The 58,236-nt window shown below is 36.8% G+C and overlaps 1 protein-coding gene across 1 annotated transcript; it reads left to right on the top strand.

Moving 5' to 3' along the window:
- The first annotated feature begins 17,352 nt into the window (after positions 1-17,352).
- Positions 17,353-32,780, top strand: LOC124357770 (eukaryotic translation initiation factor 3 subunit M). Its single transcript, XM_046809808.1, has 7 exons — positions 17,353-17,547; positions 20,521-20,700; positions 23,825-23,919; positions 29,577-29,795; positions 30,448-30,713; positions 30,811-30,954; positions 32,512-32,780. Exons 1-7 carry the CDS (start codon positions 17,509-17,511, stop codon positions 32,727-32,729), a joined length of 1,161 nt encoding a protein of 386 aa, XP_046665764.1. The 5' UTR covers positions 17,353-17,508; the 3' UTR covers positions 32,730-32,780.
- The last annotated feature ends 25,456 nt before the right edge of the window (positions 32,781-58,236 follow it).

The raw sequence follows: 58,236 nt of genomic DNA, 5'->3' as shown, positions 1-58,236 counted from the left end.
TTATGTTAAGAAAAGTTTGTTCTTCAAAATCAATAAAAAGGTTGGCGTATGATGGGGCCATTCGAGTGCTAATTGCCCTGTCGTCAATTTTGAGATAACTGTGTTCTACGTTTTTTTAATTGTTAACATTAAATAAATGAGTGTGGTTAATATTTTGTCGAAGGTATAGTGTGGTCTCGTTTCAAGAATATTTGTGGCAGCTAGGAGACCACCTTGATATGGAATGTCTGTGTATAGCGATTCTAACTCTATCGCTACTATAATCGTCTCTCAGGAAGTGGCTGGTGAACATCCTTGAGCCTTGATAGAAAGTGTCCGATGTCTTTGATGTTATCCCCATGGATTGTATGTTGTAATCTACGAACGCTGAGTTTCGCTCAGTAGGATTCTTAGTGCTTGAAACGATAGATTTGCCAGGAGGTGGTCTTGATGGTTTGTAAGTTTTTACTAAGTGGCAAATAATTGGTGTTTTGGTGCTTTCGGGTCAAAAAGGTTTAGCACATCATCTGAATGATCCTTACTATCAGCCTCTTGAGTGAGGTAGTCATGGATTGTTACTCATAAATCTGTTTAGTACCAAGAAGGGATTCATCAAAAAACGTAATAAGGTTTGTGCTGTTTTGTAAGAAAGTTAAATGAAAATATCGTGCAGGTATGATGTCCCTGTGCCAAAAATGCTACAAGAATTTAATGCTAGTCGTGTAAGTTCTAGGTTTAATCGTTGCAGCATAAAAATATATGCCATTGTATAAGGAAAAGAGGTAAAGCAAAAAACAAGGAATTTTAAAAGTTCTTGTAAGGTTAGATCAAGTGATAGACAAGCACTCAAAAACAAAATATGAAATTTTAATTTTGCTATTTTGAAACATGGTATCTACAAATTTTCATAGGTTCAGACGGATTTCTTCAAATTTTAAACTATGGAACAGCCTATAATGTGAAAAGTTTGATGATGGCGGTGAAGTTTAGTTTATTGTTTTTTGTAAGAGACCAGTACTTGCACATATTTCAAACATTGTATGCGGCCGTTCGTTCGTTTTTCGTGCAAACTTTTTATCTCAAACAGTTAACATAAACAAAAATTGGCACTTATTATACAAATGGCAAACAATTACAAGCAATCTTACTAGCCGATACGTTCCAAGTTTTAGGGGTTTACAGTTAAAACAGTTAGTGAATACCAAAATAATTTCGGATTGATTGTAATTGAATAAGTTATTGTTTTTACAAACAAATGCATATATTTATCATGATTTTTGTCTTCAAGACGAGTTTATAATATTTCAAACTGTTACGAGTCTATTACCTCGCCCAACCTCGAGAATTATAGTTCCATCAATGTTGTGCAAATTAAACTTCTAAACTAATAATGCATCTTGAATTTGACATTTAGACGCGACATATAATATCTACTTTTCTTACGACTAATATATATATACGTAATGCCTTGCGCATTTAATGCCTCGATCGTAAGACGTATAGTATTTACAAAACACCGCAAAATCTATACTAATGTTAGTCGCAGATGCTGGTGAATGAGGTGCTGGAGTGTGTGTGAAAGCGTAAAGGGGTCGGTAAAGGGCCCTGAAAGGAAAATGTACCATTTCAAGTTTTTTTATTATTTTTAAGTATCAGCGTTCAGCTATGCTGGCTTCGGATTACACTGTTTTTATAATGGACATGCTCAACTTCTAGAAGGGTTTTGACTCTCGAAGCTTCCAATCTCTATAATATCTTGGAATCAAGAAGATTTCTGATTCCTGAATACAGGGCCCCGATTAAGGTTTTTGGGCGCCCGTAGGCTATCTTGTACTTCGCGCCCCCCCCCCAATGGTTTCCGGCCGGCTTCCCTCTGTCAATTTTCTATAATAAAAAGTGTTCTGCTGTATAGCGGCCATATTATATTTTTGTAATAAAATTTCAACTTACTTAAATTTAAAGACCATTACAGAGAGGGACCATTTAGAGTATTAAACTTTAGGAAAAGAACAACATTCAGCAAACTAACTATAAACTTTAATTATTGTTCAAAGGTCTAATGATACATGTATGTATAAAACTGCTATGTAATATGTTCAAATTCAACGGTTAAAAGAACTATGCTGTTTGCTGTCATTTCCTAAAAACACACAAACAAACGAACAAAAACAGCAAAATTATAGAAAGTGCAAACTTGCAAAGGGAAAGGATGCTTACTGCTGAGCATTTATTTGTATCTTTAAAATGGAATATGGTCTATTGTTGTAGTCTTGTAGGTGTAACATTCTTTAAAGAGAATCAAGGGTTCTTATTTACCACTGGTTTTTGTAGGACATACAAAAAATGTGTACTAGCTACAGCCAAACCTTACATGAGTTTTTAATTCTTATACATTTTTTGTAGATTACTATCATTAAATAGTCACAAAAAATTCAAAGTTCAGCAACTTAGTAATGTTACTTTCAAAAAATCTGTAGGCTTATTTTTTTTCAAAATAAATTAAAATTGCATACTGTAATTTTAAGGCTGTTAAAATTATTGTGAATTTTATCTCTTACTTCAGTATATAAATGCTTGCCATTAATAATGGAGATTTTATTGTTGTCCATTTTAATAAGAAAGCTTAGTAGCTACGTATAGCCTGTTTAATTAGCGTTTTAACTGTAAATCACTGAAAAGGAATTTATAATAAATCAGATGAACATGGTCAAATTGGTCATCAACTTTCTCTGGTTTATTCAAGTACATTATGTTACATAGAAATGACATTAGACTTTGGTTATACAACTTGGTGACTTGAACATTTAATCACAATAACAAACAATGAGCTAGAGCTATAAAATTATTAGGCCTACTGTTAACAAAAGAACTTTTTATTTTCTCATGACGATATATTCCCTGATTAAAACAAAGTCTTTCTTCCGTGCTTTTGATGAGGCAAACGCATCGATCAAAGTCAGTCATCAAACGGAACGAGCTGTACATAGTCACTTTCTATAAATAAGAGAGCGAGTGCCTGGAGTTTTTTCTTGCCGTAGAGTCGACTCAAATAATTCTTGACTCGAGTAAAGAGCAGAAAAGGATCTTTTCTCCGCTGCAATTAGACCACCGCCCATGCTCAAGAAGATCCGCAATGCCACTTTCCACGTTCGGAAAAAGAGATTCAAGTTTTTAGGGTTTTTACATGTTTCAATAGCCTGTAGGCTTTAGTCCCGGTCGGTTTGACTTTCTTCTTTTCCTCCATTCTGTCTGACAGTACATTTTCCTCTTCATAGAATGTATTATCATCTTTTAAAAATTTTTGAAGATACAAACACTCATCTGGAATGAATCATCTAGGTCTGTTGAATATTCATTCATTAGCTTTGTTGCCTTTTCCTTCAAGATTGAAACTCTCAATTTTATTCAAATTCCATAAAAAGTTGAAGGAGTCTTCGTTAGTGTGACATAAATTGATTTTCTCCTTGTTTAGTTTGCCCTAGGAGTGTATCAATTGCTTTGTAGTAACAATTTATCAGGAATGATTTCCGCCCATCAAATCAGTGTTGCCCCTCTTTGCTTTCTCCAAAAAGGGATTTTTGGTTTCTTTTTCCTTGTATTGTCTTGTTTGTACTCTTGAGAATTGCACATAAGCTTTGCCTCACTTTCAAAGTTAGAAAATTGTTCCTCATTTCTTAATGAACTTAGCATAGAAAAGACTCTAGGAGCTCGTACGAAAGTGCTGTCTGATCTAAGTCTCCATCTTCAGATTGAAGTCGTACACTGATGTCATGAAACTTCATGAGTACTTTATTCCAAAAACAAATCATCATGGTCATTTCCAAAGACTGGAGCTTCTCTATCAGTTGTTTGGCTTCAAGTCGTACGTCTTTTTTATTTTCTTCGTTTGAAGTGATGTCTTGTAACGCTGCGATTATTTGTTTATATGACTTGTGCATGGCTTTACTGGCATCTGCTCTTGCACTCCAGCGAGTTTTCGAAAAGGGTCTTGACTGTCAAACATTCTTTGTCATATTGCGACAAGAGAATTTCCCATCTGTGTGTAGATGAATGGAAAAAAGTTGTACATTTGCTGTGCCAGGGCAAAATATTCAACAGAACTACTACTACTTTCTGCAGCGGTCGAACCTACTAGCTGTAACGAATGAGCTGCGCATGGAACGTAGTGAGCAAGAGGATTTTGCTCTTTGATTCGATTTTGAAGCCCTTGTAACACCCAGACATGTTACTTGCATTGTCGTAACTCTGACCTCTACAGTCACTGATATTTAAAGTTCAAACTTTCAAGAGTATTTATCACAGCCTTCTCCATATCTTCCCCTTTATGGCACACAATTTGGGATGAACGTTATGAAACCGTCATTAGGTGACCCGTCAGGTGCTACAAAACGAATGACAAAAGTCAATTGATCCACATTGGAAACATCTGGAGTAGAGTCGACAATAATCGAAAAAATACTTAGAATTCTTGATATCTGACGCGATTTTGGATTTTAACATTGTCAGCTAAACAGAGTAATAAACTCGTTAACGATCGTGGAAGATAAGTATGAGGGCACTCCTTTACCTTTATTTCCGAAACGAGCAACATGGTCAGCCATGAAAGGATCAAACTTGCACAAAAGCTCGATACAGCCAAGGAAATTACCATTACTGGTTGACCCCTAAATTTCATTTTCACCATAAAACGGAAGCCCTCGAGAGTTAAATACTTAACTACTTCAACAACTCTTGACAATACATCTCTCCAATACTTCACTTCTACTTGATGCTGCTCAAGTAGTTTTGCATCAATTCTCTGAGGTGCATTCATCCGGGTCAAATATTTGTTCACACATTCTCTGTGCTCTAGACTATTATCATGTTCTTGAATTTTGTGTGAATTTTTCAAATCATTAAAGCCGCATGTAGCTAAGGCAGTCGTCCCCCCATAGAGCTTACAAGGAGACAGTGTATACATAGCCAGTTTGATTTGGAATAAACTAAATGAGTTCTTTTTACAATCTCTCCATTTACAAGTTTTTTTTGAAAAAACAAGCTTTGTTCAAATAACGGTTTTGGTCAGAATACTGCCGCTTTGATTGGGGAAAAATCCCCACTGTCATTTTGATTGATGCTGTGCACTGCAAAGTATTCACGCATGCCTCATTTACCAGCCATAAAGCGGGATCATCAAGATTTTTTGAATCGGTTACCTCTTTATTTTCTGGTACACAATCTTGCAAACTGATGTCCCAAATCTGCTATTTGCTCGGTTGATGGTGGTGAAGGGACGTGTACAGGTGCCATTTCCGTTGTGGTGTCTGAGACATCGGTAGCAGTGGCACTGGCAGGCTGCTGAATCACTTCCACTTCCACTATAACACCGCTGTCCTCACTCACAAACGTTTCGTTCAGTTCCCGTGACGACCGGCAATGTCTCAGCAGAACAACTGGGGAGTTTCGGGTTTATTGAAAAAAATCGTCTAGTCTATGAATTTTATTTAGAAGAGCACTTTCCCGTTCGTTACGCTCCCGAGCCCGTTTACGGTATTCGGAACACTGGTGGTTTTTTACTCATAATGTAGCCTACATATGTAAAACAAGCAAAACCACTGCTTCTTCTAATATTTCCAGTATCAAACACTCTACTCGACTTACGAATAAATGTCAGTGTTTATAATAACGAGCAATGACACCAATTAATCACAACGAAAGTCCAAATAATTCATAGGCCATAGGCCTAAAACAAACAGTGCAGACGAGGAGACGACTGACTGCAGCTGCAGCTACACTCTGTCTCTATCTGAGGATGGTAACATTCAAAACCTCACATGTCCATCAAATCAAAATTTACACGAAAAGAGAAAAACTCTTCTCCAGCAAACCTTGTTAATTGAAACAAAAAATAAGCTGCCTACTACACCTTTTCCTTGTCCCCAAAACACATTTTCTAAAGCTTTCGAGCTAAAATGTGTAGGTTCACTAAATATTTAGGTTTAAATTTTGGACATGTGAGGTTTTGTTTGAATCTTTGGGACATGTGAGCTTTTGTTCAGAACTGAGGTTCATTTTGTGTTGTTTTGACTGGATTCATTTGCAGTAATTGAATGATAAATTAAACTTAAGTAAGCACAAATTTATGTCTAGGTAAAGGTTAATAAGAAACATTATATACAGATTACAATATTATATTATTTAAACACCACAAAGTTAAAATACCAAAAAGATAAATTACTTAAAGAATATTAAAGAGTTGAATTTATATTCTAGGAATTAAAAAATCATGTATAAAGTGAAATGAAAATCTCTCATTGTGTTTTAATAAGTCTTTACACTAAATGTGAAGCGCACAATCGTCTTCTAGGCAGTCACACTGGGGCACCTCGATCTCTTCCTCAATGGTTGGTGTATTTTCTCCGTGTATTATATCATTGTACCAGGAGAGGCTTTCATCCCTACCCCAATGTTCACCAAACAGGATTTTCAATAGGCCATCAACATCCTTTTTCTTTGCATTGGTATAGGGTGAATCAAAGGCACTTCTCGAAGCGGAGCCTTTAAAATAGTTGCCCAATTCATTCCCTTTTTTAGTAGGGTTAACTGTTTAAGGTTTTCATCCTCGAACCTAAAATATTCGTTGGCTTTTACCCTCACTGAGATGGTGCCTTTAGAGGATACTTTCTTTGTCATAAATATTCTCTTTTTTTCACTGATCATAGCTAATGGTTTGAGAAAAAACCTTCTTTTCCCCCCCAAACTCTTCAAATCCTTTAGATTCCAGTCAGTGCCTAGAACTTTGACAGGACCCACTTTCCTATACTCTTCCAAATATTCGTCTTTATTTATTATTGTTTGGTTTTTTTCTTCAATATTCTTTCTACTCTGCCAAACACTCTGTCTGCGGGTAAAAAAGAATGTCCACGGACAGGAAAAGTAATTGAAATTGTCTCCAAGTTCCCTTCCGTTTTAGACCAAAAAGTACATCAAACAATGCAAAAATATGGTTATTCTTATTTTGGCCCGTGCACCCATCACAGAAAAGTCTAAGATGGGTGATAGATAGATTCATCGAATTTGTAGGAGCTCAAAAAATTTATCAGAGCAGACCCAACTTCTGTAGATCCACGTCCCGCCTGCTCTTCAGACCACATAAAAAATTCAGGCTTCTTTGTATTCACATCCGTAATACAAACATTGTATAAGGCTCAGCTGCCTTGCATAGAATGCTTGTTGTACAGGTGTTCGTGGAAGACTCTGAACCTGTTGCATGTCAAAACATAATGTTACTTCATTGCCTTTAACTTCTTTCAAGAGTTCATAAAATGCTTTAGCGCGTTTTTTGTGAATAGTCTTTTGGACAAAAAGTCCTTGCTTTCATGAGGTGTTGCGCTTTTTATTTTATTATCCATCATTGCAACAAAAACTGCAGATGTCCGATGCTGGGGATTTGAATCCGATATTGAACTCATTGCAGAATATACGTCTAAACATAGATTTTGTGACTTTAAGATCATTGGAAATTGTAGAGCTATCATAAATAGTCCACAACTTTTTAATTGACAGGTCACTACTGAGGTAGACTCTTTTGGTTTTTTTCCTGCTGTAATGGCTCTCTGAACCTTTTAAATTACCTATAAATTCTCTAACAGAATTTTCTTTAGAATACTCTTACCACTTACTCGATCCCCACCTCGGTTTTCTACAAAGTCCTTGCCAAGACGAAGTTTCTTCAAAATTTGCCTAACCCTGTCTGATTTGAATTTAGTTAAGTGCAGAAAAAATGATTTGCAGACTGTGATATTACTTCCATTAGCCACAGGAAACACGTAATGAGCCGAAAAGCTGTGAGATTTACTTTTTTTAGGTAGGCCTAGGCCTAGGCAATTAGTTGTGCGGGATCTCTGACGCTTTACTCCAGAAATGTGAAATAAGTCTACTTACTTTTTGATCTTGTAGTTGTTTGTTAGAAGAACAGTACAGGTTTTTTCGATAGTTCAATGCATCCTGAGGGCGCACTTTACAGCACTGAAATACCTTAGTATTATGTTTACACGGGGTAAAAACATTGCAACCAGATGGAGCAGAATGTCTTAAATTCTTAGCAATTTCACGCTTTGTAGGTTTCTTAAACTTCTTCCTACTTCCTTGAGACGTATTTTTAACTAAATACACCACTTTCACAGGTAATATTTTCACATATTTTCACATGAAAACACTATGACTTACTATTGTAAATGCAAAATCTACAGTGCATAACCTCAAACTGATGGACAGCTATAAAAAACAGCTGACACGTCTTTGACAGGTCACGTGACCTGCAAGGCGTGCTCCTATTGGCTCTTGGTACATGTGAGGTTTTGCTTGGGAACTGTCAATAAAATAAGTGGAGGTTTTGCTTGGAAAGTGATATTTTATATATTGATTTAAAATAGATTGTGTGAGCTTTTGACTGGAAAAGATGTTGTAGTCATAAAGACATTCACTAACAGTTTATAATCAGTGCTCTCAGCTCGATTTTTTTCAATTTTGGACATGTGAGCTTTTGAATGTTACCTCCTCATCTGTCAGAGAGCGTCAGTGTTGCAAACGGCGAAGGGCGGCGGCCGGCGGCGCCGCCCTCGCGCGAAGCAAAATTTCCCTTTTAGTTTCCCTACCGTTACGATAATTACTATGCGTTGTCACTAATCGCTATTAATTAATTTCTTTTTCTACTTAATAGTTATTTTTAAGTAAATGGAGTAAATCTAAGGTCTATGTGGATGTGTAAATAATATGTAACAAAAATGTATAGTGAAGTTTTAGACCATACCATTTTATTTACTACATATAAAAAGCACTTCATCTTGAACTCCGAAGCGCCCCCCTAAAATCGTCACCGGTCTCGCGCCCTAGGCTGCAGCCTACTTAGCCTACTGGTTAATCGGGCCCTGCCTGAATACCGAAAATGCCAAAGTCCTGAATTATGTTATTCATACTTTAGAAACAAATTCTCGGTCTCCTGGAGTGGGGGGGGAGTGCGGTGGATGATTTAAATAATCCATTAAAGAATAATTTTGAAATATGAGTGGACTCAATTCATTCAATAGTAATAAAATACCTACTAGGACTATTTATTATTTAAATTCAATATTAGTTTCAAATAATAATAATGAAGGGTATTTTACGGTAATATTACAATAAAAAGGTAAATGGAGGAAGTTAATAATTATTGCCGTGGGGATGTATATAATACCATAAACGTAGTTATCCAATGTTTGTGTTCTGTAATTAACTAATTTTTGTCCCTTATTTTATTTTTTGTGAATAATGTGAGGAAACCAAAAGTTCCTGAAAATTTTAATACACAATAAAAGGAAAGACTAAACCAAATAGTTGTGTATAAAGTGTAGTGTTTAACCAGTGTTCACTCATGTTAATCAATAGTGTATGGATGGATCGATTATATTGAAATGACGTGGACATATATGTTATGGTTTTGGTGGACATGTAGACCTATTCTTATAAGAATCCGGGCTACGCCCCACTGGTCTTTAAAACTCCCTTTTTGGTTTAATCAGCTAATAGTAAATGTTTTTAAACATCGAAGCAGTGACAACACGATCGTATGTTTAATTAATTTAAGTACCATTTTAAATTTCTTTATGTTTATAGTATTGAAAGCATAGATAAAGCTTAAGTAACAACCCATCTTCTCTGTAACTACTGATGAGTACATAGGTTATGCAGACAATGAAATAGGTTTATTGTTTTAGTAAAAAATGTACTTTCAAACTGTAAATTTTAGCAAATATTAAGTATGCAGTACTTGATCATTAGTGTAATGCAGATATCAAAGACAAAGTAGGCTACTGTCTAACTTTTGCTACAGATTTAAATACTGTTATAAACACGGATAGTTTTTTGACTGAGGAAAACTTTTAGATAAACTTAACTATGGCACATAAATACCTTAGAAGGGCATAAAGTACAATAGCCATAGCTACAAAACTTTTTGACGAAATAGGATTCTCAAACCTGCGTTCGTGTATAAAGTCTTAATCGATACATCAATGGAAAATCAACTTTTATTTCAAAATGACCTAAAGCCTCATTATTTATTACATCATGAGTGTGTTAACTGAAAAGCTATAAGAAAATCAAGTTTTGGATTCCTCCACGCTAACCCAAAATAGTTCAATTTTGGTCAGAAAATTATCTATCATGTGAAATTTGAAAGTTATTAAAGTTATTCCACGGTACTAATAAAAACTTTTTCATTCTCCGACTTGAACCCTCAAAACACTTATTTTTCAACTTTAATCTAAATTGGATCAGACGATAGGAATATTTTTCAGCGATTATCGCCTAACTCAAGTATGGTTATAATATCATTTATAAGGAATGCCCACGATGTTCCGGTTTTAAGTAGGATGTCCACGGGTAACTGCTAGTATATTATAAACAATTTTGGAACGGGAAGTTCCCATATTACATGCAGAAAAATATTAACTTGAAAACTCTAGTATGGAATATTAGTTTTATACAAACATGACAGTCGCTTCGACAGAGTTGAAGCGGTCACATTTTTTGTGCGTATTAGTCAATTAATACAAGTTTTAATGAAATGATAAATAAATATGTTTTGTGCTTGTTGTATACTAATCCATAAAATAATGTATATTAAAACAAATCCATCAAAATATATATTTATTTAAGAGGACTTTCAATCAAAAAGTTTATAAGAATTTGAATTCTTTTTTATTGTTGTAAGTTATTGTTTAGTTTCTCCCCTTTACAAATATATAACTCTTTTTGTGTACAATTAGGTATAACTAACTAAAAAAATAAATGCTGAACGCTTGCACACAGTTTTAGGACGCCGCCCGCAACAGTTTCAGCCATCTGTCTTTTCATATACATAATATAAAGAACCCTATGATCATAGTAAGCATTTCCACCTACCTACAGTTGTGATGGAGGAGATAAAGAGTGTTTTTAAAGATCTTTCTGACTCAAAACTTCTTGAAAAATGTTGTAAGGGGAAGACACAAAACCCCAATGAGTCATTTAACAACACAGTATGGTCCATACAGTGGCGTAGCGAAGGGGGGGGGGTCCAGGGGGTCCGAACCCCCCCCGAAATTTTAAGACATATAAAAAAATAAAGCATGGAGCAGGAAAAAAAGGAGAGTTATCATTACTCTTGTTTACAAACATTAAATTGATTGATTTAATTGATTAAAGTGACCGTTGTTAAAAATATAATTGTCCTTTCGTTTAAATCATAAAGTATCAAACGATACTTTTGGGCTCGGCCTTTCGGATAGTGTAGTGTAATCGCGGTCACAAGACGTCGCAAAGTAACCTGGACCGTAACACGGCGAACAGTTTAAATTAGGGATCACTTTGTTCAAATTCGTCTTGAGGACGTAAAATGACTGCTTAGAATTAAGTTACGACGTTGATTTTAGGTGTCATTAAACTGTAGACGTGTATATAATTATCGAAAAAAATATAAAAAATCACTTTCGGTCGGAAAATACACTTGAAAAACTCTACTGATTAGAACTTCAACTAATTTGGACTTCAGTGATTGAGGTAAATGTGGTGTTTTCGACTGAGTTAGGATGACGATTTATGTTATCATTAAACTGTACAATGTACCTATATAATTATCGAGACAAAAATCACTTCCGGTTGGTAAATACCGAAGAAAAGGTCTCTACAGATTCAAGTTTTGACGATTTTGGATTTCATTGATTGAGGTAAAAGTGGTACTTATAATTATGTTAAGTGTTTTATGTTAGGACGTTTATATATATATATATATATATATATATATATATATATATATATATATATATATATATATATATATACATATATATCTCGAGAAACAAAACAATAAAACCACTTCCGGTCGGAAAATACCGAGGAAAAGCTCTACTGATTCAGATTTTGAGGATTTTGAGGAAATCAATGTCCTAACATAATTATAAGTACCACTTTACCTCAACCACTCAACCAGTGAAATCCAAAATCGTCAAAACTTGAATCTGTAGAAAGCTTTTCTTCGCTATTTACCGACCGAAAGTGATTTTTTTCTCGATAATTATATAGGTAGTCGAGTACAGTTTAATGAAAACAAAAGTCGTCGTCCTAACTCAATAAAAAATACCACGTTTACCTCAATAACTGAAGTCCGAAGTAGTTGAAGTTCTAATCCTTAGAGTTTTTCAGGTGTATTTTATTTCCGACCGAAATCGATTTTTTTCCGATAGTTATATACTCGTCTACAGTGTAATTATACAAAAAATCGTCATTATAACTCATAACTTCATAAATACCTCAATCAGTGAATTCCAAAGTAGCCGAACTTCTAATCAGTTTGATCTGTAGGCTACCCGAGCAACACTCGAAAATTGCCCTCCTTTTCTAAAGGGTTTTCGGCCGTCAGTGGCCAAATGTCCCCGAAGGGGTATTTCATTTTCTCCACAGAATATAGTTGTGTCAATTATATGCTTGAGTGAAGCTCTGTTTTGTTCTTTTTCTTTCTTATCCAGTGAATCCAGCATCACTTTGGTGCCTTCTACTCGGCCAGAATCGAACTTCGTAAAGTTTCTGTAGCTATACAAGAAAATTGGTGGTATTAGAGTTGCTGTGAGAGTTGAATTTGCCTATTACATCTTTCCACTTTCTATACGGCATAGTTACTGAAGCTCCAAATATTTTTGTATTTACATTTTACATTGGCAAATAACACACAAAACGTCTCCCGGATCCCCCGGTTTCGGACCCAAATTTTCGGACCCCCCCCCGAACGAAATTTCTGGCTACGCTACTGGGTCCATAATTCCGAAGCGAGTATTATTTGTGACGTTGCCAACTCTCAAGTATGGAGTATACTCTGCTGTATGTGCTTTCAACGATGGTTTCAAGACCAAAGTGGAAATAATTGAAAAGTTGGGATTCTGGCCGGGTACAAATCTTGTGAAGGCTATGAAATTACTTGAAGCGTCGTGACTACGAGAGGCAGAAAAAAGCGCAAGACCTACAGGAGAAACTAAGATACTCCAGAGCACTAAAAAGGAAGAGATTAGAAGATCAATTTGAAGAAGAAGAGGATCCTGACAACCCTTCATACAGAGCAGGACATTATTGAAGTCAGTTGACCTCAAAACAGCAAGACATCTACAGGTAGGGTAGGCCTACCAATTTATTGAGTTTCCCGAAACTTTGCTTTTTTGTAGTTTTTTGCCTTTTTCTCAGGTAGTTATTGAGATATCAACTTGAAATTTTTATAGTGTTTGTATGACCCTATTACCTAGTATGTACCAGGAGGTTTTCATAAAATGTTACATTATACCCTTTAAAAAACATTTTTTAACCCTAAAATTTGTTGTAAAAAGGTGTTTTTTATAAACAAAAGTTAAAAATACTTAGGTATGTAATATTGAAAAAAACTTCTGGAGCATACTAAAATAAGACATATCCTACAAGGATAAAAAAAAAAATATGGCTATATGTCATATAGTTCCTGAGATAAATGGCATATAGTTAACATTGAGTTAGATAGGCGTTAAAAGTCCCTTTTTTAGCAAATACTATTTGTTTGATATCGCAAGTCAATTAAAAGCTCATTGAAAACAATTTAAATTAAAAAAGAAAATGGAGTTAAAGAGTTGTGTGTAGACAGTACCGCTTTTCCGATAAGGATAAGGCACGCTAGGCTTAGGGGCGCACAGGATTTGGGGTGCCAAAATTTGAATACTGAACAAAATTAAAATGTCGGAAATGAGCGCGGAAATTATTTAAATGCAAATCACAGGATTACATTTATTGCCTGTCAACCATCAACCCCGTGAGTGAGACTTTTTGCGATATTTTGTTTGTTAATGGCAAAAGGCTGTGCGGTACTATTACAGCGCAGTGGTACTCTCTTATGAGTCATAGGCTTTGTTTGCCGGTGCTAAGACAATAACCAACGCAACATCAATTCGCTTCCCCTTTAGCCCCACGACCTACAGCAGCTTGAAAATTCTGACTCAAATCTTATCTTCCTCCCCTACCCTCCCGTTTGAAGGCCAGAACAATCCTAAACTGTGTAGTTTTCGTGTGGTAACGTGTAGTATTAGTAGTATGTATAGACACTAGCAGAGTAAGTGACGGCTGACATCTTGTTTCCGGAAGGCTTTTGTTTACTCCATTGCAAGTTCCAAGTTAACCAGTTAGTTACCTAACTGATTATGATTATAGTCATTATTGTAAGTAGTATATTACTTCTATTTTTTGTTTTGTCTTATACAGTGTTAAAGTTACAGCATTTGTTTTATTAAAAGTGATTTTAAGCTGTTTGTGGACTGTTTAGAAAGGCTGTTTTTCTTGAAAATCGTAAGGTCTTTAAGAGAAAAGCCAATAAAAAAATGATTTTTTTCGCACTTCCAAACTTCTACAACGAGAAAAAAATGAAGCCCAGACCAAAAATAGTGATGCACGTCGTCAAGATCGAACATATAAATCCCAGAAACAGACTCAGTCTTTCACCAATAACAACTGCTTAGATTACTAGTGATACTACTAAGCCTACGAAACTTGACTCTTTCCTCGACAGTGACTTTACGCTATAGGTACCATGTAAGATCCCGGGTACATGGAAAATAAAAGATACTTCTCAGGTAAACAAAATATGTACCTCAAGATTAAGTCAAGGCAGACGCAGATTTCCCTAATTCTCAACATGGTTATGAAGGCGCCAAAGTTAAACAAACCCTTAACAAAAATATTTTTGACGAGCTTCCCTGCGGAGAGAAGTTTAATAGAGACTGGCTCCTGTATTCAAATTCAAAAGGCAGTGCATTTTGTTTCTATTGCCTTCTCTTTCAGCCAGAGGGAAAACGTTCAGCTTCAGAAACTGGCTTTAGTGATGGGAACAACTCTTTTGCGCTAGTTTCGCAACACGACAGATCCGAAGCGCTACATTTTGCTTATTATTAACTCTACACCAGATGTCTCTCACACCGACCAGTTAGCGGTAGCACTGCGTTATATTTCGCCCAGAAAAGCCTGTGCCATTGAACGACTAGTATAAGTGCTACCCAGCGTTTCTCATAAAGCCCAAGAAATAGAAATAGCAGCTCTCAACTTGCTTGATCTAGACATACAAAACTGCTGAGGCTAATGCTACGACAATGCCTCCAACATGCTGGAACTTTACTCTGGTCTCTGAGTAAGAGTACGGATAAAAATGATCTTTCTGAGTTTGTTTCATGTTCAACTTGTTCTTAAACCTAGCTGGTTGTTTTGCTGCTGATAAAGCCTGCATTGAAGCAGGTTAAGGTGTTATTTTCTTTTTTAAAAGGACTTTACACTTTTTGAGGCATCTCATCCTAGATGGGTTTTGTTGAGAAATTATGTGCAAATAAGCAATGAATAAAAGCTGAAAACTGAACAGAGATTTCTCATGTTGAAATATATGAGTGAAACAAGATTGTCTGCATTATTATCAGAGCTAAGTGACCAGTCGCATAGAAATAAAAAACCCTTGATTATTTAATTCAAGACAAAACACCTGACACACTAGTTACAGCTAAAGGATTCCGTAAAACGCTTGACAATTTTCAGAAAACTTTGTTAACAGAAATTTTGTGACGACATCTTGAAAAGGGTGGACAAAATCAGTGAGATACTACAAAAAGAAGAGCCTGATCTTGTTGGTGCTACTAAGGAGTTATATACGTTAGCTTTTGTTTTTATGTGAGAATAGAACCAATTGTTATGGTTATGAAGCAACAGCATTGCAACTAGCTAACGTGGCTGAACCAAACTATGAAATTATTGCAAAAAAGAAAATTGTTTAAAATGAAGTAAGAGATTCGGATTTGGAGAAAACTACTCTCATAGAGATTTCATATTCGAGTATTCTTACCCATCACTGACAATCTTATAATCCAGTTAGATAAAAGGAGGGATTACTACGAAGCTCTCTGCTCGAGTTTTATAACTTTCATAAATCTTCAAGGAGAGGAACCACAAAATGTGACAGAAGAAGCCAAAAACTTGGTTCAAACCTACTCACAAAACAACGATGGAGAATATTTTGTGCGAGAATGTCAACAATTTAAAACGTATATGGAAGTGGAAAAATAACAACGAGAGGAATCTATACTTGCATCTAGAAAAACAAATTGAAAAGTACCTTCCCAAATTTAGAAATTGCACTGAGAATTTGTCTCACTCTTTCTGTGACAAATTGAACAGCAGAAAGGAGCTTTTCTGCCCTCAAGAGAGTAAAGGCAGATACGGTATCTACAATGAAGAATGAAACACTCAACAGTTTGATGTTTATTTACAAAAACACCAAAATAATATTACATTGATACTTGAATATGACGATGATAGTTTGCAATGATCAAAGCTCGAAGAAAACTTTTGTAACTCAAGTGCATTGGCAATGAATCAAAGAGAAAGAGGACGTCTAAAAGTAGAAGATGACAGATGAACATCGACAAAAAGGTGAAACACGAACAAGTTGAAAACAGTGAGAATCATCATACAAGTACTTAAGCACAAGCAATATTTTGATTAATTACAAGAGGGTGGGTGGATAGTCCATGATACCGTTAGGTAACTGGTAATATATGAAGAATAATGTTCATACAATGAAACTCCTTAAGGTTGCCAGCCCAGGACACGGCGGGTCCATGATAGTTAATGGAAAGTCTCTGGAACAAAAAGAAGAGTATAGAAAAGAGTCAACGGAAAGGAAAGTTAACGGAAAGAAAAGTTAACGGAAATTCCCTCCTAAAGTAAAAGTGGCAAACCGCTAACTCAAAAAGAAATCCTCTGCTGGGTTTTTGGACCACTTATTATTTGGGTTACCGGTACTATTTAATATTTTATACCTCAGCATCTGGTAAGAGGGTTACGATTGTTTGGTACCTAGGGTTCCAGTGAGGTTACAAACGGGTCTGAGAGTAGATCTGCATTTAAAGAATGAGAACTTTCGACATCTAATCTAGACATGCAGTATTTTAGATAATTACGTAAACTTTACTATCAATTAAAATTCTAATTTAAGATTTTACAACACGTTAGTGTACGACATGTGGAAATATTTTACATGCCTCAGGTTAGTGAAAAGTTTTTAATAATCTAACTTCAGTCAAAACACAGAGTGACTACAATCATGTCTGCAGAAGATTTTTACAGATAGTACAGTGATTCAAAGGAACAATTTATAGGAATGCTGCTACGTATTATCTCGAAATATTAATATTAGTCTGAATTACATATTAATTTTTCTTTATATCATTTACTTTAGCAAATCATAAACGAAAAGGGATTATCAATATATTTACGTATTCCTAGTGGTCTGTAAGTAGACCACTTACGCAACACACGCACACATACACACACACTCACTCTGTGTCTGGCGACTGACACTGGCTAGCAGTGGCAACTTGCTTCAAAGCTCATGGCATTTTAGGCGTGTTACAAACGTAATCTGCCTTGATTATATTCAATTTATGTTGTTTAGTAAACACTAATTTGTTTTATAGTTATATAAAAATGTTGCCAGTTTTCATAGATTTGACACTTGATGATCAGGTGAGAATTGTTCTATAATTGTACATTTAATGGTTAAGGTGTTATTTCAATATGTCAAAGTGGGGTTAGAGTAGGCTATAAATGAATCATCACATGGATAGGCCCATGCCTGTGCATATATGTGTCCAGTTTAAGATGACTGCTCTTAGTATTTTCCTTAACTCTTAAGTTGTTTTTGTTTTACTTTTGCACGTAAAAAGGGGGAGAGTTGTGCCTGGAAAATAAGTTAAGTACATGTATTTCAAATTCAATGATAACCCAAAGGTCACAAACTTAGTCTAGTTTCAGAAAATGTATAGTTTTGTATGAGTCTTTGGGCAAATAAATTAGTTTTAGCGCAAAAACAAAGTAGTACAAGAAGCTGGGTTTAGTGAAAAAAAAATTGTTAAAATGTTATAGGCCTAAACACTGTAAACCTAACTGTAGGCCTATTTGGTATAATTTTATTTACTATAAACTATAGAACACCATAATAATAAATACTGCAAGAAGGATAATTACTTGTTATAAAAGTTATTGTAATAATGTTTTTGGGTTTTGTAAAATGTTACAATAACCTAAAGGTCAATTTAGTACAATATATGGGTAGGGTACGATAAGCGGACCCAGTTTTTTTATATTGAAATTGGCAAACCATATTACTTAATCATAACCATCGATATAATAAATTTATACTGATTAATTATTGGGTAGGGTACGATAAGCGGACCCGGTTTTTTATATCGAAAGAATATAGTCATCGATACCTAATATTCGCATCTCAAATCCTAGACTATCAATCAATATAAAAGTACCTATAGCCCTCAATAACAATCACATGTTTTAAATTAAAATATGAATTTAATATTTACAGTGATCAAAAAAATTATAACCAAAATTAGGAAAACTGAAGATGACCATATTAACTCCTCTCACAGTTACAGTTGTTTCTTTCCCACAAATTTCACATTTAATGGGTTTTTCGGTACAAGTCCAACATGTTGAAGCCACGAAAAAGCAACGTCGTGTAGTTTTCTAAAATTGACTGCCATTTTTAATTAGAATTACTTATTATGTAAAATTGAAATATTATCCTACGTGTATTATTTTCGAGTGTTTACAGCCGTTGATATAGATTATTTAAGTTAATAGTTCAAAATAATTAATCAGTATCGATTGATTATATCGAAGGTTATGATTGAGTAATCTCGTTTGCCAATTTCAATATAAAATCCGGGTCCGCTTATCGTACCCTACCCTAATTATTTTGAACAATTAACTTAAATAATCTATATCAACAGCTGTAAACACTTTCAAATAATACTCGTAATGTAATATTTCAATTTTATATAAGTAGCCTAATATTTGATTATTAAAAATGGCAGTACATTTTAGAAAACTACATGACAATGCTTTGAAAGATGATAATACATGTTTATGGTGACTTCAACATGTTGGACTCATACCGAAAAACGTATGTGAAATTTGTGGGAAAGAAACAACTGTAACTGTGAGAGGAGCAAATATGGTCGTCTTCAGTTTTCCTAATTTTGCCTATAATAATTTGTTTGATCACTGTAAATATTAAATTCATATTTTAATTTAAAACGTGATTGTTATTGAGGACTATAGATACTTTTATATCGATTGATAGTCTAGGATTTGAGATGCGAATATTAGGTATCGATGATTACATTCTTCGATATATAAAACCGGGTCCACTTATCGCACCCTACCCCAAATATATATATTGTAATATTTTGTTCTAAAACTTACAAAAACAATAGTGGGTGAAACTATGTTTCTGCAAAGACGAAAATAGTAATGCCATTCTAAAATTGCTCCACTCTCATACAACAATAAAAAAAAAAACTTGTGCTGTGTTTTGCACTCTTTACCTTTCCAATAGTATATGAATCACATCAATACTTGATTGTTTACGTATTATAACAAATGAGATTAAGCGGACGGGCCCACGGGCAAAATCAACGGATATCTGTTGTTTGGTGTCTTAAGGAACGATAATAAACAATGGATATCTATTGGACTGCAGTCAGAGGGTTAATGTATTATGTCTGCAGTTATCTTATAGCCTACATTCAATGGCTGCAGTATAATAAGTGGCCACCAACACAATCAAATCATAATTATTGAATGAAATCGATATTCATGACCATCTAATAATACAGAAAACAAGATGTCGGACCAAATAACATAATAGATATTTCAAAGAACAAATAGTTTTGCTACTTTTTAAACTTAATCTAATAATTTAATTGAAATTTTTGGTCCCCTGATTGCGCTAACCCACAAAGACCAAGACATCATTTTAATGAGAATGGATCAAGTGAAGGTGCCAACCAGTCTGTATTCTAGCCTACTATTGAGAAACAGAAGCTTCGTTAAGGCATTGTTTGTCCACACCTGACAAGATGTGATACCACATCAGCAGAATTCTGCAGAAGCAGAACTTTGCCAAACTGTTAAAAAAGAATGGTGATGTGGCATATACTGTTGAAGTCTTCAAAAATCCTTCAGTCACCAGAAGCAGATTAAGAGCAAGGCGAAACAAAAATTACTACTTTCAGATACAACTGTGGCTAAGCAATGTAAGCCTACACCCAGACAAATGGAGGTGGAAGTGCACTGCAATAGACTCCCTCGCCCGTGTTACAACTCAAGATCCAGCAGCTCCCGATAAGTTTTTGAATCTAATATTCTGCAAGTGCTGTGGCATCTGCAGCACTGCACGCTATAGTTGCCGGGATGAAGTTTTGTTCATGTTTCAAAGCAGTTGAAATGAGGTTATTTTTCAAAAGCCGTTGAAAGTTGAGCACAAATATTCAAATTGAGCTAAATAGAACTTAAATTTGCCAATTTTAATGTAATTTAGACCTTCTTTAATCTGTATTCCTATGAATCTAATTTATGCATATATATACATATTTTATTTAAAAATATTATTCTTTAATGTTATTTGTGTCATGTTTGCAGGCAATTGAACTGAGATCATTTTTCAAAAGCCTTGGGGCTGAAATTTCTGAGGAAAAATCTCCTAAAGGCAATGAAGATGACTTGCATAAAATCATTGGAGTGTGTGATGCCTGCTTTAGAGAAGGAAATGAAGCTGAAATAGAAGGAGTCCTCAATGCCATTGTATCAATGCTTGTTTTGGTAAGTAGTTTCTATTAATTAACCTATGTTAATTTCCAAAGAATGTAAATAATATTGAGGGTCATTATAATTCGCAGTGAAACATCCAACTGGCTTTTGAAACTTCCTTAACTAACAGAACATTTGTGGATGTTTTGTATTCGTATTTTAAATGCATTAACTATAAAAAAACAAGGACTATCCAGAAAAAAGGAATGTTTCCACCTGATGCCACCAAGTGCACGCCAATTGCGTATGTATTGGTGTGCTCGTGCTTGGCACCTAGTCAGTGTCCAGTTGTGACATCGGGAATATCTCCGCACTACCTTTTTTTTTTATTCAAATTTAAAATGTGTGCTGCAATGAAAAATCTCAAAATAAATATAATAAAATATTCCTTACTCTCTGAATAGCCTTTGTATATACAGTGTTCACAAAAGGATGTAATAACACTGGTGATTCCAAGCAAAAAATGTTTTATAAACATAGGTTAATAAATGTGTCATTTAGTCACTAGGTGCCATTTTGTATTTTTTATAAAAATATCTCTAGAACTAGTAAAGGTACATGTACCAAACTTTGCACGAAAATTAAAATAAATAAGAAAAAAACTCCAAAAAAAATTTGTGATTTTATTAATATTAACAAAATGGCGCCCGTTGAATCAATTTAAAAAGAAATAGTACTGCTATAAAATTATAATTCCAATGGTACTTTTTTCAAAGAAATCCCTCAATGCATAAGCGAGTACAATCATTTTAGAGCACACAGTGTATTTGTGTTTTGTGTTGTACAAATTGGGAATAACAAACATTTGTCAGTTGAAAGGCATCAGCTGTTTTACATCAGTTATACAAATTTACAAGACACCAACTATTTTAACATTTTTATTACAATTCTAACAGTATTTTTGTGAACGAAATTTGTCAGCACATAAGCAAGCATGACCACTTTAAATATCGCTCCGCACAAGCTAGGAGTGATACAACAAACAGCTGATGCCTCTCAACTGTGAGATGTTTCTGTATATATCAAATACATATAGGCCTATATTATACAGGGTGGCGCAAAAGTCACTGGACACTTGGTTAAAACAAGACTAGATTTATTTGAAATTATTTTTTATTACAAACAATACTTAAAATTATTTTTTATATTCAAATTGTTTTCCGTCTTCATTAATACATCTAATACAGCTAAACATACCCGCAATAAATTGTCACCAGTTGAGACTGTTGTTGGGTGGCCAGACCTTGGTGCATCCATAACAGATCCATGTATTCAAATCTATATCGTATGTCGTACACTGTTTGTCTAGACGGTGGTTTTGATCTAAAGTATATTCCCCATTCATTAACAACTGCAGTAGCACCACTTTTATAAAATGTTTTTAACGTGAAAATCCTTTCTTCTTTGGTTAACATTATGACTAATGTTTAACAAAAATTCTATTAGAAAAATAATAATTTGGGGACTACAGCTTTAAACACGTGTCACAGATGAACTCACTCGTTCGATTGTTGTGTGTTTCATTGCAATGTATTGCCAACTTAAAAGGCATAATTACCAACATTTAGTAATACCAACATCACGGACAAAAACTATTGTACTACGTCTTGCTGTTATTTTTTTCTTCTTTTAACCAACTGTCCAGTGACTTGCACCACCCTGTATATATATATATATATAATTTTCACAAGAATTTTTAAACCATTATGGTGCATAAAACGATAAGCTAGCTTCATATTATTAACAAATTGTCCTACGTGAAAATGTTCAAAATATTTGTTTTGTTTTTTTTTTAATTGGTAGAACTGTACTGTACTTGGCAAAAGAATAACAATAGGCTAATATTAAAATTTGATATATCCAAAATATCCTAAGGAAAGAAAACTTATATTGGTTTTCAACCACAAATGGTACAAAATGATTGTTTTCCTTTTACCATCAATACAGTTATTTGTAAACATACAACAAAATATTTTTACTCTACATGTGTATAAACTATATCAAAATTTAGAACATAATATGCCCCAAGATAAGTATACATATCACTGCTCAATAGTGAGTTACACAGCCTTATAATTATACCATTTTATTTTAAAGTTGTTTCTTCTTCAAAGTAATTAATTAAACATGCTATCTATAAGTATAAAGGAACTGATACCTTAAAAAGGTCAATATTTCGACAAATAAGTTCACAGTTCAGATAAAAAAATACCAGAACATGATAAAGATGGCCAACCGATCATTTTACTTTCATTCAATATTTTGTAAACACAGCAGAGTTGTAAATATAACAAAAGAAAATATTCTACTTTAATTGACAACGTTTTTTGATTGCATTGATATATAAATCATAATTATAGCGTTAATGTATGCATTATAGCAAATGTCAGAATGCATCAGATTTACGTCATGTATGCAATTACCTCTTGGGGCTTATTGCATATTTTAAATTTAGTTGATATTTACTTGGTGGGTTAGTATAAGATTTTTAAGCTGTTAAGAAGAAAGTTCAGTGAGCCTATCTTAAGTGTATTTTTTATAAAAATCTGAAATTTGCATCAATAGGTTAATTTCTACAATTTATAAGATCTCTGGAGTCTTCTATGTGAAATAAGACATTGAAGAAATCTTATCTTCTATTCTTATCTCTCTAAGGCTCCCAGATTTTTCAGGGTTCAGTCTACATTCCTTATTTACAGTGATCATTCAATCTCTTTCATCCTCTTTTAAAATAGTATAATTGGCCTAACTTTCAATCAATATATAATTAAGATAGGTGCATCCATAGCGAGTGCCTTATATGTCTCCGTTACTACTTGATACTTGTTTTCTGATGGATCATTTTCAAACTGTTACTTGAGCTTGTGATGTAGCAGGCAGCACTTATGTAAATTGTGTAGCTTTTTTACCGGTCTACCTTTTCACTGTCGTACAGTCCATACATTTGCTATATAAACGACGTTGATTATAAATTTAGTTGAGTTTGGAAAAGTGATCTGCTAACAGGTCTACAATAGCAGATACTCAAATAAGAAATTGTTCTTGGTACAAGTAAGTTAGTTTTTCCAGCATACTTCGAATATGACAATTTGTTGTGTTCAGTTTTATTTTATAAAATATTTTGTTGCTGTTGTAGATACCGGTTGAGAGGGCAGAGAATTTAATTTTAGCCTTCAGTGAAAAGTTAACCAAAGCTCCTGGCTACAAGCTCGGTTTAGTCACTCTGCGAGTGTAAGTACATATTAAAATTATTTTCTGTTGCTTATATATATATATATATATATATATGATTCACTTAATGTTTATGTATTATTCTAGATCAGTGAGAAATATAGATTTTAATTTTCCTAACAGAAATAAGTATATTTTAAGATAGAAATGTAATATAAGGCATATAATACATTGACTGAAGACGATGGTGAATAATCATTTATATATTTAGTTGAACACTTTCAGGATTGACATTTTTTAATTTAACCCATGCCATGTTAGAAAGGTCCAACTTGAGTTTATAAGTTATTGTCTATTTTTTACATGCTAACAGACTTGTGAGATAATACAAGTTCCACAAAGATAGAATGATTTACATTAGGTTATATAAATATATTAACTTTGTATCCAAATCCAAATTATACTTGTATTGGTCATTTATTCAGGGTGGCTACCTGACCAGGGAATAGGGAATAAGCTGGATATTTTACGCATCAGGACTCTCCATGTAGAACCGTGAAAATCTCAAAAACACATAAGAAATCAGGAAATGTACTCAACGAGATTTGTGAAACTGTGAATGAAGATCGTCGATGCATTCAAAAGACTGCTATGGCCTATGATGTCTCTGAATTGTTTTCAGAGTCTGTAGACAGTACTATTACTACAGTGTGTATCAATGATTGTTCGTGAGCCCCACTTGATGCCATTTAATCCAATGTAGTGGATATTATCTTGGTTAGTTCTACCCCTATGTTGTGTTAATCCACCATACACACAACAATACTTCGGACGCTTAAAGTCTACTGACCGATCTTGGTCTGTGAAAGATTTACTCCTAACACATGATCCGATTGGTCATCAAATTACACAGGTTAAAATTAAGAAATTTAAGTAATGTTTTGATTTCATGGTTACATCCAAACCTTGACTAAAATAATATTGTTGCACATTTGCGACAGCCCGCCGAATTCCTCACGCATCAGTTTTCGTCGTCAGAGCAGCATAGGATGATGGCTTTTGGCCATGTTGTTTCATAGTCCATGACTAGAATCTAACTAACACATTGTGACTTGAACCGAAGTCTTATGTGTATTTATTTACTTTGTAGTTGTGTTGTTGTTGGCGAGATTCTATTCTTGTATTATTTTGAAATAAACGCAAAATATTTAAAAGCCAATAATTTATTATGTTAATTATACTCGTATTCCGGAACCAACTGTAGAAGGTACTGTTCGGTACCGGTTTCTACTTATTCTACAAATCATGAATTAACCACACCTTGACTAAAATAATATTGTTGCACATTTGTGACAGCCCGTCTTTGGTAACTTTCGTAGTAGATAACTTTCCAATGCATTCTTCATATATTTGTCCGCAGTTTGATATATATTCGAGTCACATAACTGTAAGTAGAGCTAGCTGCTACTGATGTTGAAAACATGGAAAAGTGTTAATTTTTATGTCTGTAATTTTTTTACTAGGGATGCATCGATTTCGATAATCATTACACTGGCTCATATCACTAGGTTCTGATACTAACAGAATTGTTAAATACACGTGAAAAGTCAATATTTTACAATATTGTGACTAGTGATTTGTTGACGCGTTTTTGTTGTACTTCATGTATGAACAAATTTAGATATGTAAACAAATTAACAAGTTACTGTAGTTTAATATTTTGGTTTTACTTTAATTTGTATTTTCAGTATGTATTTTGGTGCATTTATCGAAGACAACTCATCTGCAGTACACAAGAAACCGATTGCTAAGACGCATTTTTTTTTGTTCTTTGTAAACACAAAACTATGTAGACAGTAAAAAAATAGCATGATTTTTAAATAATATTTTACTTGACATTCGTATTTTTTACCTCCATATTTGTCAACACCAGCATGTCTACTGAAATTACACGTGGATGTCAGCTGCTTGATGATTATTTTACGTCTGTTGTGTATTTTAAGTTGAACCAACCTTGTGTACCCACAAAATCGTGATCTTGTACTAAAAGTTTGTGCAACACAAACAGTGTTGGTAATTGTTTGTTCTCTTTATTTTTCCGAATGGGATATATCTATTTTCCAAACGTCACACAAAAAGGAAAATTATTAGGTATACATAATGTTATGTGGAAACATTGAAATACACAGAGATCTAAACAGGGAAGGGTAAATAGGTGATAGCTATGTGTTATTGAATTTTTCGAATATACTACTAGCGACAAAGTTTGCTGGGCCACCATAGCTTCATGGCATTTCCTGCAAATACAGGTGGCACAAAAAAACCGTTACCATTGCACTTACTGTGAGGGTTAAAAACAATATTACAGTTGTTAACACTTGATTTGAAAATGTACTAGAGAATCAGAAATCTTTACTGGAAAAATTAGGACAAACCGGGTATTTAAAAATGAGTATTAGTGGCCACCTTGTTAGTTGTTGATTGCTTCATTCTGCAATTTTCTTTTAGCAAATTGTATTAATGAAAACATGCAATATGTAGATGTGTACACATTTTGATATATTTTTTAGGATTTAACAATAAAAAACAATCATATTGCCATATTAACATAAACATTTATCAGGACAATATAAAAACTATAAAATTGGACGAGTGTTATCTTTAACCCTTAGCGCGCTGTTGATAAATATAACCGCCAATATTTACTTTGCTAAAAACGCTGTTGACAAAAATATTCGCTTTTAAACATTGAAGTTATTATTGGGAGTAAGTAGTTAGTTTTGCCGGTGGAGTGCAGCAACTGCTGGAGCATAAATCCCTCAATAGAAAAACAGGAATAGTTGTCCCGCCTCCCGGTTTTTCACCAAGCTGCAAAATGGCGGTGCACTACCCATGCCACTGCCTGTTTTGCCAGACCCTAGCGCTACTGACAAACTAACTCGCCGGTTTAGTTCATTCGCGGACTGCATGTGGAACTGTTGTGCTTACGTTGTCAAATTGGTTTTTGACATATTGGGAAGATGTGTTGTGTGTACACGCAACGTTTTACGCAAGGAGACCATTTCCGTGTGCGAGACATGCACTGCCCAGCCGAACCTGCACCCGGATACGTGTTTCAAGATGTACCACATGTTGGCGTTATCTTGAACACCGTGATGGCTAATTTTAGATCTTTTTATATCCATTAACCCTCCATCAGGCGCTTAAAATTAGAAACACCATCAGGCGCTCACGGAGGTTTCCTCCAGGTTAGCGAAAAATGGATATCATAGTCGTTTAAACTGTTTTTATTTGTTTAAATATTCATACTGATTTAATTACAATGTAATATATTAATTTTTAGAAATTAAATAAAAATTACTTCTTATGTAATGAATTTTCCAAACAAGAAATTCAAAATCTTAAAAAATGTTATTGTATAATAACAACATGATTAATTTTAAGGAATAATGCAATTAATTGTAAAAATGTTTAACCTACTGTAATAATATATGGAAATTAACTTAGTTTTTTAACTTCTTACAAAAACAACTTACTTCAATTCTTGAGATATTATACAATTGTAATGTCAATTATTACTCTGAAATCAAAATTTATTCTTTACTAAAACTTTTTTTACACAGTACACACAGTTTCAAAAACATTTTCCTTTTGGTTCTTATAACGACAATGTTCACTCCATAAACAATACTGAAATGTTCCCTAGCACACTGGTGCTGTACTGACAAGTCTCTCGTGTTCATTCTCCTTTGCAAAAAATTCAAATAAAATATATTCTAAAACATAAAAAGAAACTATCACAGGTCACACATTTAGGCGCACACGGATTATTACTCCATAAAAACTAAACACAATAAGGCGCTCACGGAGATTTCGTCCAAGCACTACAAACACAACATCGGGCGCTCACGGAGGAATCGTCCAGTCTCGCACGGAAGTAGACCACATACTGACAGATTTTGACAAAGATAAGCGGGAGGCTATTGTTTCGCTTCCCCAAAAGATGCTCGTGAAGTACACTGCGGGAAACGACTGCCAACATCAGAAAAGTAGTACTATTTTTAATAATAAAAAATACACGGAGGAAAACTCCGTTTAGCGCCCGATGTAGGGTTAATGTTTTATTTTAACTATAATATACATACTATACATATAATATACTATAATATAATATTATACACAATAGTAAAATTTCGTTCAACATTTCGTTAAATTTTGTGTATTTATATTGTTTTATAATTTAAATAAACATATTAAAAAAATTATACTTTTTCGTTCCCAAAAGTCTTTTTATATGGTAACAAACTCAAAAACAACATTAGCGTTGACTTTATGGAAAAAAAAATTTTGAGGTATATGTAGCGTTTGGGTATGGTGCGTCCCAAATTGCCGTAGCGCGGGAAGGGTTAAAACTGGGATGAGGTTGATGGAAATAAGATTTTTCCTCCATTAATTTGGGTATTTTATAATACATAATATAGTTCTCTACATAATATAACTGCAACGGTAACTACATATTGACTCCAGTACTTGTATACTTTTATAATAACTTACAAAATTATACTCCATTTGACATTTATTAAAAGTATTTTTCAGATCTTTCATTCAAAAGAGGAAAGGAATTGTAAACATATGCAAAGTATATATTTCCTACTGATATCAAGTTTCAGAGTAACTGATAATATTTGATAAATATTGAAAACAGAAATGGTGCAGTCTATAATAAAAATAGGCATTTAGTGGTAATAATTTTAATTTTTCTTAGGTGGTTATATTAATTTGATTAGCAGTTTCAGATATCAAGTTTTAGATTAACTGATAATACTTGATAAATATTGAAAACAGAAATGGTGCAGTCTATAATAAAAATAGGCATTTAGTGGTAATAATTTTAATTTTTCTTAGGTGGTTATATTAATTTGATTAGCAGTTGTTATACACAAACACTTTTAACACTTTTAAAATATCTGATGTAATAGCTTACTTATGTATGGCATATGTAAAATAGCAAATTTAATTTAAAAAATAGCAATATTGTATGAAAAGTTAAAAATTATAATAACAAATACTTGGCCAGATTTTTTCTTAGAAGTTTTTTTACTAGAGTACATCTTACCATTTCTCCATGTAAATAGTTTGAAGTTCTCAATGTGCATTTCATTCAAACTTAATTCTTCAAGGAATATTGTTATGAGTATTTGCCACAGGCTCTGGCTGCTGTTAATCTAATCACTGGACAAGCGCTACTCCATGGCACCTGTCAATTTCAATGTCATTAAGAATCTATTAATATTCATACGTTGGATACCTGCTTTACATGTTTGTTAGACAAGTTATTTGTATTAGTTGTAATCCTTTACATTTTAACAAATTGTTAGTATTCTGGGTATACTTTTAATTTAAAATAGCCATACATAATTTATTTTTATTCTGTCATTAAACATTATATTTCTGTAACGATATGTACAAATATAAGAGAACTTTAAGCACTTAAAAATGTAGTCTTGCTGGGAAATTTCCAATAGTAATAATAAGCTTTGTTTTTCTTGTATATTCTAAAGTATTGGAATAAAGTGCCTTTGCTGTCAGGTAAACTTGATTTGAATTTTTTCTTAAATTTCTCCATGTAAATAGTTTGAAGTTCTAATGCACGCTACCATTTCTACTACCATACTTGCAATAGCCAGCAAGGTTATTGTTATGAGTATTTGTCACAGGCTCTGGCTGCTGTTCCAATCACTGGACAAGCGCTGCTCCATGCGCTACCATGTCTACTACCATGTGGTGCAGATAGCCAGCAAGGTAGACCAAGTGCGAGCAGTCTTCAAGGATGTGGACTCTCTGAAACAGCAGTTCGTTCTGTGCCCTCCCTTAAACGAGCAGATGCAAAAGTTGCTGAGGTTACTGCACGAAGTGCTTCTCGCTTCTAAACAGAGGTAAGAATGTGTCTTGTCACCCTCCGGTTCTATGTATAAACTGTTTTAATAGTTTCTGTGTTACGATCGGCAGGACGTTTAGGCTATGAGCTAGTGGTAGGGTTTTATTTTTGATTAGGTTATACAACATGCTTATAGTTCCTGATGATATTACTCATTACATCCTTGATGGCATCTTTTTGAACAAATGGTTGTGAAAATTATTAAATTACTCAACGGCTCTATATAATTTATTAATATCAGAAAGAGTACAGGGCCTATAGCAAAACCTTGAGGGTACCCGAGGGGGGGGGTTTTGTTTTGTTTTGTTTTCGGTAGGGTTAACAAAAGACATCTACTGATCAACATAATGTTACTGATTTAAAATGTATGAGTTAAAAAAAAATGTTGGTACATGACTAGTTTGCAGTGATGGTGTTAACATTGTATTCTGTAGATAGATATATCATAGTTTAACACATTAACTGCGGCGGACGCACATTACTACTATATCAGTTGTCCTAAAGTCGGTACATGAATTGAGTTGCATTGTTGAAGGTGTTAATTCAATATTTCTTAAATACATACATATTCATATTAATTCAATGCAAGTAAACATTAAATTTGACCTTTCACAAATATTATACTTAAATATATATGATGAATGTTCCAGTGAACTGGCAGCCAAGGTAATGGTAGAGTTGCTGGGCACATACACAACAGAGAACGCTAGTCAGGCCAGAGAAGATGCTCAACGTTGCATCATCGCGGCCCTTGCTGACCCTGGCACTTTCTTGCTTGACCCTCTGCTGGCCCTGAAGCCTGTACGCTTCCTGGAGGGCGAGCTTGTTCACGATTTGCTCACCGTCTTCGTCTCTGAAAAGCTACCCAACTACATCCACTTCTATCAGAATCACAAGGAGTTTGTACACTCTCTAGGTACAATTAATTATAATTATAAATATGTGTAAGAAATTCCTAGAAATATTTGTACTTGTATTTGTACTACTTCTTATTAAAATAATTATTTTTCCAGGATTGAACCATGAACAGAATTTGAAGAAGATGCGATTGTTAACGTTCATGCAGCTTGCTGAGGGTAGCTCTGAAATGTCATTCGACACCATTCAACAAGAGCTGCAGCTGGAACCTGACCAAGTCGAGGCTTTCATCATAGATGGCAAGTTTTCTTTTTCTTACACATAATTGCTTAAGTTTTGTAATGTCAAGTTGTTTATTTAATTTACTGTTTTAAAACGTACTAATTGTAAACTATTTATTGAACGATTTTTGTCAGTTCATAAACTATATAATTTATTATTGTATTTATTATGTTATATATATATATATATATATATATATATATATATATATATAGTAGCAGTTATATTATATATTATAATGTATAAGTTATGTTATAATGTAACATTAAAACAACGTATTATATATACAACTTATGAGTTGAAGAACTTCAAGAGAATTAAATAGCAGTAATACTGGAATGACTTACCCTATAATTGGCAACATCGACTGTAATTCTAAAAATCTAATATACCAAATTAATTGCAAGTTTTGCTCCAAACTATCTATTGGCCAAACATCTAACCATTTAAGAATTTGTATGACAGGCATAGGTTTGATATTTTCCATAAAGATAAAGAAAAACCATTGGCAAGACATTGTCTAGAACATAAACAAGATAATATTGAGGAGTGTTTTACATTAAAAGGAATATATCAAATACCACCATGCCCTAATGAAAATTATAACAGATTAAAATTGAAGCACTTGGAGCAAGCTTATCAAATCATGTTGAAGACAAAAAATCCATTTGATCTAAATTTAAGATAACTTTTTATAGATTTAAAATTTGTCAAAAATTACAAGTATTATTCCATCCTTTACAAAAAGCAACTGTTCCACCAACATTAAATTAGAAAAATGTAAACATCTGCTGGACTTTATCAAATGTTATGCACTGTATTAACAATTATGTTTTCTTGATTCCTGTTTACGTTTTATAATTTCGTTGTTATGTATTAATTCATATTTAAAACTTAATACAATAAATAATGTATATTATAATACAATATAGTATTTTTTGAATGATTATTATTTAAACTTTAATTTAACAATTTAGCATATACTTATATAGTGTGAAAAAGGGCAATATTTGTCAATATTTTTCATAAACATACTTATACTACAAAAACGGTAGTTAATGAAGTTAAGGTACAAAAGTTCCCCAATCCCCTAATCGTTGGATTATTTCAGACCTGTACTTTGTTCTGGTTAGATAATAGAAACCTACTTGAGACTATATTTTTATATTGCAAAAAGTATTTTTAAATTAGGTAAAACAATAGCTTAAATTATATACAATTTTACATGTTTGCAAGAAAAGAATAACTAACTAATTAAAAAGTTTAAACTTAAAGCTGGTAAACAATATTATCTTTTTGAAAATAGTGTTTAAATCCCAGTCATTTAAAGGGTCAAATTTCATATAATGCCCTTTGAATACAAGTCAGAATAATGTACAGTAGTACTTAATCGCTGAATGGATATGCTGAACCCAGCTGGCCGCTGTTGTGGTTTCTGCTTGGTTTAGTATTATTGTTCGTAGCACATAGTGTAGTATAACAGTTGTTGTCCTGTAGCCTACTTGTGTTTGTGTTCGATGATAAGTGGATTGGTTTCATAACTCAAATCTTAATCATCTCTAACATGTTAACAGTGTTGAAAACAAAGCTTGTGAGAGCACGGATGGACCAGGCTGCTAGGAAAGTGCATATCTCCAGCACAATGCACCGAACATTTGGTCGACCTCAGTGGCAACAATTGAGAGACATCCTTTTCAGCTGGAAACAGAACATGGCGAATGTGCAAGAAGGAATGAAGTCTGTGGTTGCCGTTCAAATGGAAATGGCTGAAGCCAAAAAAATCATGACATAATCATTCTTCTATTTTCAAAATTTCTTTAAGAAATAAAAACTATTTAAAGAATGCTATTTTTTCAATTTAAACCTAATTGTACTATTTACTTATAATTAGGAATAAGTTTTAAAAATAAGTTTAAGATTTAAAAAATAAATATTTTAATAATGTGCACCGATATATTCAAAAATATTTGATACCTATTTTACATTTAGAAAAACTATTGATGTCAGTGCTTGGAATTGCTAACAAAAACTTCCTAACAAAATTTTTTAGCATTGTCAAATCATATGTTATGCTGTGGAATTTTTCATGATTTTTAGCATATTGGCAAGCTGTATTGGCAGCTTAAATAGCTCCAACACTTTGGAATAAAGAATGAATTTCTTTAACATTTTCATTCATTTCATCCTCATCAGCTCTCTTAAGCTCTTGCTTACTTTGTTCAACATTATTTCTTGATGTCACGTATTCACAGATCTATTGTGAACTTCTCAGTTACAAAAAGTTAACTCTTAACATCATATTTCAGAATACCCTTGAATGTTATTTTCTGTAGTCTGTTAACAATTGGTATTCCATAACCAAAGTTGTTCAGGAGTTATGAAAGTAACTTTTGTATAATATCTCTTGAGCAATTCCAAGTATTCCCTAATAAAAAGTTAACTGCAGGACATTTAAAAGCCATAGTGTAATATGGCAGTGCTATAAAAAAATGTAAAAGGCAAAGTTATTTGATTAACTTGTGCGGATGAGATGTATTTATTGTTTTTCACATGCAAATTGATATACAGCGTGACACAAACATCTACACAAAGTTATTGATATTGTTGTATGGATCAAGAGCAATTAAAAACTAAATGCAACCAATAGTCTATCTCTACATTTACCATCTGTATGTGTGTGTTTTAGCTTATATTTTTTTAAATCCAGAAACCATCAATGATAAAAGCTCATATTTGATACAATTAATTTTATTGCTGTTTAAAATCAAGAGGAAATTTAAATTAGATTATGATAATACATTTCAGGATAGGGGCCAGTGAAAATTTTTAAAGCTTTAAACCATAAAATCAATAAAATTATGAAAATATTCAAAGGATAATAAAGGTAGCTAAATCTAATTACAAACATTTTGACAACAAATTAGATTATACAAATTTGTCTGTAAACAAAGTAGATATAAACTTTTAAAGGTTTTAATGCACAAAAACTTTTCATTGTTACATTCTTATGGAATCATTAACTGTGCATTATAACTGTTAAAAGCTTATATTTACATTATTTACTGACCTAATTTTATGATTGAAGTATCAAACATTTTTATTACATTTAGCAACTTATATTCTTAAATATTTTCATAACCGTATTAGATTTTATGTTATTGAGCCATAGAACTTTCAAATGTCTGTTGTATTGAAACTTGATACAATAATGTAATATTATTTTTTCTATTTATTTGAGAGTCAAGAAAAATAGTTGTAGCAAACTAGAGATTTTTACCTCTGCTGGTTTCTGAAAATAAATAAAAACTAAAAAATTTATAGACCGATGGTGCACGAAAAGAGATTGTTGTATTTAGTTTTTGGCTTGTCCTAGTTCATGGAACAATGTCCTAAAGTTTAGTGTGGACAGTTTTGTTACACCCTAGATATTCATTCAAAAATGGTATGAATTCCTATCTGTCAAGATTAGCTAAGGATAAATGAAGTATCTAAAAAAGTGTTTTATAGATTTTACTTTTGTTAACGGGCAGTAGAGGTTTTTAACTTTATTATTATTTGGTTTGTAATTATTCAGAGAGTGAATATTTTTTATCTATATGTATTGTATTATATAAAGTCAAATCAATCAACTCATTATGAAACAAAGAAATAAATATTGTTTACTAGGCAACGCCTACCAAAAAGAACATGATTGTATTAAGTAGACAATTCCTGGAAATAATGAACATATTTCATAGCCGTAATACAACAAATTTACAATTTCTGACAGACTACAGGGAATAAACCAATAGTCAGAGAAAAACATCCACATTCCTTGTAACAAGAAATGCCCGTTGTCTGAAGTAAAGGCACATTGAGATAAGTTAACGAGATTTAAAAAAAAATTAAAATATCAACCTCTATCGTAAATTTGTACAACTATATGAAGTGAAAATTGAAGCTTAGATGAAAATTTTATTTAAATGAGTAGTAAATAGTTAAAATGGGTTTCTCCGTACCACAGGTTTATGTGACCTATGCCTGTGGGAGCCTCTTTTCCCTTAAAAAGCAGAGACCCCCAACGAGGTGGAAGAGATTGACGTTTCTTTGGGGGCTTATCACTAACGTTCCACCGGTCACAGGCTGTGCAAATTTCCACATTTTAATCTCTTCAACTTAACTGTTTTGTTTACTGTGTTTGGACTGTATCATCCACTTTAAATTCATGTTTGGACTACTTTTATATTTATTTAATAAAAGGTCTGTCATTAAAAAAGTCGTTCGATGTAGTGTATCTATTAAGAAAAACATCAAAGGTATCTTCCATATATATTCACTAAATATTCAGTGTGAGTTGAGCTAAAGTTAAGGACATAAATATATTGGTGAAAATATGAGACAACAGAGAACCTGTTGCCATTCCTTCATCTTGACAGTGAATATTGACCCTCTGAACTCCAAATAAATACGTGAGTGCATAATTCTAGCAGTTTTGTTTTGTAACTATTATCGATACGGGAAGAGATACTGGATATTATCAGTCCTTTTATCTAATGTTTGGTCTTCTTTGAGACATGATTCTGAGAACTGAGACATTTGTGAATAAACTTTCAACGTATAAGATTTTTAGCCTTCTTTTTCAGTTGACTTCAACAATTTTGACTTCTCTACAAATTTCTTAGAAGTTCTGTATAAAATAGTCAGTTTTTCCTACCAGTGATGTTGTAATATCCAAAAGGATTTTGAACAGTTTCTTGTGCAAGGTAAATCAAGAGAACTAATTATTGGCTGGAGAGGGATGCTAGGTTTGTGGATTTTGGAGAAACCATACATTAAGAGATTTTTGAATAGTTAGCAGATAATATAAATCTTAATTTGATTGAACAATTTTCTTTGTCTTTTCTTAGGGTATTCGCTCCTTTACGTTCAGAGGAATCATTTGGTATATTTAAAACTGTATATTTTTCAAACATTTTTTTAAACGCTACAATGGTAGTACTGCCTGTGTCAGTTGACAAGGTTTTGACCGTGTCGTCTTTCCCAAGGATCAACATAGCCCTTTTCTCATCTTTTTTTAAATTGGGATTTGTGCAAGGAATTTTGCTGAGCAAGAGATTGGCCTCACAACGAAACCAGTGACCTTGTTCCTCATATATCTGTACAATAGCTGACTCGATTCCAATTTTGAAATACAGAACCTTACTAATTTTTGTACAACAAAGAAATTTAACTAATATTTCCAATTCATTGAGAATTTTTGAAGAGATGTTTATTACATTTCTATATTTCCATCCATATTCACGTTTATCTATGAAAACTTATTATCTATGAAAAGACCTAACTTTTTCAAGTTAAGAAATTTTCTTTTTCTTGTCTATCTTAGGAATTTTTCTACATCTATTTTAGATGCCTTTGAGAATGTTATTGAATTCTGTACTGATCAGTTGTCATACATTGTTCAATAATACTTTGATGAAGACTTTCTTCATGATGATGGTATACATTTCTTTCCGTAACCCTTTAATCACTGTCGGCGGTTCTCACGCAACATGCTTGCATGAGGATGTTTTGTAGTATCGTTATATTTTTGGTATTTAAACAGATAGTGATGCCTAGTTTGGTGGTTTGACATCCCAAAAGATCAAATTAACAGATATTTAATGTTTATACGTTGGTAACACTGTGTCACAATAGTCACGTGACTCAAATAAGGCTGTCTGTCACCAGCTGTTGATCGTAGTGTGTTCACGTTGTGTTGTGTGTACTAATTGTGTTATTGCACTGTGTTTTATTGTAATGTAGTTGTGGTTTTTGAACATGAGTAGGTCACCACTAAGTGAGAACACAATACTAAACCTTGTGAAATCAGATTATTTGAGTGAAACGGAATGTAACATTATTGAAAGCAGTTCCGATGAGTCTGTTGACAATGCAGATTCAGATCCAACACATGAACCTAACTTTTCAAATGCTAGAGGTACATCTGATGTTAGATCTAATTGGGCTGTGTTGTCATCTGATTCAGAAGCTGATCATGACAATCCTAGGCACGGGCAAAGTAATCTACAGGCGCATACTAGACCACGCCCTCTCGGCCGTCCTCCCCAACAACCGCCCACAACACTCCTGGATATGACCACAACTTTACGTATAACGAATCATCCGGACCAAAACACTGCTCACCGAGAAATTCTCCCCCATTGATTATTTTTCATTTGCTCTTTTGAACTCACTTGCAACTCAAATAAATAATTATGCACAATATTTTATCGACGCTGACTGTGCTAGGTTATCTATTCACAGCCGATGTCATAATTGGAGGCCAGTAAGTTACACAGAAATCAAAGCATTCATTGCAATACTCTTGAATATGAGCCTAAACCAAAAACCATCTACCGAAATGTGCAGGTCAAAGAAAACTTTACAAGAATCACCATGTTTTGGGAAAATGTTTGTAAGAATTAAATTTGAAACAATTTTAAAATTTTGTCTCATGGTTGATACTCGAAACTACCAAAACCAAAAGAGCCAGGTTACGATCTTTGCACACGGTTTAGCTCTTTGGTGGACCATGCTAATCGTATGTTCAGATATTACTATACCCCTAATAAGCAGTTATCAATAGCTGATGTAAGTCTTATTCTGACCAAGAATAACATCCAGCTAATCCAGTACTAACTGAACAAGCACCACCATAAATGAGGTATAAAATTATGGATGATCTGTCATGCCATGACAAAATATTGTTTAGGCTTCAGCTGCTACAAAGGAGCAAAAGGAAACAATGATGATTCTGATAAAAAAATTGAACTTGCATGGTTGTAAATGTAATGTACATGTGGTTGTAAAATTGTTTGAAATGTGAAATTACTTCAGTAAGGGTTTTCATGTCTTTTAGACAACATTTTTACGTCTATACCGCTTGCTAAGTTCTTACATTCAAAATTGACTCACATTACAGGAACTGTTTCTATCTAATAGAAAAGGCATCCCAACGTATGAACACAAGATTTGTAGTTGGAGGGAAAAGTACTGTCGAAAGGGTGCTTTGCTTTTGCCAGGTAGTCAGTAAAATGCGTCATAAAAAAGTATTACTTCTTTCTGTCAATAGACAGTATGGCTACTGATGAATTTAAATAAAAAAAGGGAAATAAAGTTTTTATAACCAGTAGCCCTAAAATTATACTCCACTAAAACGCCTTCAAGGGTAGAGTAGATTCGGCAGACCAAATGTTCTATTGTTATTTGGATATAAGGCATACTCTGCGCTATTGGAAAAAAGTAGCATTCCACATTTCTTCCAGAATGAGAATGAAGGACCTCTATATTCTTTATAAAGTGAATACAGACAAGTCCATTTCAAGACTAGCTTTCAAAAATTCGGTCCCTCAGGGGCTCATAATTTTTATGAGTACGTGGATGGCGACCACGGGGTTACCTGAGCTGAGTATGTCATTACTTCCACTTACTTGTGGCATGCTCCTTGCATGGGATTCTATTTTATTTACTTTCCAAATAAGATCCCATACACTTTCTTCTACTTCTGGCCACCCTGGGCTAACCTCTGTCACTTCCGACACTGGAACTTCCAAAAGTCTTTTCACTTTCTTTCTCTTCCTCTATCATCATCTGACCGTTCCAGTGCATGAGTCGCTGGGAGTGCTTAAGCCGGTGGTGGAGCCCTATCTGGCGCCGATGAGAGCTGATAAGAGCTTGCTCTGCCGGGGCGTAAGTCATGTACTGGTTCAGAAGCCAGCAACCTCGATGTCCTTTGTCAGGAAGTGTGTACTGAGCAGGAGTGTCGGAGCTCCTGCTGCAACGTGCAAGCCCAGGCCGTGCGAGCATACCCAGCCTGGTTAAACGAGTCAACACCGGGCCTCGGGGATCTGGGGTAGATTAACCTGGGCTCCCACGGGGCCCAGTTTTATCGAGGGCGTGCCCGTTCCCTAATGTATCTCGGCCTACACCCTTACAAACGATGCAGTGATTAAAATCCTTATGGAAACTGAATCACCCCAAAATTAGGGCAAAGCGTGGTAGCGAGGGATCTAAGTGATCTGGAGAAAAATCGAAAGTTGTCTGACTCTGAATGTGAGGTTGATCAAAAAAAGAAAAAAAACCAAAAAACAAACGACGATGAGATAAATATTCCCACACCTTTATTTCTTGTAGTGAGTATAAGGAAGATGGAAAAACCTTGATTAAGGTGAGCCCATTCCTTATCCGCAAATCTTTAGTAGCCTGTGGAGGGCAATCAAAATCTATAAGGAAACTGAGGAATGGAACTATCCTGGTGGAGGCTGCAAATTGCATCCAATCCAAGAAGTTCCTGAAAATTACGAGCTTTTTCGACCAGGTAGCAATTACTGTCCAGCCTCATGCCTCTCTGAACTCTTCCAAGGGAATCGTCTTCTGTCGAGACCTTATGGACTGCAGTGAAGAGGAAATCAAGGATGAGCTGCGGTGTGAGATGGTGACAGATGTGATCAGGATAGTTCGGATCGAAAACGGGGTAAAGGTTTCTACCCCGGGTCTAATTATAACCTTTTCAAAACCTCATCCCCCAGAAACCATCAAAGCCGGTTATTTGTCTCTGTCTGTGCGGCCGTACTTCAAAACCCCCAGCGGTGTTTCCGCTGTCAGAGGTTCGGGCACTCCAGTAAAGTGTGTTCGAACTCTGAGACATGTTCACGCTGTGGTGATGAAGGACACCAAGAGGAGGGGTGCAACAATGAGACGCGATGCATCAACTGCAAATGAAGGAATCAAGCGTACTCAAGAGTGTTACATCTAGAAAGAAGAAAAAGAAATACTAAAAATAATGACTATTGAAAAACTTTCATTTAACGAAGCGCGTAAAGAGTACAGGAGGAGGGTCGCCCCAACTCCAAAAAGTAAGTTTCTTACTCTGAAGCCGTTTCTGTCCTTGTCCAGCCTGCACAGTGTTCCTCATGAACAGTCTTGGAGAGTATGGTGCGTGCATTAACTGAGCACGTGGCTGCTCTGTTCAGCACCTCGCCGTAGGTACTGGGGAACAGTCTGTGGTATTGTCCAGTAAGTCTCCCCGAGACATTCAGACCTCCACCAAACCTAATGCACAGTCTTAGTTACACCTTCACCAGGAGCTCTTACATACAGAGATAAAGTTCAGCAAAATTTGAAACCTGCCTTAACTTTAGAAGAGAGAAAGAAACTTTTAGAAGCTTAAGAAGAATATTCAAATTAAAGTCGATAACAGTTCAAAAGTGCCTGTTAGGAATCCTAATACGTCATCATCTAAGTCATCTCAACTGTCCATCAATGATGATACAGCTGAGGATCCATTGGAGCTCCGGACCGAGTTCCCCGTCCTGGGTATGACGTTAAACTGCCCACTCCCACCAAACCATTCCCCCAATTCCTACCCAATCCCTTAAACTGCCTACCCTGTGTCCCTTCTCTTCGCACCAGGGTGTATTCTATGGTGTGCATTTCTTCTTTCTTTGTGCAGCCCTCGTTTTATCTTACTTCTTTCCTATCAATGTTCTATCTTCTTTTTCCATTTTTCTCCGTAGGGGAGCGGCCTGCCCGGACGCTTTAAGGTTGGCAACCTTTCGTACCCCTGAGCTGGTGCCGGACTATTGTCCGAACCTGGCACCTCACCCTATCTAACCGAAAACTCCTAATCCTGCCCCGACTGGGTCGTGTTGTTGTTTGCTGGGAGTGCCGGAACTGCTGCACAGATCCTCGAGCATGCCCGTGTTCGGGGCTGTGTGGTAGCAGAAGGCTGATGTGAGCTAGCTCTGCCGAGGCATAACAATATACATGAACCCTGGTGCCAGCCACTTCGGTCCCTGGTCAGGAAGTGAGTAATGGACAGATATGTCGGAAATTTCTGTTGCCACGTGCGAGCCCGAGCCGTGCGTGAATTCCCGGCTCGGTTAAACGAGATAACACCGGGCCCCGGGGAACTGGGGTAGGGCTGCCTGCCAAGCTACGGCTGACAGGTACCCTAGGGTATACCCGTTCCCGGTGTCTCGGCCTGCACCTTTACTTACGATGCGCTGGTAAACTACTAATTATGAATGTGGGCAATGAACCCCTACCCTACGGGCAAAACACACCGAGTAGTAACAAGAGAATCGATTAATGATTTAGATAAAAAACGTCCCCACTCTTCAGAATCTGAAGATGGGGAAGAAATAAGTAAGCAGAAGACTAAGTAGTACAAGTAACTCAAACAAACAGTATCTTCCTACGCCACTATTCCTTGTGTTTAAACACAAAAACGAGAGCGACAATCTGTACAAAGTGAGTCCTTTTGTGATCAACAAGGCATTAGTCGGAGCAGGCGGTTCGCCGTCATCGGTCAGGAAACTTCGTAACGGAACTATCCTGGTTGAGGCGGTGAACGCTCTAACAAGCTCAGAAGTTCCTCTCCATGAAAACTTTTTATGATCAGGTAGAAATCACTGTACAGCCTCATGAATCCCTAAATTGCAGTAAGGGAATAGTTTTCAGTCGCGAGATGCTGTGTTGCTCAGAAGCGGAACTGAAGGAAGAGTTAAAGGATTCTCTCGTCACTGATGTGGTGAGAATAACGAGGGTCGAGAATGGTGTACCAACACCCACACCAGGTCACATTTTGACCTTCGCCCTCCCTCACCCACCAGCCACGATTAGAGCAGGATACCTTTCTCTTCAAGTTAAACCTTACTTCAGAAATCCCCAAAGATGTTTCAGATGCCAGCGTTTCGGACATTCAAGCAAAACATGCACCGGCTTAGAGACATGGAGCAGATGTGGTCAAAGTGGCCACAATGACAAAGATTGCACAAACGGAGAAGAGCACTGTGTGAACTGTAAGGGCAAGCACTCTTCAAGCTCTCGCAGTTGCAAGATTTATTTGGAGGAGAAAGAGATATTGAAGTTGGTTACAATAGAAAAACTGTCTTTTGGCGACGCCCGTAGGGAGTATAGGAGACGACTTGGACAAACTCCAAGAAAAGACATCTCCTACTCTCAGGCCGCTTCTGCTCCTCCAGCCCAGCCCGCACAGTGCTCCTCCTGCTCCGCTCTGGAGAGCATGGTGCGAGAACTCACTAAACAGGTCGCTGCCTTGGTGCAGCAGTTAAATGCCAAGGCCTTGCCGCAAACCCAAGCGAGTAGTCATACGACTTCTGCCCCCGTAGCAAAGGGACCCCCGAAACAAACAGGAGCCATTCCCAGGCCAGTTTCTGTGTCCGTGGCACCCGCTAAAGGAAAAGAACGACCATCTAACCATTCCAAAACGGCGGAGGAAAGGAAGTCTCTCCAAGAGAGACTTAAAACCCAAATCCGATCGAAAGCTCAGGTGAGAACAAAGGGAAGCACTGTTTCACCCCCCACTCCCTGCTCCTCTCAACTTTCCATAGTTGATGAGGATGAAATGGGAGATGACCTTCAACTTCGATCGGAATTTCAAACAACTCAAGGTATATTGAAACTTAATAAAAATAAAAACAGACAGAAAATTACATACAGTTAAATAAAACATGAACGAATTTAAAATTATCCAATGGAATATTAATGGTTATCGCGGACATTTGGAAGATGTAAAACATCTTTTACAAACCAAAACACCTCATGTAATTAGCATCCAAGAGACTAAACTCCACCGGGGTGCCAAACCCCCTTGAGGGGATTTGACATCTTTCGTGAAGATTTCCCTCACGACGGGCATGCCTGTGCTGGTGTTGCTCTATTCGTGGATGAATCCCTAGGTGCCTCTGAGGTGCCCCTCCAATCCAATCTCCAATGTGTTTGTGTGTCAATCCAAGTCCCGTTTAAACTGTACATATATGTACCGTCTACTTTCCACCAATCCCAGTCACCCTCTGTCAAGGTGATCTCGAGGCACTGATCGGCCAGTTACCGAAGTCTTTTCTTCTCCTAGGCGACTTCAATGCCCACCACAACATTTGGGGGTCAGACCATTCCACACCAAGAGGAAACTTGGTCGCAAGAGTCCTCGGAGATCAAAACATCTTTGCCCTTAATGACGGATCCCCAACTTACCTGTATCCAAGGACGGGAGGTCGGTCTGCTATAGATTTATCTATATGCAGTCCAGAACTTGCTCATAGATTCGATTGGGAGGTCCTCTCCGACACATTCGGGAGTGATCACTTCCCAATTCAGATCAAAATACCTGATTCTTCGTTGAATATCACTAGAAGACCAAAATGGATCCTCGATAAAGGTGACTGGGATAAATACCAAAAACAATTTACATTACTTGATATAAATACTCCATTGGACATAAATACTGTAGTAGAACTTTTTACAAACTCTATAATAACAGCAGCTCAGGATAGCATTCCGAAGACATCACCCGAACCAAGACGAAAAAATGTTCCTTGGTGGACAGAGGAGTGTTCGAGAACATTGCGAGAGCGAAGACGCGCCCTGCGAAGATTCAACAAACGCCCAACCCAAGAAAATCTTGAAACCTACCGGTTCCATAGGGCAAAAACGCGACTAGTCTTCAGAAATTCCCGAAGAACCTCATGGCAAAATTTCGTGACCACAATATCTCGAACAACTCCAAAGGCCGAAGTATGGAGAAGGTTAAGGTCGGTGTGCGGCACATCCCAACCTTTGCCAATTTTGGGACTCAAGTCGGGCGGAGACGTTGTGACTGATCCCCGGGATGTTGCCGACCTGTTGGCCTCCTCCATATCGGAGGTTTCAAAAAGTTCGTCTTACTGTCCTGAGTTTTTGATATATAAGCAATATTCTGAACAAACAGACATACTACTCAACAATCCAAATCCATGTCCCTTAAATATAAGTTTTCCTATGCAGGAGTTGGACTCCGCACTGTTATGCACTTCCAACTCTGCTCCTGGTCCGGATGACGTGCACTATGCCATGCTTAGACATTTACCCTCAGAGGGTAAGGGGGCCCTCTTAGCGCTCTACAATAGAGTGTTTGAGGAACAAACTTTCCCACTAGCATGGCGTAAATCCCACGTCATCCCCTTATACAAACCGGGACAGGACAAACTATCTCCGTCTAGTTACCGGCCCATCTCGCTTACCAGCTGCCTTTCTAAGGTGTTGGAGCGGATGGTAAACCGTAGGCTAATCTGGTTCCTCGAAAAGAACAATCTCCTTTTGAGAGAGCAATGCGGCTTTCGCCAAGGACGATCGACGTTGGACCTCATGGTTTCCCTTGAGACAACCATACGTGACGCATTCCTTGTGGGAAAGCAAGTAGTCGCTGTATTTTTTGACCTGAAAAAGGCATATGACACAGCGTGGCGGAGAGGCATCATTAACACTTTCCAGGCATGGGGAGTGAGTGGTAATATGCTGGCTTTCATTCAGGGGTTCATGTCTGAACGTAAATTTCAGGTTAGACTAGGGACAAACCTATCCAGTCACAACCAATCTGGAGAACGGGGTACCACAGGGAAGCGTTTTGAGCTGCACGTTATTCGCCGTCGCCATAAACGGCATAACGGCTTGTGTCCGCCGTCCTGTACGCTGTTCTTTGTTTGTGGACGACTTCGCCGTTTACGTCTCTGCAAGAAGACTTGCTACGGCGGAGCGTTCCCTGCCGCTAACCATAAAGCGACTGGAGGAATGGAGTAGGCGGACGGGATTTTCGTTCTCTACTTCCAAAACCCAATGTATAACATTCTCCAGACTAAGAAACTATTTAGAACCGTCACTTACCTTGAACAGATTCCGAATAACATCAAGTCGGAATGTGAGATTCTTGGGTCTTACATTTGATTCCCGACTTACATGGATCCCTCACTTAAAATCCCTTAAGGCAAAATGTCTACAAAGGCTAAATATGCTTCGAGTTCTTACTGGGACCAAGTGGGGCGCGGACAGGACATGTATGCTACGTTTCTACAAAGCTTTTGTCCGTTCGTGCCTTGACTATGGTTCTCAGGTTTATTCTTCTGCCCGGCCAAACGCGTTAGGAATGCTTGACTCGATTCACCACTCTGCGATCAGGTTGGCTACTGGAGCTTTTCGTTCAAGCCCTACACCTACCTTATTAGTGGAGGCTAGTGAACCAATGCTGGATATGAGACGCAAGCAACTTGCCATAAATTATTTTCACTCCCTTAAAGCCAAGCTCGAAAATCCGGCATATGAACACGTATTTGAAAATGACTTGCTCGAAGTCTATGCTAATCGCCTTAACATCCTTTGGAGTAAGGGCTAAAGCGCTCCTCTCGGACCTTGGTATCGAGGAGTACCAAGTAAGCCAATGCTACCAGAGTGATATTCCTCCCTGGTTAGTATTAAGTCCCGAAGTTGTCCTGTCACTTCACAAATACAAGAAAGAAAACACTTCTAATTTAGTGTTCACGCAGGCTTTCCGGGAACTCTTGAGTGCTCGGGCACCTTGCGACATAATTTACACTGATGGATCTAGGTCTGAGAATGGCACCGGATGTGCGTTCATAACGGCGAGTCGTGAGTATAGATTCTGTTTGCCCTCTGTAGCGTCAGTCTACACGGCAGAACTGACCGCTATTTTTAAAGCATTGAACATCATCTGCCCCAGGACCAGAAGGCTGGTCATCTGCTCCGACTCGCTTAGTAGTCTGCAAGCAATCAAGGACATGTATCCAAAACATGTCCTTGATCGCGACATCCGTTGTGCCATTCACAGACTTCAAGTCCAAAATATACAGGTTGTTCTGGTGTGGGTGCCCGGTCACGCGGGAATTCCCGGAAATGAGCTTGCCGACAGGGCTGCAGGGAGTGCTCATGAGCTTCCTCCTTTTAATGCTATGGTGACAGGGTCAGACCTAAAGCAAATGGTGAAGGAGAAGTTAAGACGAGTTTGGGGTGACTCTTGGTCTCGGACGGTGTGCAACAAGCTAAGAGCCATAAAACACACAGTAGCTCCCTGGGGGACAGCCATCCGCGAGAACCGCAGAGAGGAAGTAGTGTTGTGTCGGTTGCGAATCGGTCACGCGCTGCTGACTCACGGGTACCTCATGAGCCGCGGGGATCCCCCGGAGTGTGCGCGTTGTGGAGTGGCTCTGAGTGTTGAGCATATTTTGGTCGAATGCCGTGGATTATGCAATGCTAAGACGATCTTGTCAGCTCCCAGCAAGTCTATTCGATCTGTTGGGGGATGATGAATCAGTCATGGTAAAGCTTTTTGAATTCTTAAGAAGAACGAGTCTTATCTCAAAGATTTGATCTGAGCGAGTACCTGTTAAGTTATATAAACTTTGTCCTTCTATTTATTGTTATTTGTTATTAGTGAGGGTGGGTCCCTTTACAACCTTACCTTCACTAACTTACCTGGTTTTAGCATTCAATTGTTGTTATATTTATTATCGTTATTATTTATCTGACATATTTTAACTATTGGGCCCCTTTACAGCCTCTCGGCTATTTTTGTTATTTAGTTTTAGTTTTCTGTTCACTGCTGTTGTTTTTCTTTGTATTGTCTTAATGTGATAATCTTCTTTGACACAGCGATCCGCAGTCTATTCTCTATACTGATAACGTGACACCATATTTTAAAGTGTAGGTGTCCGTTAACCCTACGGGCATTGATAACCTCCGTGTTTTATGCCCTTATAAATAATAATAATAATAATAAAAAAAAAAACGGACCGAGTTCCAAACGTTACATGGAACTTTCTGCCCTGTAACAAAACAAAGAAAAAAATACTATGTAGTAAAGAAGTAAAATACGGAATTAATTATAATAATAATAAAAAAAAATCACCATCCGGAAAGTATGACCCGTTTGTGAAATAAAGACACAGAAGTAAATATTAACAAATATAAACATTTTTATTGAAAAGAGCATACATTAAACTACTTCTCCACATAATCTCCAAGCAAATTTAAGCATTTGTCATAACGTGTGACGAGTTTTTGTATTCCAGCGCCATATTCCTCCGCCGCCAGCCGATTGAAATACGTAGTCACACCTTCTTTAAGTTCTTCATCGCTGTCAAATCTTTTTCCCGCCAAAAACTCTTTAAGTTTTGTAAAGAGATGAAAATCTGAAGGGGCCAAGTCCGGGCTATACGGTGGATGGTGGAAAATTTCCCAATTGAATTGCTGCAGAAGTTGTGTTATCCCCGCTGCATGAGGCCTGGCATTATCATGGAGGAGAATGACGCCATCAGACAATAGACCTCTCCGTCGATTTTGTATTGCCCGCCGTAATTTCTTTAATGTTTCACAATACGCATTAGCGTTAATAGTGTCTCCACGGGCCATAAAATCAATAAGCAGTACACCACGTCGATCCCAGAAAATGGTTGCCATAAGTTTCCTGGTGGACAGAACAGTCTTGAATTTTTTTTGCTTCTTTGGTGAATGAGTATGATGCCACTCCATTGACTGTCGTTTACTCTCAGGTGAAGCATAACAAACCCACGTTTCATCACCAGTAACTATGCGATTCAAGAACGTGTCTGCTTCATCAGAATAACGTTCCAAAAATGTGAATGCAGCAGCCATACGCTTGGTTTTGTGCTCATCTGTAAGCATGCGAGGGACCCACCTTGCACAAATTTTTGAATAATGCAGATGGTCTTTAACAATTTTATGAACAATTGTTCGAGAAACATAAGGGAAATGTTAACAGATGTCATCAATTGTGACGCGCCGATCGTTCCTCACGAATTCGTCTACTGACCTCAGCAGTTGATCTGTAATGACAGATGGTCTCCCTAAACGCTCATCGTCGTGTATGTTCCCCCTCCCCAAGTTGAAATTACGACACCAGCGCCGAACAGATGACTCTTCCATCACATTGTCTCTATACACTTCCTTTAATTGGCGATGAATATCACAAGGTCAAACGTTTCTTGCGTTGAGAAATTTTATTACAGCCCTCACTTCACAACTGGCGGAGTTTTCAATTTTTTTTAAACATTATGAACTGCCACAGAAACAACACAGGCAATGCTAGCGTCACAGAACTTGTAACAGAGAAGGCAGACAAGCCACTGAAGCGATCTGACCTTGACCGGCGGCTACTCGCGTCGTCAGCGCCTCACGCGGCGGAAACGGGTACTACTTTCCGGATGGCCCTCGTACAATGGAATATTAATGATTTACGAAGTCATTTAGAGGATTTAAAACTACTTATAAATACATAAAGGCCAAAAATAATATGTATTCAAGAAACAAAATTAGTTCTTCATATACCACTTATAATCAATGGTTATGACACTTTTCGTTTAGATCACCAGCAAGAAATAGCCTGTGGCGGTGTTGCGATTCTTTCGGATTCTGGTTTGAACGCCTGAGTCTTGAACATCGCCACAAATCTACAGGCAATTATAATAACAATCAACATTCCTATTAAAATAACAATCTGCTCTATATACATCCCACCCTTACCTTACGACCTGATCCTTGACGATCGGCGTGATCTAATCAACCAGCTTCCCTCTCCGTTCTTGATTGTTGGCGATTTCAACGCACATCATCGTTTCTGGGGTTCCAGTCATTGTAGTCAGAGGGGTAACATGCTTTCGGGGTTGTGGGATGAGGTGCAAACAGCCGTACTCAATGACAGGTCGGCCACCTACATGTATCGTAGGACCGGCGTGTGGTCGGCAATTGATCTGTCGATATGCAGTCCGTGTTTGGGAACCAGGGTCTACTGGTCCGTTCTTCCCGACCTGTCAGGGAGTGACCATGCGCCCATTACCGTAGCCTTTCAATCGCTTCCTTCTGCAATCGACAGGCCTCCAAGGTGGAAAATTCAGAAAGCGGATTGGAATGAATTTAGAAGTAGCTTAAATCCTCTAACCATTAATACACAAAATACTGACATTGAAATAGCAACTGCATCGTTTACATCAGCTCTTCTGTCAGCGGCCGAATTGAGCATTCCCAAATCCTCAGGGAAACAAAATCGTCACGCAGTTCCGTGGTGGTCAGAGGAATGTTCGAAGGCTCTAAAAGACCGTAGAAAATGTCTTAAGGTATTTAACAGACGTCCTACGGCACAAAATCTTGAAAATTACAGAAGATCGAGAGCAAAGGCAAGGCAAATTTTCAGGTTGAGTCGGCGACAGTCCTGGTCAGACTATATTGAAAAAATAAAGAGAACCACTCCTACGTCTGACCTTTGGAGAAAACTACGTTCAGTTTGCAGCAGACCGTCTCCACCTTCCATAATTGGTCTAGAACGTTGAGGTGATATAGTGACTGATCCTCAAACAGTTGCCAACTTGTGTGCGGCTCACTTTGAGCAAGTTTCAAAGACGTCGTCGTATTGCCTCGACTGCCAACATTTTAAAGCTGCTCAGGAAAGGTTACCTAATTATTTAAATCGAAATAACGACTCCCCTTTAAATCTTCCCTTTACCACAAACGAATTCGATTCGTCCCTTAAGGCCACATCAAACTCCGCACCAGGTCCTGACAGCATACATTATGCCATGTTGCGGTACCTGACCGAGGAAACTAAGAAAGACCTTTTAACGTTATACAACAGAATTTACTTAGAATATGTATTTCCTACATCGTGGCGTCGTTCACGTATTATCGCTCTACATAAACCGGGTCAGGATAGAGCGTCTCCAAGTAGCTATTGGCCTATATCCCTTACTAGTTGCCTCTGCAAAGTCCTTGAAAAAATGGTCAATAGATGGCTTGTGTGGTATTTGAAAAAAAAAACAATCTTCTGTCGTCTGCTCAGTGTGGATTTCGGCAGGGCAGGTCTACTGCTGACCATATGTTGTGTCCATCCTAAACTCTTTTATTTAAATAAAACACTTAGCTGCTGTGACACTGTATGGCGAAGGGGTATTATAAATAAATTAATATCCTGCGTTGTTGGTGGTCACATGGCAGCATTTAGTCAGACAGAACTATCCAAGTAAGACTCGGGAAAACCCTTTCCGATCCTCTCATTCAAGAAAATGGAATCCCGCAAGGAAGTGTTTTAAGCTGCAACCTGTTTACCATTGCAATAAATGAAATTACATCGTACGTTATACCTCCTGTACGTTGTTCTTTGTTTGTGGACGATTTTGCCATTTTCATCTCGGCAAAGAAACTGGCTCCTTCTGAAAGAGCTCTGCAGTTGACTATTAACCGGCTTGAACAGTGGTGTAGAGTAACGGGTTTTTCGTTTTCCCCATCGAAAACTAAGTACATGGTCTTTTCTAGGTTTCAAACCCTGGAGAAACCAACACTAACTTTGATGGGACAGACAAATACCAACCTTCGAAGAAATAAAATTTCTGGGTCTTATGTTTGATTCTCGTCTTACTTGGGTGGCACACAACCGAAATTTTAAAAACAAATGTTTAAAACGCCTTAACATCTTGAGAGCTCTGAGCGGAACAAAGTGGGGTGCTGACCGGAGCTGCTTGCTCAAATTTTACACAGCCACCATTCGTTTCTGCCTAGATTACGGTTGTCATGCTTACGGATCAGCAAAAGCAAATATCCTAAAAATGTTAGATACAGTCCAAAACTCTGTCTTACGACTGGCCACTGGAGCCTTTCGTTCCACCCCCATCATCAGTCTTCTTGCTGAAACTGGAGAACGCTCCATTATTTACAGACGACTGCCATTGTCCCTAAATGATATTTATGCATTATCACCAAAACCTGAAAACCCTGCTTTGAAACAATCCTACTTAACCCTCTTCAAAATTTGTTCCTAGCAAGACTTGTGTCACCCATCACCCGTAGGTGTCAGGGCTAGATCTTATGTCCAACAATTAGGCTTAGATGAGTACGAGTTTAGGGTGACACACCAGTGTGACGTTCCACCTTGGATGGTCACAAATCCTGTAATGAATATAAGCCTGTCTAAATACAAAAAGTCCTCTACTACAGATATCGTATATCAACAGGAGTTCCATCGGATTATATGCAGCCTAGCTCCCTGCGATGTTGTATATACTGACAGATCAAAGTACAATTTGATTACTGGGTGTGCATTAGTTACTGCTGGTAGTCGCCACGGTTTCCGTCTCCCGAATGATTCCTCTATTTTTACAGATGAACTAACAGCTGACAGAACAGATGAGAGAAGGCCCTTAATATCACTTGGCCTAGAACTGGGAGGTTGGTCGTCTGTACAGTCCCTCAGTAATTTCCTGCAAATTTCCTGCCATAAAAACTATTGTTTTGCTTTCCAACGCCTTAGGAGGGCAGAATTGAAACAACTGTCACGAGATTTACCTCATAGTTTGCAAAAGTGTTTCAAGTAACTGTTATACTGTCACGCACCCCTCAGTAGAAGGGTGACGCGGGGGGGGGGTGGCAAGGGATGCTAAATAAAAGAATATATACATGATTACTTTTCACTTACCCATTTATTTAGTTGTACGATGCCCTCTCCGTAACTTCCCTAACCAAAACATAACTTTACAAACTTTCGAACACATTAATATAGTCACTCCAGGCTGACCGACATCGCTATCCAAACCATGGCCGTTGGTGTCCCGCCGCGCCGCCGCCTGGGTGGCGTCGTCGTCACCTCCGTCTCGTCCCGTCGCCGCTCTCGGTCCGTCTTCGTCTCCTGTCCCCTATCCTCTCAGTCTCCTCCCCACTCCATACCATCGCTTCTTGGAGGGAGAATTCCCTCAAATATTCAGACGAAGGGATATTTGTGGGGCCCCTTCGTCACACTCCTCCCACTAAGAGAAAAAAAAGAAAATCTCAAAGGGATTTCTTTTTTTTATGAAGTGCATACCGTCGAAGAACAAGGGAAATACTGCAATAGTCCTGACACTTCAGTAGCTCCAATAGCACGTAACAGATGCGCCAATAGTTCACCATGGCATCTTCAAATCACAAAGTCTTTTGTCTCATTATGAATCACACTAGAGTCTTTGACTGGAGAGGACAGCTTCAATGTAATGGTAAAGACATCATCACCTCTGTGGTCGTCAGCATACGGTTTCTCGCTCTGGACTAGTGACGTCATCGTCTTCTCCTTCTGGGGATGGACCTCAGGTCGCTGGAAAGGATAGCCGATACCGGGTCCCTAATCTCTAAGTTTACACATTTAATGGGCCTAAAAATAACGTACAAACTTACAAACATTTCTGTTCAAGAAATAATACGAGGGCTGTTTTTTTTTCAAGTTCCGATAGGCTATAAATAATAAACACATTGAGATAAAAAGATGATTTTATTACCAAAAGATTCGTAATTTCTTACTTATTTTTCTACGTAGTCACCAAAAATGTTGAGGCACTTGTCGTAGCGAGAGACAAGCTTTCCTATACCCTCCTCGAAGAAGTCTGCCGCCAGTGAGCTCAGGTAGACCCTTACAGTTGCTTGAAGCTCTTCGTTGTCAGCGAAGCGTCGTCCACCTAACCACGCCTTCATTTCTCGAAAGAGGTGATAGTCACTGGGCGCCAAGTCAGGACTATACGGCGGATGGTCGAAAACTTCCCATTTGAACTTTTGCAGAAGTTGTTTTGTGACATTGGCACTATGCGGTCGTGCATTATCGTGGATCAGGACCACGCCGGATGACAGCATTCCTCTCCGTTTGTTTTGTATTGCTCTCCGGAGGCGATGTAGAGTCTCACAGTATGATTCCTTTGTTATCGTTGTTCCCTGTTGCATGAACTCAACCAGAAGCACACCTTTTTGGTCCCAAAACACTGTAGCCATTGTTTTCCTTTTGGTCAAAGTCTGCTTGAATTTTTTGGGCTTGCTAGGGGAGTGAGTGTGCATCCATTGCTTTGATTGTTCCTTGGTTTCTGGATTTTCATACAGGACCCAAGTTTCATCCCCAGTAACAATAGACTTTAAAAAACTGTCTTTCTCGTTGTCATATCGCGTCAGAAAAGTTAGGGCTGACGCCATTCGCTTCGTTTTGTGATCCTCACTCAACATTTTGGGTACCCAACGGGCACACAATTTTCGGTACCCTAGCTCGGTGGTCACAATCTTGTACAAGGAAGACCTTGAAATGGCTGGAAATTCGGTAGAAAGTTCATCAATTGTAAACCTCCGTTTCTCCCGGATCGCTTGGTCAACTCGTTCAACCAAACTTGCAGTAGCGACCGACTTGCGTCCTTGACCGCCTTCGTCATGGACGTCTGTTCGACCTTCAGCAAATAGCCCTACACCATTTTCTTATCGCGCTATCACTCATACAGTGTTCACCATACACAACACTCATTCTGCGATGGATTTCAGCAGCACTACATCCTTCAGCTTGAAGGAAACGAATCACACTTCGCAACTCACAACTGGCGGGAGAATTGATCGTAGCGGCCATCTTTACTCGCCCGTAGCTCGGCTACGACTGATGGATTGGAGCCGGCAACGGCGTTGGTTGTAGTGGAGGAGCGGCGCAATTGCACAACACGCAGCCCCGCCTCCCGCCACTACGCTGGTTATTTGGAGAAACAAACGGAACTTGAAAAAAAAAAAACAGCCCTCGTAATTACACGATTACATCATTAATGTAGTAAATATGGGTTTGAGAGCCTATTATAACCTGCACGCACGAATATTACTTTTAGAGAGGAGCATGGTACACAATTAATATTATTCTATACTTATAACAACATACATACAGAAGTATTAATACATTTAAACATACTCTTTGGAATGTAAATGAGGAACACAAATATAATATAGTACTTCCTAATATTAACATTTGCTTTTAAAACTCAGAATACTTATTAACATTAAAACAACTTCAATCTTTGACAGGAATAACAATTATGTAAAGTCCAATATGTATTCAATATAGACTTGTCAATTACATTTTTAACTAAGAATGTTTTGATGGAACTATAGTGGGTACTGTCAAGTTACTTTGCACGGAGTATAGCGACGCCGCGGCCGCTCGTGTTGGAATTCGCCGAGCATCAGCAGTCTACATCCGGCCTGTTCCACGCTCAGCGCTCGCTACTGCGCGCTACAGCTACTGCTCCAGAGAGTATCGCAACTATATGTCTACAATTTATTCTCACAAGGAGATTAGTTTCCAGCCTCGACCGTTTATGTACCCACCAGTTCCTTACATATGCTTAACTTATTTCCTAAATATTTATAACATACAAAACAATAAACCGTATAGCATTACAAAACATTTTCAATGATGGATACAATATAATCGACCAATTATTCTACAATATTAACTACTATTATACATGGTTAAATTCAGACTATTATTAACACATAGTTCTAACCAGTGCTCGATTTCTAGAAATTGAGGTACCGGAACTACAACCTGCCGAGACTTATCCCCCACCCCCTTCTATTATATATCATTCCATCACCACAAAACAGTGTTTGCCTGTGTAAAGAATTAGGTTCTTGAAAGGAATCAAGAAGATTTTATAGAACTCAAACTTCTTTTATTAACATAAATAGCAGTAGAGCAATACAGCGTTACTTTTTGTATTTGGATTCTTTTTAAAATATAGTCCAAAACTTTAACTTGTTTTCATCGTATTTCTTTTCTCTTGATCTCTCCTTACTTTTGACAGCTAGCGCTGAGTGGTGTCCAGAAACAAGCCAAGTGTCAACGTACTTTTCTGGTTGAAACAGCCGGAGAAGAGGTCCATTTATTTTTACAAACAACAGGCCAGACACCGTTGTAATTTTGAGTGACGATCTCAGAGGTGTTATTATTAAATTCATTTGAGAAAACCCTCTTTCACATTCACTTGATGAAATGGCAACCGAGTTGATCGATTGCTCGAGCCGACAGAGGCTGTCTGTTAACGTTCTGGAGTAGATATATTCTCTGAAACCCGTTATTAACTGCCTTTCATTAAGCTTAAACCTGGAAGCAAGTTCCCTCATTTCGTTTTCTCCGAACGTTATTGACCCCACACCCATAGAGCACAGAATAGAAATAGAGAGGCTACACGTATTCAACCAACATTGTGGGCAGTGAAGCCATGTTCCCCTACTCCTCTTGTGGGCAACTCCGTAACTAAGGCACACAGCGTCAGAAAACCTTTTTCAAATACACGATGATTAGATGCACTTAAAGTGGACTTATAACAATCAAACTTGGAACAGAGAATATTTATTATAGCTACTCACAGATAGTAAGGTTAAAAATTCATTATATATTCTATTTTGTTTTTATTAATTGATAATACTTAGATAAGTTACAAAATTTATTGTGAAAACATGAAAATGTTAGTAAGCGAGGAAATTTTTTATTTTTTGTTCAGGAAAGTTTCGTCTGTGGCAAAGTTTGAGATCATAAGTTGAACCTTAAAATATATTTTTTGGGAAATTTTACGATCATTGGTAATGGAAATAAATTAGGTTGAAGAGGAAGTAAAATCCGTCCTGCAGCGGGACTCGGGCACTGGGCGCTGCCACTGCCGTGTCGCGTCGCTGAATGAATGAATCGATTAGAAAACTTAACGTTTTCACTATATACTTGGTTTTATACTTACTTTTTTCTCCTCTAAAGATAATCATAAATAATTTAGGGTATAATAAAATAAGCAAGCTTTTGTTTACAGATTTATTTCGACAAGCAAATAACATCTAGGCCTAGTCTACTGGCCTAAAACGGTAACAACTTTAGTCAGGTTTGTCTAACACGACTGGTGTGAAGTTTATCATTATATTGTTTACTGTAATGAAACAGTCTTAAATTGAAATATTTCCTACTAATGGATTTTAACAGTAGGATCAAATGGTTTTGCTCGAACTCTTGTTCATTATAATGATCCGTATTGAACAGTGTGAGGCCAATACAGTTCTTTAACACTTTTGAAATTAGAACTTCAGTGACATTTGCTGTTGTTGTTATTTTATTAGTATTTAAAAGGTTTTTGGCGATGGCTTCACAGATTAAACATATTTTCACCACTCCATCGGAGGGCTGGATAAGCCCACCCCTGTTTTTACAGTAGGCCTATATCAGACTGTTACATTTTGAACGTTCTTTTATTAAAAGTCCTAAACAAGATTCACAGGCAATTTTCTTCTGAATTTGTCTCACAACAAAGCCAGCAACATATTCTACTATATCACAGGCGACATCAGTAGTCGAGTCAAAAATCGACAACAGGAACTCTTCTTCGATGCCATCTGCGACGGCTTCTTCCTCTGTGACTGAAATCTCGTAAGTGTAATTTCCTCTTCGCCATCCTGGTATGAATGTGTTAATGTCTCCAATTTCGTCATTTCTTCTGTTTAAAGAGAATATGAGTGACTTGTTAAGGGCTAAGGCGTTCCCGGTGTTTGTCTCAACAAGCTCCTTGTGTAATAAGATTCTCTTAAACGAGCCTGTAAACTCCCTACAAGTAGGGTTATTATTGTGCCCCCCTCGTGACCTTACGTATCCAAAAAGTCTTTCAAGGTGATCCTGACTCTGTTTATATATTGGTAAATATTTCAAGGGTTTTATTTTCACCGTTGACATATTTATTGTACATTGATAAGGTGCTGTCAATGCATACAAGAAATCCAATAAATCCAGTTTTACGACGGGAAACTAATATTGGCACACCACATCCATCTTTCAGTTCGGATATGTACTCCTTAGCTATAATGAGAAACTCTGAATGCAATTTGTAATTATTAGGGTTCAAAGCTTGTTTATCATATTTTGCACGAATACTTCTTGAGTTCAGTATGTCAAACAATCAAAAAGGCGAAGGAACTCAATAGTTGAAGAACATTCTTCAAAACCAGGCACTTTCTTTAGTTTTAAGTACTCTAACGATTCGGCAACTGATCTACTCAAGAGCTGTACTGCAAATTTGACTTTCATTTTTTGTTTAATATAATTTATGTGGGTCTGAGTCAATTTATTTCCAAGACGAAAGGCCTTCATTCACATTGTAGTTAATGCAATTGCTCAATGTAATCGCACTCAATACGTTCTCCTTTTGAGTTCAACAAAACTTTTCCGTCTCCCAAAGTGTTTCGGACTATCTTAATCAAGTGACAAGGATCAAAAAAGAAAAATATTGGTTCGTTGGTTGTTGGGTGTGGAAGCCAAGAAACAAGATTCTTTGGAGTAATGTTACATCCCAAACTGTTTGCCATGGCTATATTGCAGGCGGTCCCGTCAGAAGTTAAACTAGCTACTTCAATATTAGCATCATGAAGTAGGTTTAGACACTGTTTAACCTGTCCGCTCAGCTGTTCCCCAGATACGTCATCAACAAAAATATAGCCTAAGGGAATTTTCCAACAATCATTTATAAAAACAAAATGAAACACTAACGCTTATGTTGCTAATGGAGCCGAATCGTCATCACAAGTAACATTACCACCGGCATTTATTGTTCCGTCGAATCTTTTACCATCCCACTCTAGATGTTTTCTTATTGCCATGCAATCGAGCATCAAGGAACAAATAGGGCGATTTGCAGAGTTCTCTGAGTGTTCTTTAAGAGCTCTAAAAGCCTCCTCAGAAAACCCCGGTTCAGCGTTTACGCTGGAGTACCAACGCCTCAAGGTTCCGGGGTGGGGAAGAGCTGAATTAAATGTTTTACGTACATAGGTGTACGCTTTCGGAGACAAGAAATGCAACGTTATTGCAAATGAATTTAATCTTTCATTGTATGTCTTTTTTAAAGCCGGATTCTGTGTCTTTTCAATCGACCTTTTATTAGACAATCAGAGTTCTTTGGAATACACGTCAACAAACTACAACACTCCTCTCGAATATTCAATTTTTTTCTTAGTACATCTATGACATCTTCCAATTTTGCAACTCGTTTTAAAAGTCGTATTTTGTTTTGCTGTAATGTCTGTATTTTGACATTTCTTTTTTTTAAGATTATGTTGGCTTTGTTGAGTTCTATTTTTAACTTTTGTTTTGTTGGTGACTTATAATATGAAGGGGTGACCGCTTCGGTCGTCACTTCGCTATCGTCAAGGACTCTTTTCCTTTTCAACCCTCTTCGTTCTTTTACATTTGAAAATGCCGGAAATATAACAGGTACTACACCGTCACGTACCTTCACTCTTAGCAGTGTTCTGTCTAGGTCCTCCTCCCTGAAGTGAACCGAGCACAGTTGACTGTGTTTCGATGGAGTCCATTTTTCTCTCTTCACTGCATTAACCCACTGTCGTCGTAGTTCTCCATCAGCAGGGAAACTGTAAAAATTTAATTGTTAGCATTATGAGATAAATAGGTTTTACAAATAAATTTGAATAGGTTAGGTAAATCGATTATCACTAATAGCCTATTTAAAGTAGCTATAGTTCTCACGTCTTGTTTGATAATATTGTGTAGTGTATTCCATTTAGTATATAGCTTTTAAATATAATTTTAGCCTCCTCAGTCCTGAAGAAATTTTTTCTTTTGACGTGACAACGTCTTAAATTAGGTTGCGGCTCGGAGTCACTCATGAAAAAGTGTA

This window comes from Homalodisca vitripennis, chromosome 3 (genome assembly GCF_021130785.1).
Source record: "Homalodisca vitripennis isolate AUS2020 chromosome 3, UT_GWSS_2.1, whole genome shotgun sequence".
NCBI lineage: Eukaryota > Metazoa > Arthropoda > Insecta > Hemiptera > Cicadellidae > Homalodisca > Homalodisca vitripennis.
Note: the sequence above shows the minus strand (reverse complement) of the source record. Positions and strands in the feature narration are given on the sequence as shown.

What these genes read in the sequence shown, in the direction of transcription:
- LOC124357770 (XM_046809808.1), top strand. Translation starts at nt 17,509, where the DNA reads ATGTTGCCAGTTTTCATAGATTTGACACTTGATGATCAG. An exon ending in ATTTGACACTTGATGATCAG is followed by an intron (nt 17,548 to 20,520) that starts GTGAGAATTGTT and finishes TCATGTTTGCAG; the next exon opens with GCAATTGAACTGAGATCATT. An exon ending in GGAGTTTGTACACTCTCTAG is followed by an intron (nt 30,714 to 30,810) that starts GTACAATTAATT and finishes TTATTTTTCCAG; the next exon opens with GATTGAACCATGAACAGAAT.